General features: G+C 46.7%; 1 protein-coding gene across 1 annotated transcript; it reads right to left on the bottom strand.

Annotated features, from left to right (window-relative positions):
- Positions 1-40682: 40682 nt before the first annotated feature.
- LOC119387140 (basic helix-loop-helix transcription factor amos) lies at positions 40683-42917 on the bottom strand. Its single transcript, XM_037654452.2, has one exon. The coding sequence runs from the start codon at positions 42619-42621 to the stop codon at positions 41974-41976; it is 648 nt and encodes a 215-aa protein (XP_037510380.1). The 5' UTR covers positions 42622-42917; the 3' UTR covers positions 40683-41973.
- Between the last annotated feature and the right edge of the window lie 29172 nt (positions 42918-72089).

The following is a 72089-nucleotide window of genomic DNA, read 5'->3' as shown; positions in this document are numbered from 1 at the left end:
GATTCTTTCCATGTAGTATGTGTCACCATACATCACTTAAACCTGTCTCTTGTAGAAAGCGCGAAAGTATGGTGACAATATGAAGAAAAGAGGGTTTACCCATGGATGCTGTGAAGACATTGCGTTGCCGGCGGGGCCGAGTGCGTTTCGTTACTTTCTAGAGAGGATTCAGAAACGACTGGTCGAATTTTTTGTGGCAGCGTAAAGTTTGCAGAACACGGGAGTGCGTGACCGCCAAGCGTCTCTTCGCGACATTTCCGGTGCGTCAGCTGCGATCGAGAGTAGCTCTATGCCCAAAGTGCATCCCTTCTTTAATCGACCGTAGGCCAAGGTCCCAAGATTTTCTTTTCTGTCAGTGGTCTTGAATCCAGGTGACGGAGATTGGCTTCCATATAACGTCGTTGAGCCTGGTATGATGGGCAGTGGCATAGAATGTGTTCAAGTGTGTCCTCGCAGGCGCAAATGTTGCATGCCGCACTGCTGGCCATTCCAATGAGACACGAATACGCATTTGTAAATGCCACGCCCAACCACATGCGACACAGCAAAGTTGCATCGCGTCGTGAGAGCCCGGATGGCAAACGAAGTTGCAAATTTGGGTTAATCGAATACAGGCGTATGCGCAATCGCATATGCGCAAGGCCACGAAAGCCCTCTTGTGCTTCTTGAAGACCACCGGACTTCACAAGCGCCTGTGAATTAACAGCGCGAGTTCGTGTCGTATAATTTCAAGCTAACTGTTGATCCATCTCCTTCTTACAATTCTTCTTTCTTCTCTACCCTTTCCTTTCTATTATTCCCCCTCTCCCCCACCCCAAGTGCAGGGTAGCCAACCGAGCCAAAGCGTGCTTAACCTCCCTGCATTTCCTCTTCGTATCTCTCTCTCTCTCTCTTGTTTAATCGACATATTGTCAATTTTCTTGCTCGGCAGGAAACTTTTCAAGTGCGCAAGGCGTTGTTTCGGGCTAGTTGGTAACCCATGGTTACAAGCTTTATAGCGCGGACTTCTTCCAAAAAAGTCACAGTTTCGCCGCAAGGCCGAAGCAATGAATGCGATAGCAAGAAACTAATGCTATATGAAGTGAGGCTCGCCAATGGATACTCTCAGTTTGAATAGCGCTGCGTTGCAAAGGCGGCCGAAGCAGCGAAGGAAACTAGCGTGCTTCAAGTGTCGAGCTGTGACACTTGATAGTTCGCGCTCATCTTCTGTTTGTTCGTTTAGCGGCGTCCCTTGAGCTCGAGTGGCTTTCGTACGCTCCGTAACATGAGCGCGGACATCACGTTGAAAGCGTGAAACATCCCTCTTCCCCTCAGCACAAGAAAACCGCGCGAGCAGACAGCGGAAGGGCAAGTTTCTCCCTGCGCAAGTATAAGAAGAAGCGAGCAGGGGCGTAGCCAAGGGGTGGTTGGGGGGGTTCAAATTCCCCCCAGAAATTTTTCAGTTTTGCTTGCGTATATATACACGCACACATACAAACGCACGCACGAACATACATAAAGTATGGTTGAACCCCCCCCCCCCCGAAAAAAATTTCTGGCTACGCCCCTGGAAGCGAGCGAGCTCGCCGACGACTTTTAAATGCGCCTGTCGTGCTCCTAACGCCATCTCGCTGGTAATGAAGAAACGCTTATAAGCGCAGCCGTCTCTGAGTCCGTCCAGCGGTAAAGGGTGTGTATATAACGCTCGCCGTTACCTACGTGGAGGATCTGCGTTTCGTAGCGTCGTGGCTAGCGCCACTCGCTGCGGAGGAAGAGGTCCCTGGTTCAATTCCGCGCTTCGGAAGCATTTTTCTGAATTATTTTTTTTGGGGGGTCCGCCGCGGTGGTATAGCGGTTACGGTGCTCGGCTGCTGACCCGAAGGTCGCGGGTTCGATCCCGGCCGCGGCGGTCGCATTTCGATGGAGGCGAAATGGTAGAGGCCCGTGTACTTAGATTTAGGTGCACGTTAAAGAACACCAGATGGTCGAAATTTCCGGAGCCCTCCACTACGGCGTCTCTCATAATCATATCGTGGTTTTGAGACGTAAAACCCCAGATATTATTATTATTTTTTTTCTTTGGGGCTTTTATATATATATACATACTTATACATATACGGTGCATGACGGCGGCGACGGCGACGGCAAAATCCAGCCGAGACTGTCCATATAATTGCTATCGCAATAAAAGGTTAAGGAAACACGACATGCACAAGCGCTTTAAGTGCGTAGTACTTTAGGGGCTCGGCTTGTGATCCATCCACTGTCTCATGTCACATGGTCACCAAGCGGTCAATACAGGCCTAAAACAAGGCTAACAATGCTCAAAACCAGTGCAAAATAAACTATGGAGGTCTAAAATAACCCAAACTACAGAGATAACCAAGAATTCATATCAACAATTTACCCTAAAATCACGAAAAACGCTTCTTGCGCGGCGCTGATACCCGCGCCGCGCAAGAGAGGGCCCCACCACCTCGGCAAGCGATTGCAGAGCCGCTGGGTTGCCCGCGTGACGCACTTCCTCGGGTTTCACAGTAATTGAGCTGCATTAAGCGCAGCATTTATTAAGCGATACAATAAGCGCTACATTTTGTATCTTTCTCTTTATTACGTGACGTGCTCTTCGCAGAATGTAAAAGCTAAGAAACGTGGATGGCTTTTACATTTTGCGAAGTTAAAGGAACTAGTTTCTATGAAACGCCGCGCAAGCAAAGAGACTAAAAGCACTGCGAGAACCGATGCAAATGAGTCGCATTACTAATGGGCGCGTTGAGAATACGGTGCTGCCTTATTCTGCAACATGCGAATGTAGTCGTGTTTCAGAATACTAGAGATTTAGCAACATTCCACTTAATTCACTCCATCTAGCAATATTAGATTGCTCCTGTATCTTCTGAATATTTATTTTTTAGGTTTTCCTTTTTAAGTGCGGAGCACTTCAGGGGCCTGGGCTGTCGTATGCTGTCATCGCTTGACGTAATGCAGAGAAAATCACGTACAGCATGGCCATCTGTAGCAAATTGTGAGCGCGCGTTCGCGCCAAGTATAAATCTTCTTCCTCCTGTTCTTCGAGCGCCTTGATGGTGATATTAAATGTGGAGTACTTTAGGGGCCCGGGCTGTCGTATGCTGCCGTACGCTGTCGTCGCTCGGCGTAACGCAGGCAAAACCACGTGTAAAAATAGAAAAAAAAATGAGGACGCAAGCGAGCAATAGAAAGAGAGAGAAGGAAAAGGATAAAATAGGAAGAAAAATAGAAACAAATAGGAATAAAGAGAATAAAAAAAAAACAGGAAAAAACGGGAAAAGAGAAAAAGAAAGCAAGAGAAGAGGGAAGAAAGAGAAAACCGAAGAGAAACAAAGAAGGCTGCCCAGCTCCGCACTTTCTTCAGGCTTGGCAACACTAATGCGAAGCTGCCTTAATTTTTTTTCTTACCTGCCAGTACTTGGAGGGCATGTTTAGAATACTCACTTCGGCCTACATTTTCAATTACTGGCATGTATTCGCCAATATAACAGTTGAAGTTGCATGCGAAAACTGTGTCATATCGATTCGCTTCAAGAATGACGAAACCTTGCGCAAATTATGCTTTCAAAACTCATGCCTCCAAATAATAAAAAAGTAGTAATAAGCCGTCCAGAGGGCCCACGACACCGCGACGGAACTTCGACTTCCAGTCCCATCGTGGGCGGAGCCACCAACTTGATCTGGCGGCCTCCGGCTCCCCAGATTCGAGTTCCTCAAGACTCCAATAAAGTTCTTGTCATGTCATGTCATGTGAGTAATAAGCAGCTGAAGCACTTTCTTCTACTACGTACCACACCATAATTTCATGTCTAATTTGCAATTTCTGATTTAGAAGTTTCCGTATTCATTGCTTTTTTGTAGACACTCGATTCATAGCCAATGTTCCACAGTCAGTGTCGACGACGATGACCACCACCACCACCAACAACAACAACAACAACAACAACAACAACAACAACGACAACGACGACGACGACGACGACGACGACGACGACGATGACGACGATGACGACGATGACGACGACGACGATGACGACGACAGCAGCAGCAACAACAACAACAACAATAACAAACACGTACTTGTCGATAGTGACCCCGCAGTGTTACGCCAAATGTGTCTGCCTTTTGTAAAACCATCCTTCCAGTCGAATTGCTTGCACGCGCTGGCACGCGAAATATGAGCAAAGGTAGGCCTAATACTCATAGGCCAGCACGCGCCTGGTTTCATGGACCATTTGTTATTTCAAAAGGTGATTAATGTCCCCATCGTCTAGAGAGAATTTCGGGCTTGCGGAACCTTTGATAACAGCCGTGCCAGAGATCTCCATTAACACCAGTGTGACCAATGAGAAAAATAAAAGAAATAATAACAGAGAGACCAGCAAGGAGGTTCCGATCTGATATCGCGTGGCTTGCTAGATCCACACTGCGTGCCCATCAGCGGCACGGACCGCGACGCTTGTGCAAGATATAGATATAATAGACACTTATCTATTCTAGATCAGCACTTATAACAAGTTTATCCAGCGCAGTCCTGTCCAGATGAAGACGTGGCGATGCTTGTTCGGGGAACGTACCCCTGTGTGAAGAAGCTTTCATGGGGGACACTACGTCAAACACCGACGTCCTGTCTTCTCATGAAGTGCATTTCCTGTTACATTGCCATCACAATTCTAAACCTTAGCGTAAAGATAGGCACATAGTTTGCAACCGCCTGTATACATGCACACGTAGGTTGTTGTGTATACTAGGATGATGTAGCCAACGAAAATTTTCATAGGTCGTGCCCTGTCAGCATGCTGCTTCCGTTATAACAACGTAATGTTCGTTTCAGTTCTCCTTTTTTTCTAACCACTTCACTAGTTAAAGAATATCGTTAACGAAGAGAGCGCACCTGAAGGGGCACATTAAAAGTGCCATACAAGAAGAAAATGCTGAGACCCCCAGTTTCAAAGAACTCCCCCGGTGACCAACGATGCGAAAACAGCAGTAATCGCCGGGGCTTCCTGAGAAACACTTCCGCACGGGTAGGTGTAACGCTGCCCGTCCCGCCTCACACCCACCGGCGTTTGGCTGTAAGTAGCTAATTCGGACACTGCAGCAAGCAGGAAGCCGACATGCTCATCTGCACGCGGCAGCGTAGCGCGCTCCGAAGACCAGTGAGTTGGGCTGCCGCGACATAGACGAGGTGCGGGCGTTGCAGGCTGTGCTTCCGTTTCCGGGCACGCAGGCAAGGAACATGCAAGTTTGGCCGCGGTCATAGTGCAGGTTTTAGGGAGCTGTCAAAGAGACGGTTGCTGTATGCCCTGAGACCACCACAAATACTGCAGTTTCTCTGTCTGTGCGATAACGTCGTCATTTGTTGTGTGGCTATACTTGGATGGCCTCGCGTGCCATCGCAGTCTTATTTTTCTGAACCATATCTGTCGCTAAATCTTGGCAGGCTTCAAGTGCAACTTTTTTTCTTTTTATCTCCGTGTCCAAGGTAATGTTATGTATTCCTCAACGCAGCAGCAAAGTTTTTCACGTTCTTCGTGAATCCAGATTTATATCGGTGACGATAATGCAAGCACACACATATAAAGTCGTATTTAACGTTGGTATGCATGAATCGATTTCCTTCTAATTTCGTATAGTTCAACACTTGCGAGTGACTCGTGAGCGAGAGCATGTTTTTGCCAGGAAGGGGCAAAACCGGCCGAAAGTTGAGCTAGTTGGGAGGGAATCATCATGAACGAGGGTAGGGTGTGCAGACACGTACGCAGGAGAGAGCCAGACTGGTTCTCTTCTCCGGTGTCGGTGTCTTCATACCTTATACCCTGATTCACGGTGAATTGCGGCCAGGAGTTCTAGTTCCGATATATCATGACGCTGGTGGGAAGATTCAGTGATTAACAATGTCTATATAACGATGACTGTCGAGCCTGTGTACTGTCGAGCCTGGGTTCGGATGGATGTTCGTAGTTTTTTAAACCTTCCTTTTGTTTTCAAACAATGTAGGGTTATCCGGTATAGTTCAGAATTCAATCACTATCCTCCAGTTCAGTTTTCTAGACGTAAGTTTGTTATTTTTTTTTCTTATCGAATTTGGTGCGTTTGTTCATAATTCTACCGTGGTTTCATTTTATGTGACGATCAGAAAATTTCATAGACTATAACCCCACTGCTGAGAAATAATGCTCAAACAGTGTGTGTGTTTATTTGTTTTCCACTCTCGTTCATTTCTTTGCTTGAGAGAACAACGGTAGCCTTGTAGCGCGGGCGGAAATTACTGTTTAACTAGCTTCCGCTACGACAACAGCGAGCAGTTAAGTAGGTGTTTCCCGCTAAGGGGAGCCCTACTTTCATTCAGCCTATGTACTACGCCAGGAGTGGTCGCGCTGTAATGGCCGAACGAACGCGGCCGCACAACGTCTCACTCGCGAGGCCTTCGGTGCGCACGAGCAGAGATACGGCACGGCACTGAGGAGGCGGCGAGGAGCAGGCGTGAGAACCGAGCGCCGAGCGGAAAAAGGGCCGCCGGCCGCCACCGAAGAACGACTCCCACGTCATGGAGAACGACCGGTAATCCGGTCATTAGGCGAAGAGAGTCCGCGAGGTGCATAGTAGCCGGGAAAAACTTGCGGAGACTGCATCACTCAGCTGCTGCAACTCACGGCCTCTGCGATTCTGAGAAAAAGAAGAAAAGGTGTAAACAGGAGCTGAGAAAGTGCAATATATGTATATATCGAAACAGAGAGAGTTTTAACATTTTTTTAGAGGGGGGTGGGGGGGTGGGGTGGGGGTGGGGTCCGTAGCACTTGGTAGCTTCAGCTGACGCACGCCAGCGATGCAAATGAAAGGTCGGCAGCGAATTTCACCTAAGCTATATTTTGGTATCAGAAATGAATGCATGTTTTTGATATATTACCAGGCTCACCGCATGGACGACATACATACATACATACATACATACATACATACATACATACATACATACATACATACATACATACATACATACATACATGCATGCATGCATGCATGCATGCATACATACATACATACATACATACATACATACATACATACATACATACATACATACATACATACATACATACATACATACATACATACATACATACATCTTGCGTCGAAAAGTCCCACATGTTAATGAAAATTTCCATATTATTTTAGTAACGACTAAATAAGAAGGAAGAAAACGCAGTATTTTGTGTGTTTGGCTATGGGATTTTCGTCTAAATCAATATTTGCAATGTCTCACTTGTATTGCGAACTATACAGTCTCTTCAGGTCGCAAAAGAAGCAGGCTTTCCTTATTAGGCCGAATATCAATCTAACACCTACTACGATAACTTAGTACAAAGGAAGCTCCTGACATCAAAGAGTGTAGAGTCTCTAAAGTAGAGAGAGACAAAGACTCTGTCTTAAATTGGGAGTGCCGTGCCGCTGCGTACGATTCCTCCATTCGACACGCATGAGTTTTCCTTTCCCTGCATTCGAAATGAGAAGTGCATCACTTATCCTTTTGGGTATACTATTCTCAATTTTATTACCAGTAACTTCGCCTGTTTTTCCCATTATTAGATAACTACTGACCAATGACATTGTTTGAGCCATCACTGCGGAATAAATCCGTTAGTTAGCATTGTTTCTTTCCAAACACTTCCTTAGAGAATGTGCGCCTGAAAGCGATACGTTCATTTCGTTGTTTTGCGTCGCTGCTACATTAACCTTAAGTAGTTGAAAGCAACGATGCATTAGTCACTTGGCCTCCAAGAGCGCGAAGGGTAAAACAGCCCTTTTTATATATTTTTCGCGTTCTGCTGCGTACATCAGACAAAAGAAACGCCCCCGGTTTCTAGGAACGCATCTGGCGAGCACAATGGCGTCGCAAACAGTGCAAGACGAGATCCGAGTGCGCACAAAGTGGTGATCATTTCCTGCTTTCCTATGGGGATTCCGGGAACGGCCTTGCTACGGTGCACGTGATACGGGGTATATAAATGCGGCCGTACAAGAGAAGACCGTATTAGACAGTCAAGCCTACCAGCGCACTACTTTCTCTTTGAGGTCTCACGCACTGCCTCTATAGCACCGGGACAATTAACTCTCTTCAATGTCCTCCCAGATCTTTGCAATGAAAATAGTACGTTCAAGTGGAATATTAGCGCGTAACTAACTCTAGGGCCACTATATTGAAGAACGTAAACTTCTGACGCTAGAATTGTACGGAAGAGCACATGCCAATCAATAATGACGTTGGTCATTTTATCGGCGAGAGGTACCGCGCCAATTTCCCTTACGTAAACGTAAATGTTTTTTTTTTTTTTAATGGGGGCACGGCACTTTATTCTACAATACTAAAGAGCAAGAAAGGGGAGAGGGAGTAAGGCGACAAACTGATGCCCACGTATTGATGTGGCGTAAACAACGACTTTCAGTTAAATACCATAAGTATCTCGGATTAGCAAAAACAAATGACTCTCGATGGAGCCTTCACTTAGGGCAGGCAACCTCAAGTCCTTTCAAATGGCCCATGTACATTCGACGCCGACTACGCCTTCCACCTCCTGTCATCTATTAGCGCATTGTGCTTGCGAAAGATCAGCTTTTCGATATGCAAATGTCGCATAGCATCTGTATGTTAAATATTCTAGCAAACTACAGAAAACATCAGAGAAGGGCGGTAAAGGTAAATAATTTACGGTAAATAAAGACAATCTGATTTCCCAACACATAACTGTCAAAAGCAATGGGAATTTCTGAACTGGAACGCCGAGGGAAAAATTGCTCGTTTAGGACTTATGTACCATATAATCAACCACCAGATAAGCATTCACAATGCACAATGTTTCTCCAATTCTAAAACAAGGCTTACTAAGCACAAACGTGACTAAAAGCTTATAGAATATTTTCGCACTTATTGTTTTAATTTTTTTTTCCTTTTGACTGTTGCTATAAACGACAGGACGGCCTCCTCTCGAACCCTTCAGACACTAACCTCACATATCTGGTGCAGTTTTTGACAGCAGTGAGGGGTTATGTAGGCACTGAATAGTGCTTATGTTTGTTTTTAACTTGTCAATGCTGGTGTCTTATAAAATTGCTTTCGTTATTTCTGTTATGTTGTTAGTCCTCACGGGTTGAAGTTCAACAATTTAGGGCCATAGAAATGAATATTCTGGAACACAGGGCGTCGCTGGAGCCAACGTTTCGGCATGTGGTCTTGCCTTTTTCATGGCATTTGCAGCCTTGAAGAAGACAAGACCACTTGGTCGAAACGTTGGCTGCAGCGACACCCCGTGTTCAAGAACATTCATCTCTTCTAGGCCGCATCTAGCTATGAACTTCTTCCTAATTTAGGACTAAGTAACGCACGCACTTTTATTGCGATAGCGATTATATGGACACTCTCAACGCGTTTTTGCCGTCGCCGTCATGTTCCGTATAGAGTCCAAATCGATAACATCACCGCGCGCATCGTGTGTTCTACCCGCGAGTAAAAGCTCGCGAGAGCTGGCGACGAACGCGGCTGAACAGAGATGAAAAGAGCCGGCCATATACGTCGCAAGGAGGGAGCATGCCATAACATATAGCGGTTTGAAAAAGTTGGAAAAGGGCGCTATTTTCTGCCTCCCGTTATGTGGGCACGATACACCACCTCGCGTGTGCGGCCTGCCGTCGAGTGCTCCTCAAGCAGAGAGGAAACGCCACGCCCGCCCTTCGTCGGGTGAAGAAGCTTGAAGGGAGGACGAGGAGGAGGGAGGGGGGGGGGGGTTGGGGGGAGAGGCTGCGTCGCGCGAGCAGCAACTGCGAACTTTGACCTTAAGGGCGCGGTCACGAGCGCTGGCGCGCGCGCTATCTCGGCAGACATCAGCATACGGCTCGTATACCCTTCTACGTGCTGTGCTCTCGCCGCTTCGTGTTGAAACGACAGAGTGCACGAAAACCGCTTCTCTCCCTGCAGCGGCCCTATTCCCTTACATCAGCGTTTTGTAGAGTTGTGCGAGATCGGATCCAAATAAATAAATAAATAAATAAAAACTCACAGAGTCCCTTATGCATTCGCCTAAGACGACATTTTTTTTAACTATACGGGTAAACAGCGCTACAACGGGACAAAGAAGGAAGAGACAGGACAAAGTGCTGACTGACAACGAGTTTTTATTTCGCCGCAGCGGAAAATATACTCTAGGAAAAACGAATACAATGAACAAAAGATATGATGACAGTTCTCTTACTAGTACATGCGCGAAGATTAAGCCTACATTCAATGGTATAGATAATCATGCTCTTTCTTGAGCATTTCTATGGAAGTCATGCTAACAGATGATTCATTCCGTGTGGATCACGTAAGCCTCATAGATTTCCCTGGTGCTCTGGTTCTTGTGTCTTTTTAGTATTTTGGTTTGGTCGAAGCGAAGCATGTCTGTGCCCCGAGATATTCCGCTGCAAAGTTTAATTGCGGTTTGCATGATTACGCATGTAAGACGGTGAGCATTGCTGCAATGCTCCTCCCTGACGTGACGAACAGTCATTACTTGCTATTGTCAGCCAGTAACAAAAGGATAACAGTTATCATCGTTGCCTATGCCTTCGACCCGTCGTCAGATTAAACGCCGCACGCAACTGCCGCGACACATCGGGGAGGAGCTTTTTGACAGTGCTCACTGTCTTGCATGCGTAATCATGCAAACCGCAATTAAACTTTGCAGCAGGATATCTCGGGGCACAGACATGCTACAAGAATTCTTCCAAGTGGAACTGTGTGGAAACGCGACTGCCTCCAACTTTTCAATATAAACATGCCCGCTTGCTGCACCCAATAAAAAATTCATTATTCAATCTTAGTTAATTGGGCGGCTGACAGCGGTTTGTGTCCCCCTGGATAAAAACTTATCTGCAAAGGTGGTTTTCCCGTATCTCCCAGTGCTGAATTTTAAGAAAATCATAAAGCTTAATCTTGAACACCCTGTATTTGGGCGTTATAGTTTACTGCATGCACTTCTGTGTACAAAACCGCGTTTTGTTACAAAAGTAACAGGAACAAGAGAGAATATTTGCCGCAGTTTCGATGGCACGTATGTTTCGAAATAGACGTATGTCTTGCACCGAAAATCGCAAGGAAATGTGTATAAAAATTGATCCGTGAATAGACCGTCTTAAAGAGTCTTGGTGTACCCGTCAGACGTACAACGCCATCAACCAGCAATAATTACAGAGAGACCGTTACGCAAAAAGGCCCTCCCATTGCGCTGCCTCATCCTTTTTACCGAACATACAAGGATGGTGGCGCTTGTAGCACCCCTTTAGCGGCACGCGCGCTCCCACTCCTCGAGACGTACTCTCGCTATTAGCGGCCCCTGGTAGCGCAACGAAAGGAGCGGCCGCGAGGTTCTCGCATTGTGCACGCAACGGCTCGGCGTTCTTATTGGCGAGCCAGAAGCACGCACAACCTGTCGAAGTGGGCTCACGTTTTATCAGCAAGCGCGTTGTTTGGGCGCGCTCCAAACGCGCAGCGATCTCTGTTGCTGCCGCGCTGCCCTTGGGAGAGGGCATTGACGATTGTTTGTAGTATACACACTACGTGCACGATCCGAGGTAACTGCATAGCTGCGCAATCGCGTGGCAATGAATCAACCGGGCGCCCCTTTCCTCTTGGAACGCAGAACAGCGTCGACGAGCAACAGGTGAGCGCGGACCACGCACGTGGCCTGTGCCGCCATTGCGCAATGCGCACCCATCGCATATCCTTCCATTTCTTCGAACTCGCGTGCCAAAAGTTTGGAAATTGAGACGCGCGCCGGACACTCCGGCGGGGCATTTAGGGAGAGGGCGTGAGATAAGAGATTCAGCGGCAGGTTGGCCTGCAGTGAGGCTCGCGGGAAGCGCACACGCCGAGGCGGAGCCTGGTGCGGGCTATGTGCCAGATTTACGCGGCGCACGCGAGCTCGCGCTTCCAGGGCGGGCGCAAAATTCGATACGTTGCGAGCGTGCCGCGACCTTGTATATCGGGCGAATGAGGCGGAGAGACTCCGCCTGTATTCAAATTCTGTAAGGTCTCACACCGGCATCTGATTAACGGTGCGAGTGAGCCGATTCTCGCCGTGTAACTGTAACGTAGCTCCGCCAATTCGAAGGTCGGAACGTGTGTGCATGAGACGTTTTGTCGAAACAACTAAAACGCATGTCTTGAGTTTGCAATCGCTCGTTTTTAATATGGCCCTGACATTATCAGTGTACATTTCGTGCCGTATGCGCGTCATTTAGTACAATATTTCAACTGCTGTAATATTCTGCGACTCGAAAGCAACCCTTAGACTTTGCAGTTTGCCTTACTGAGCAGGACTCACAAACATTCGCTCAGGAGATCATAAATTTTTACATCAAGACTGCGCGAAAGAACACGATGTAATATTTCAGAAGCTACCAGGACCGGTAATGCTGGTAATGACATTACGGACGACGCGGCCCGCTAAGCCCATGAATAAACCCGATAGGTTCCGATACCGCTGTAAACTGACAGAGCAAGACAACTTTATTTTCTGGCTCACACTACCACACACACACATACTGGTCGTCTCCGCCTTCGCCTGCACGAACGTGATCCTTCTTTAGAGCTGCAAATTGCGTCCCAAGTTTCCCGCTGCAATGCAACGTTCTTATGGCGCCATGAAACCATGTGGACTCGAAACCATACGAGATCAATACAATAGACTCCGATGAAGAAGAAGGAGAAAAAGAAGATTTATTTCGCCTTAGGCAAACGCATAAACGACCGTGTCCCTTTTTGACTGCAATATTGCGGACACAGGCTCTCACACCTTACTATAATTGCTTACAAGCGTGGCGTGATGAAGAGCAGAACTTTTATTCCAACATAATCAAGAAAATTATAGTTTGCCTAAATTTTCCGCAGGGCTCTCACAATTACGGCGTAACATACTAGGGCCAGTAGAGGTACTATAGGTCTACTGACTCGTCACGTACGGAAGTAGTAACCTTTACAAACCCTGACCTGCTGAGCAGTAATGACAGCATTTGCTACATTTCACATAGTTCTGTAGCAGTAAAAGTTTAGTGACACGTAGTAAGGTATACGTGGTTGTGGTAAATGCTGCAGTTACTAACTTTTCACTGCTCTTTAGTGTGAGAGTGTACCATAGCCCATACGTGTACGGCAGAAATTGGAACGTTGTGAGTGTAGGCAATGAATCACTCAGGAGTAACTATCGCATGCATGTAAACCCTTCCAGTTATTCTACCAAACAAAAATGCGGGGGTGGTTACCGCGACCCTTGTGTCCCGTTTATTCCTTGCTCTGAGGTACCTTTTTTTGAGGCGCCAGCTATTAAAATGTTAAAATGGCACAGAAACGTGACAAAGGAAAAAAACATGGTTCTTAGCAAGACCGCGAGCTCGGTTGACTACCCTGGCACCAGAGGAAACGAAAAGGGAAATAGAGAACACGTTAACAATATCCCTGCGCAGATATGACATGCACAAGCGCATGTGTGTGTGTGTGCGCGCGCTTGTTTAAGTGGCTAGAAGGGCAAGATCGTAAGCATCAGAAGTTTCGTCCACTCGCCCCGAAAGAAATTTACGGGGCAAATGAGAAAGTTCACTTATTTTTTGCTGTAAAGCGTAGCCGCGTAATGGTGTACATCTACTGAACACCGCATTCAGTGTAACGTCTAGGTACGGCGCAACCTAGATGTTACGCCGTGAAAGGGCCGAACAGGCACATTTAATTAACCATAGGAGATCATATATGGAAAAGTTGTAATATTATTATTCGAGCTGCTCTAGTATACTGATAGGTTACGACGTTGAGAGTATAATACGTAAAACGTGACTGCTAGAGAGGCAATTCGGGTGAGGAAAAAAAAAGGATATGCAGCCATCTTACAAAAATATTTAGCACTGCCTGTGGTGTAAGTGCATTCACACGTTGAAGCCGTCAACAGAAGCACAGGGAAGATAGCGCTGTGCGGCTGGAAAAGAAAAGGGGCGGGCCATAATACGATTGCAAGGGGGCAGACCACTTTGGCCGGACGATGTAAGTGGCGCCGCCGACGGTCAGACGCCAAAACTCCAGGCACGCGCGACGGCGCGCGCGCGCGTGTGCGCGTCAGGTGCGCACTCGAAAAGAAACACAAGCAAGGGCGACCCGAAGGTGCCCCCGCCGCGTAACCGACTGCCGACCGCTGGTCTCCGCCGCCCCCTTGAGCGCTCCTTCTCCAGCAGTGCCCCGCCGCTGCCCCAAAGTACAGCCGCGGACGAGTCACGTGACAGCGGCATACGGCAGATGGCCCAGCGCTCCTCGGGGGCACGGATGCTGTGGCACACGACACGCACGCTGTCCCCCCCTCCAGCTTTGAGAGAGCACAGGTGGGCGGAGGAGGGGAAGATGAAAGGTGATGTGTATGCGGAATTATTCCCCTTCCATACCTTCCCTTCTTTATCGATTGTCCACGATCGTATCGGTATACCTGCCCGTGTTTGGCTAGCTTCCGTACCCCTACAACACTGCTCTTCTCTTTCATTATTTGTCTCGTACTTGGTCTTTCTTTCTCGTTCATCGTGTTTTGCCGATTTCCAATTCTGCGAAACCCGTTGGCGGGCATAGTTGACTCCCCCATTTTCTTTTTCGGTCCTTCCTCGCTCCCTCTTTCTCACGCCGTTTTACATTATGGTTATTTTCATTTCGCATCCTTGCTGTCGCGTAGAACTTGTTACGTATTTGTTGCTCTAAGCGGGATGTGACAATGAAGTCGCACGTTCATCCCATATCTCCACTGGGATATGATGCACCAAGAACGGCTTTGTCATCACTGTTGGGGCACATCTACATCCCTGACGTGCATTACGTGTTATTGTGGAGTACAATTCGTACTTGACTCTGCATTGAAAATTGGCGTATGGCACCAAAACAGTTACTACAGCCGGTCACAACTTAAGATTAAATATAAGCTCAACCCACAGCTGTATCACCCCGAGAGTATTGGCATAGATGCCCATCCAACGGCGTTTGCTTATTTCCGTGGCGTCCAGCACGTTGTTCCAGTTTCAGAGTTGATTTTACCATACAGACGCGTTCGTGTCGCTGGTTTTCTGAAGTAAACTTCAACTTCCTGTAAGTTTTGGCACAAAATCTGACACCTCTGCTCAACCAAACATAATTCTTTCAGTAGGGAAGCCATTACTGTTAGTTCATCATGTGCATAGTATTTACATTAGCAGCAAAAAGTACCTACGGATCGATCGGAAACCACCTAGCACGGATCTCTTGCACAGACGAACGAACTTTCCGCGGTTCTGAGTGCGGAGCTCGTAATTATCCTGAGGTCGTAAGCAACTATAATTGCTCCACCCACGTACAATTCTCCTATAAAAAGAAGAAAAGAATTTATGTATAAATTTTGGAGTTGACAATATAAGTAGGTACGCACTTTTCGTGTGACATTTACGAGGTAAAGGACGTTGAAGGTCCGCCATGCCATCGTCATTTATTGATTTGCTATCTCGTCAATCACACGGAGGGTTTCGTTTAACTGTAAGCCCGAGTTCGCTATTATCTTTGTATTAATTGCACCAACGCACTTCACCAGTCCAACGAAGAGCGTTGACTTAGAGATGAAGTCTTGAATTGATGAACGGAAGTCAGCATGAAATATAAATCTGGAGCCATTGTTTTGAGGAATTGAGAACTGTCGCTAGGTGATAGCGTATCAAGAAGCGTTTCTCTAACCATAGGCGTGCTCAGGGTTCCCCATTAGGGGGGCAAAGGTTCATCGCAGCGCCTCCCCACCCTATTAAGTAAATGTATGGGGCAGATTTTCCGCCCCCCCCCCCTTAGGTGACTCGAAGGACCATGTACGGGGCAGATATTGCGCCCCCCCCCCTCTGAAGTGTGCCGCCCCCCCCCCTACCCCCTCTGTGCGCACGCCTATGTCTCTAACGTAAAACACGAATTAGGAGCAAGCAAATGGATAACTCAGTACCGTCCTCGCCGAACAAAAAGTAGCGTTTGTAACTACACGATAGGAAGAAGGGGGCTGTTAATGTCATTAGCACTCTGCCGATTTCAGCTCCATCGGCGTGCTTCTACTGTTTGCAATCTCGTCGCTGAAACGTCACTCTCCCGAGCTAAGCAAAAAAAAAAAAAAAAAGAAATGACATTACTGCTGGTTCGTTTTGAATATGCGGGGCAGCCCGATGCTCTGCCCATTATATCACAAACGAGCACCTGCTTGTACCTCATGCCACCCTTGTCATTTTCAGTAGTGCAGGCCAGCGCTTTGAGACGCTTGGTCAGGGAGCAGGGTCGCAGGAAAGCAGTTCACTGGCGTAATTGTGACTCTTCTAGTTGACAACAAAAATTAATTTCTTTGGCTTTAAGAAGTCTATAGATGTTGAAGAATTACTGCTACAGACTGTAAATACAGGTTTTTCTGTTCAGCAATACAGTGTTTGTTACATTGTTTCAGTGTTAATTGTGTAGACGTCGACAGTTATCCTGAAATGGGCTTTGTTGTAATATTGATTTTGCAAGTCTTGAAGGTATACGCTAACGTTCATTGCATTAAATATCCACTGTAAGGTGAACCTTAAAGTGACACAGCCTAGCAGGAAGTGGGTGTGTGCGCATGCGCGTGTGTTAAGGCCGTAAAAAGCGTAAAGCGTTTTTACAGCGCATAATGGTCAACATCTACTCATAATAAATATAGGTTTTTTGTGCCCTCAAGCATGCGCGAGGCAGTTAGAGACTGTCGTATACGCTATAGCTGAAAGGACACGCCTCCTTCCGAGAGTATTCCTCGCAAAAATGCCACCCAACACTGACTGCGTTGCTGTGAGATGGCTTCCGCGTCGATATTATTGCCAGATTAGTAACGAGTGAAATACCAGAGGAACAGGGAATAGGTGGCATGAGCCCTAATAACTACGTGTTGAGTGGATAGTGAAGCACTCTACGCGTATATAAATGGTGCCGCTATATAACAACCATGAACGCAGTAATTTTATATTCATAGACGTAGTCTTGCACGTCGGCTCATCGACACTGCGAATAGGTATGACACGTTTCGAGAACATCAAAGTATTATTACATATAGCGATGTACCGATCCGATTACAGGTTAGTAGACCGATCCAGGAGGCCAGCACGATAGATAGCGCGCACCCCTTCTGCATGCCGTTCCCAAACGGAGAACACGAGAGCGATCCCAAACGGAGAACACGAGAAAACATAGACGGAAACAAAGTAATAAGCGCGCAAGCCTTTTCTGTAAGTAATGTTTCTCCTCGATCGGCGGCGTGCAGCCTGGCGCGTGACACGTTATCGCAGCATTTCTACCGGCAGCCTCGGCGATGGCACGAGCCGGTTCGATTACAATTATGGTCCGGCAAGTGCGAGCGCAGTAAACGACCGACGCACGAGCCACCGGGACGCATTGCGCGGGCTTCTTCTTCTTCTTTTTTTTTTTTTTCACGCCGCCCTTCGCATAAAGAATAAATTGGGAGAAAAATGCGCCGATAACGCCTCCGGGCGCCCGCGCGACTGCCGTTCGCGCGTCTTCTGTGCCCGAAGGAGGTAATTTGAGCGAGTAGTCGCTGTTGTCAGGCGTGGCGCAGTATCGGTGCACGCCCCGTGACAAGCTATACGTGTCTGACGGGTTTGCGTACACAGTCGGCAAAACATGTCGCACCACTTTGATGCGCAGCAGGACTTCTTGGTGACGGCTTCATCGTGCGTACGTGAATGCTCTGTTACCCAATATCGACATATAATTAGGCAACATCAGTGGCCGACGGCCACTGATGGCCTTGCAAGAGCTAACGACGGCCTTCCAATACTAGCGACGGCCTTCCAAGAGCTAACGTTGAAAGTTGGGCAAGTTGGTGTGGGATCATCTTCTGAAAAAACTGCGCAGCTGGATGGGACACGAAGAAAGAAGACGGGACAAACAAGTCGCGCGCTTCTTTGTCCCTTCTTCTCTCTTCGTGTCTCGTCCAGATGCACAGTTTTTTCAGATGAGCTTCCAAGAGCTGTTTACTTCCCATCTTTAGTCCCCGAAAGCCAGGGACCAAAGGCAAGCCATTGTAAGAAGCACGTGACCGCTTCATTTGCATTTATTTTTCTTCCATTGTGAAGCATGTTGTTCTTTGGACTCGTACAACCAGGGCGAGGGGGGGTGGATTTTGGGTGGAAGGGAGACGAAGTCGCGAGATAACAGCCGATATAATACAAGCGTGAGTTGGAATAATCCTATGAGTTCTATTGTACACTCTAAGAACTAAGAGAGTGCTGGGCACTCTCTTTGGGAGAGTATATTCTTGTCCCATATTTAACTCTCTTTTCCAGAGTAAATCACCTCTTCTTGAGGCAGAGTATAGTAATGCCCCCCGAAAGGATTATAGTACTCCACCTCAACAGAGTAACGTAACTCTTGCCGAAGCAGAGTAGCGGGACCCCTCCGAAAGGAGTAGTAGTACACCTCAAGAAAGAAATAGCAGAACTCGGGCCAAATAGGGCCTTAAAATTGCATTTGAGAATTTATTCAAGCGTAGATCGTAATGATGACATAATAACGAGCACTGCGACAAAAAAAAAAAAAAAGACGTGAGAAAAAAAAAGCACGCGCAAGTGGGGTTCGAACCAGCGACCCTCAGATTGTGAGGCAGACGCGCTACCACAACGCCACACTCGGAGACGACGAACACGTCCTTTTTCTTTCATGTTGTCACTGATTGCACTGACCATATTGGTGATCTGTCTTCATTTTCTTGTTTAGAAACGCCGGTTTGAGTATCTCCGTACATGCGACAACCAAACACAAGATAGTTCATTTGTTTGTTTTGTGCTTCCCGGTATCAGAACGTCAATCCGGCCCGTTTTTCTCAGCAAACAAGAGTAGCGTAACCGAGGATATGTGCGGCATTCGCATTGACCAGCTAAGCGGTTGGTCATTTCTGTGTAGAAAACGCTGTACTTCTCAACTGCACATTGAACACTTCAGTTTTCGTCACGCCCTTGGACATATTTTCGGTCATTATTGTTCACGTTCCGCGACTACAGCCGTAATAGCGCACTCTAGCCGTACGGACCCTTTAGCTTAGGGCAGTGTATACTTGCGCGACGTTCGAGCGAAAAACGTGGATACTGAAATACGAAGAATTTAAAAACCATTCGAATGTAGTTTCGATCGTCGACCGACTCGATGAGGTGATATTCGCTTATTTAACTGCACAAATCCAAAGCTAAAAAACGCGGATATTAGGCTTTATTCCACTGCCTTCGTACACTGATAAGCACTGGGAGGCGCTGGATTCCAGTGCATTCCAGTACACTGAAAAGCACTGGGAGGCGCCAGAAACGCTGCTTTTTTTTATTAATCGTCTCCAGCCCCGCGACGAATGCAGTGCTCTCTACTGTATATGCGTGTGCTTAATAATGAGTGGTCATCGCTCGCGGTATGCCGGCACATCGATATATATATGAGGAGCAGGAGTATAACTGCGTCTTACTCTGTCATGCCAGAAGAGTATACGGGCATTCCACTCTCTCAGATAGAGGTGGAGTATAAGCACATTTCACTCTCTCCTTTCGTACAGAGTGAACGTGCATTTCACTCTATGCGATGCTTTGCGAGAGTAAGAGAACGCTCTGAAGAGTAACTCGGCTTTTTTACTCTTGCGATACGCTTACCAGTTTTTAGAGTGTACAAGTGTGTTGTGACGAGCGAGGAATTGAAGTTGCCGCGCAGCATCCGTTCTAGAGAGTAGTACAGGCAGCCTCGATCAGATCTTGTTGATGGGGCGAGCATACTGCTTCATCGGCGCTGCCGTTGCCGACAATTCCGCAATGACTCGGCAAACAGTGGAATAGAATGTCGTGTGCCTTCTCGAATCTTTGTTGGGGAGCGCGCCCTATATTTTCTTATCCGACCCATAAGGCAAACTGTATAGAGATTTCAGGACTAACTTACAGTCACAGAAAATATGTTCTGACTGTATGCCTTGGTGCAGGTCTACATGCAAGTTCTGCTGTTATCGACGTTGTAGTGTGGTAAAATTTAAACTGCGGGGAGATGGCGCCCCATAGAAGGACCACTGCTTCGGTAAAGCTTTTTGAACTAGTGGAACGGTCCGTGTGATCGTGTATGCTGTCATGGTAGGATTCGTTTAGGAGAAGCGGAGGCAAATGCTCCAGTGCTAGCGGGGAGCCTTCTTAACGACTTCAGGAACTAATAGGCACACGTGACGTTGACGGAGTCACCACAGTACAGATGCTGGGTGCTTCGCAGGCTTGAAACCAGCAGACCGAAGCACGAGCTCATAGGGAATTCAGTTGTGTCAAACCTAAAGGACGCCTCCTACAGTAAGCATTCTGAACCTGAAGTTGTGTGATGTAATTATGCATAATTCAGTTACTTTCATAATTTAGCACGTCCTGCCATCGTTAACAATTTATTGCAGACAAAAATTATGCAATTCAGCAGCAATTTCTGCAAAAGAATGTTTATATTATCTTCATAACAACTGGATATGATGCTGTTGAAGCGGAGAACAATGTTATTTTGTGAAGAGTTCGAAAATGAAGATTAAGGGGGACGGATACATATGTAAACCATTTCATATATGAGCTCTTTTGTTTGTGATGAGCAGTGTAAATTACGATGTGTGCGGGTGTTACAACTGCAATCATGCACCACCGCTTTACTGGCCTTAATTTCATTTCGTCGTGTTAGCCCGTATCCATCTTATTTCTTTTGTGTAATACTTTCAGCCAGCATGCACTAAAAGCCAATCATGCACCTGCGTCATCCTTTACGCCAAGCGTGCTTAATTTAGAGAGTAAGGCAGGTTAACATCCCTCAGTTTAGTACGATGGCGTGGACGTGCAGTGTACGCTTTACGCTTTACACAGTACGCTTTACAAAGTCCTGCACTGCAGAGCTTGGAAGAAGATCACACCTCCACATACGAAGTTTTGCGGCATTCCATGCTGTGCAATTCGTTATAAACGGAAGGCTAAACATAAATGTCAAGTCAGACCACCAAGATGCCTAAGAATTGACCGTGATATGCACTGCGGGGGGCTCTCGTAGATAAGGAGGCAACCTGTAAAAAAAATAATAATAAAATAAAAAATAAAAATCACTGTGAGAAAGATAAAAAGAGTGGTCTCTCGACTGGTTTCAATGCTCCCTCTCTAAGCACATACGGTGTTTCTGCAATTCGGTTGCTTGCTTGTTTGTTTTTTAGTACTCTTCGAGCTAACGTGCATGACCAATCCGCGAATTACGATTTCGCTTGCACGTTCACCGCCGTGCTTGTCCGAGGCAGGTCCGGCAGTAAAAAAACCTCCGACTTGTTAAAACTTGCGCGAGGGTCGGAGGAAAGGTATTGGGACGCGGCCTCCGGCAGAAGTGCGCACCGCGCACAGAAGCGTCAGTGGTACCTGTGGCGTAGCGGGGCTGATGGACTAATGACCTGGGCGATGCTCGCGTTATCGCACCGAGCTTTGTGGAGGGAAACCTAATATAGAACAGAGGTAAGGGAATCGATCTTTCGGGCCGATACAGTACACCGCAGTGTGTGGCCCACCGAAGGCTTTATGTGTATTGGCAGCATTTGGCGCCCGCTCTCGCCAAATGCGACCACGCAACCTGATGGTTTCGCCTTTATCTCGAGCGCCGCTACTATATATGTAGAGTCGCACTTATCGCATTTTTCTTTCTTTTTCGTTGGTTTTACTCACGTTATCACCGCATAGCTGATGGTTTTCTCTTTACCCACTCTCTGTACCTACCATTCTGTTAGATACAGAAAGAAGCGCTGCCGTACAAGTGCGCATATTTTATACGAAGACGCATGAATGGTAGTACGGGCTATATGCTTTTAATGAGCACTTTTTGGCTGAAAGGAGGCAGACGCTTTCACTATAGATTGGTACGTAAACGGCGCAGGCAGAGACAAGGCAGCTTGCATTTCTTTTGTGTGTGTGTGTGTGTGTGTGTGTGTGTGTGTGTGTGTGTGTGTGTGTGTGTGTGTGTGTGTGTGTGTGTGTGTGTGTGTGTGTGTGTGTGTGTGTGTGTGTGTGTGTGTGTGTGTGTGTGTGTGTGTGTGTGTGTGTGTGTGTGTGTGTGTGTGCAAGCGAAAGAGACAGAAAGAGGAGCGGTATGTGGAAGACGGGTGGAGGGGGGTAGCCAGTCTAAGAACTGTTGGCTACCCACACACACACAAACGCAGACACGCACAAACGCACGCACACGCACACGCGCGCGCGCACAAAATGAAGCGTTGTGTGTGTTTTCAGTTGATTCTAAAATTGCTCATTCAGTTGATCCTAAACCGCTTTACAAGTTGGTGCATCTCTAAAAGCGTGGTAGCAGCGCTCCTGCAGCCTCACCCATTGCAGACGATGGAGGTCATGGTCCTAGGAGCTCCTCGCCCGTAGAAGGACTGGGCCCACATTCACAAAAACGACTTACGCTGAAAATTTTCGTAAGAGAATATTTACGCCAATCACGATGCGGCACATATCATTAGTGTAACCAACGAGAAAACACACTTACGAAAGAGAAGTTTCGTAAATTCGGTCCCTTTAGTCTAATTCCCCTAATGCCGCCAAAATAGCCAGCCTCTCATCATGGTATGAATGGCAGTCACGGGGGTGGTGGTGTTTCACTTACTATTATAAGCCATTGTTGTGCGTTAGAATTCACACGGGCTGTAATTACATTTATGAATAAGTGGACGTTCCTAAAGGAAAGTCTTATGCGTAAGCGACATAGGCAGGCGTCTTTTTCTTCTTCTTCTTTTTCCTGGACTAAAACCTGGTAAAAAGAGCGGCGGTGAGGAGGAATACTTTTTATTTTTGGAAAGACAGGTTGGCTTGATCTTCTGCCCTGAGGCAGAAAAAGAAATGAAACAAAAAGAAATGGAGGATGACAATAAAAGAACAAAGGTTCGATAAGTGAGGGTCAATAGAGCACAACGGTCCTCGTGTGCAGTCCGGTGTCGCGCACAAATCGTACCATGGATGTCCTACTATTAGCCCTACACATGTAAAGGGGGGGGGGCGAGGGTATTAAATAAAAGAGTGCAATATCGAGGCATATGCTCTCAATCTTAAGCCTGTGTACCTACGCCTAAGTCGTTCCATGGCTTCTTTATGCTGTTTTCGAATCTAAAAGGAATGAACGGTAAACGTATTTGTGTATATATGTTAGTCTTGACCTTTAGTTTCTCGTCCTTTCTGTGCAATGGATGATCCTATATGCATTTCGTCATGTTCAACCCGATAAATCACACCTAACTTATTGTCTTTATTGTCATATGACGTTATTTAACAGGAATAGCACCCTCTGAAGGGTAGAAGGGTTAGCCGAAAGGACAATAACGGCAATGCGAGTGCAAATTAAATCCGCCCTCCTTCAAAATAAGCAGTAATATAAAGAATAAACACACATTTGCTTAATCCCGAAAAGGAACAATTTGAGGAGTAAAAACAAACAGACACAAATGTAACAAACAAATCAACAAATGAAACGAAAGCAGAGCACGTCTTGTACCGACGGTAAAACAAGCGAGCGCCGAGTTTTCGCACTGTGCACGAACGGCACCGCTAGCGAGTCATTAAAAAGCAGCTACGGAAAAGCACTGTGAGAGGAATTGAACCAATCTATCCATTTGCCGACAATGCAAAGCAGACTTTGCGGTGGCCCACCGCTTTCTCTTCGATTTAGCCTTGAGCCACAGTGCGCGCATTAATCTTCGTCGAAGTCTCCTGGGCCCCTTGTGTAGCGCAACCTGACAGGTCTGAATGTCGTCCGCGAGGTGTGCTGCAGAGAGAACGAGAGAGAGAGAGAGAGAAAAGAAGCAGCAGGGCGACAAAACAAAAGTAGCCAACGAAAAAGGGAACCCCTTCTGAACCATGCGGACGGTCGCACGTCGTGTATATACTTTCTTCAGTGTTATTTCTTTTACCTTTTCTGCCGAGGTTCCGAGGTGTGAACCGACGTGCGGGACGAGGAAGACGGTGTCCTGCGGTTTCGACAAAGTAAACATGGCGTTCTTTTCGCCTCGGCTGCATGTACTTAACCCACCCTGTAAGATTCTACTGACGAGGTGTTGTGTTGCCCACGCAGTACATAATTGTATTTTTTTGTTGTAAATTCGATGGTGTATTCTGAAAACATGCAAATCATGTGATCGGCGCTATCGCCTACGTAGAAGCCATTCGAAGAACGTGCGCGCGCAGCGGTCTCCTTCAGCTTGGATACAGTATTCATCCGTAACGAATGAATGTAATGTGTTTGAGACTCGTTATTTCGCAAGGTATTTGTGTTGAACGATTTCATAATAGGTCATTAAATGATAAGGTTGTGTTGGGCCCTTGGTCTGACACCAACAGTGCAACTGTGGTCGTAAGAGCGGTCATAGCCTTTCTACAAGCCACTGGACTGGATACGCGCCTATAGCACTGCGTCAACTTGACGGGACTGCAGGGGCGTAGCCAGAGAGGGGGGGGGGGGGGTTGGGGGGGTTCAAACCCTCCCCGAAATTTTGCACTTTTGCTTGCATATATACACACGCACACATACAAACGCACGCACGAACATACATGAAGTATGGTTGAACCCCCCCCCCCCCCCCCGAAAAAAAATTTCTGGCTACGCCCCTGCGGGACCGTATATACTCACTTAACCTAACTTATCATCGTCATACATTACTCTTTTTCATCCCGTTTCCCCTCCCCCGGTGTAGAGTAGCAGGCTTGAGCATACTATCGCTCAGGCTGACCTCTCTGCCTTTCTGTAAATAAACCTCTCTCTCTCTCTAAAGAGCATATAAAGGCATTAAGAGTTAGGCATGCGTCTAAAGGCCTGCGGCTCGTATACAAGACAAAATATTACGCTAAAGTTATTCGTAAGACAAAGTTTCAGCCAATCTTGACGCTGAGCATATATCACTAGCGAAAACGGCCAGCCAATGGCAAAAGGCAAATGTGATAGAATAGCTTTTTTTCATATACTGCTTTTGTATGGAAAAAATTGGCAAAATATCAGCAAAATATAACGCCTGACAACGTGCCACAGAGCTCCCTGAACCAGTCATATGCCATTTCTCACGAAATTGTACGTTCACGTGGCGATGTATCACAAGAGTGGAGGGATTTAAAACGTACTTACGTGTACGGTTCAAAAGTCAGAAGAGAAACATGACACGGTGCGCCTTAATCTTGCATTCAAATCACCACAGCGACTTCAAATCGAGCATAACATATGTGCTTACGATGCGAAGTGTTCAAAGGGCAGAGTAGCTAGTGCATATTTTACATGAATGACACGAATGCGCGGATGCTTACGTGTGAATAAGACACACTTCTTTCCATGAATGTCGAATCTCGCCGCACAGCAGTATGCGCGCAGTAGGACGAACTTAATTTTTTTTTTTTTTTTGCTGCTGCTTTCATTATTATCTTTCTCGAAAGTTTCTCGAAAGTTCCTCGAAAAACCGCTAGACTCGATTGCGACAACGCGCATGCTTCCCCTCCGACGTCGCTTCGGAGCCCGCCACACTTAGGGGAGTCTCGAAAGGCGCCTTCGTAAAAGCCTCAGCGGGTTGTACGCGCTATCGAGCGATGCTCTCCATCTTCGTCTGTCTAGCAACATCGCATATTTCTTCCTTTTGACCTATTTTTCGCAGTGCACGCCGTTCAAAAGGCGGCCGGCACAAGTAACGATGGCCTAACCGGTGATCGCACGCAGCGTGACCACATACGGCGTCTCTTTCTTGCGACGTGCCTTACTGCTGCTCTAATATTGCGGACGATTTTGCGCTTCTGTGCGGCGTGAAAGACCAAGCTCAGCGGGATGTGGCCTTTGCCGCGTCCACAGGAAACTTCCTCTCGCTGAGCTCACCCTGACCATCTCGCCGGCACCGCCACCTAGCGTCAAGTGCTCACTATCGAGCACAAAAGCACGTAATTTTCTCTCTCGGCACGACGGCGGCGCCTGCTGCTCGATTTTTTCCCCTTGTTTTCCCTGTGGTCGTGCCGCGATCGTACCGGCTCACTGCCTTCGTTTCCGTCAGAGGGTTGCGATCCATAGGGAACAATGGTGGCGCGCAGGAGATAACGCGCAAAGTCTAGGAAAATAAGGGAAGAAGAGACTACACTCTGTACCATTATTTTTCTTCAGTAGTTTGCACGGTTTGCATTTGAGGGGATTCACTAGGCTGCGAGCATTGAGGTGCGAGCTCCAGGCACTCTGCCATCTGTGTGTAGAAAGAGCCGGAAAACTTTGCGGGAGCATATAACCTCATTCAGCGTTAACAATGTCGGTGTTATGCAACACCGGAAAACCGCATCCCATTCGCGCGCATGAAAGCGGACTGTTAACGCAAAGCAGCGTGGCCAAACGGGTGGCAATGCGTTGCTCGGAAAGGGCCGGGAGGTGCACCCAGTGCAGCAACTCATCGTGCGTAAGAGCACCCGTTTGAAAACCGTGGCGCCATCTGTCGGACAAGCGAAACAACTACGTGAAGGCCGGCGGTCGCCAGCAGCTCCATGCTGCTTCGTTTTTCGCTTATGTGGGCTGTGGCACTAAACTGTACGTAGCGAGCGCTGTTGTGTCCCGTTGTGCCTCTACTTTAAAGAATGTTTTGTAGTTCACGGGCGGAATACTCGCTAAATAAGCACGAATCGACTACCGCCGAAAGCGTAAATCAAACCAAGAGCGATAACTTTTGAACTACATATATATCTTTTTTAATATTTGCTCAACACAAGCAATAAAGATATACCTTCGATCTGGGCTCATCGCTCACAGTCGAAGTGGCATAAAACACAGACGAATCTGGCATAAAACACAGACGCAAATAAAAGCTTTCCTAACAGATATATGCTGGCCTCAATGATGAGCTGGAGTTTTAGCCCAGATGATGGACAGGCGATTATACTTACCGTTGAGTGAGAATTATAGCGTAGTGGCTGAATTGAAGAATTGTGGTATAGCGGAGAAGATAAGAGAATTAATAGGAACAAGCTTGAGGGAATATACATGACGGCCAATGCTATTGGTAGAACATACTTGGCTATTTGTTGCAAATACTGAACGGCGGCTATTTCTTTTTTCCGGGCCATATTTATGTTTAAAGGCAGAACTTTTCTTAGCGTAGTATTTTGCTAGACTCTGTGGGTGGGGCCACGTAATATCGTGCTGAATGTGTTTTAGCCCGGCACCGTATGCGTGACACGCGCATGAAAGGTGTCAGTAGCGACGTCTGTTCGCCGGTTACCCGGCGACTAATGCATTCTGCTCACGCATGATATATATACACACACACGCTGCGAACGGGCACGACGAACACACGATCCATGCGCTGTGCAGTGACTGTCTGGCTATCGTCAAGACTATAATAGCATCAACAGCGACTCCGCCGCCAACGCCCTATTTGCGCTCCCACTTTGATGGTATATACCTTCAATACTTCGATAGTGATGAACAGTCCTACATACCGCTGCGTGTTTCCCGTGCGCCCGCCTCGTGAGACAACAAACGCTTCTTCCTTGCGCAAGCGGTATTACGCCGCCGATATATTGGATCTGGCGAACAGAGACCCCCTACGACGCGATGACAGCCGGAAGGACGAGAGTTCCTCGGTAAATAGCATGGATTCGCAAAACTCACTTGGAAGCCTTTCTCGTCGCATGGCGACGGATCAAACGGCAGGCGTTGCATCAGCAAGTGCTCGCTTTTGTTGGCAGCATTTGAGTTCTTGTCTTCGGACGAAAACTGAAATGATAAGCTGGTAAGTGGCACTTGACAGCTGTCGACAGCGTGCGGACACATGACCACTCGCTGGTGCTCCAACCTGAATAAATGGGTCGGACGACTTTCTTTACGTGTGGCTTGTACACAACCACGTACACAGGGTGGCGTTATGTTCGTATGATCTCGTGCGCGTATGTCGCATGTTATATGCTGCTGCACTTAATGAGAACATGCTCGGGTACAAGTATATTGCTTTCGTCACAACTGCGAGCGTTTTGTCATGCATACCGGATGATACGATAGCGACGCCCAGAAAAACAAACAAACAAACAAACAAACAAACAAACAAACAAACAGACAAACAAACAAACAAACAAACAAACACAATTAGGTTTCGAAAGAAATCTAATCACTTCATTTATTCCAAAGTACAGTGTGGAAATGTACACCACGGCAGATCGCTGGCGTAAGCAGCCTTACTGGGGTCCAAGCAACCATAATAATGCAGTAGTTCCAATATATGTTCATCAGCACGGAACGAATCTCGAAGAAGAACGCATTACATGGGTCAACAAAGGACAGAGTGCCTCAAAAATATTGGGGTGTGTGTACAAAAGTGAAACTTACTCGACGAAAATATTTTGGAAATCCAATATACGCCTAGTGCACGCCGACCGAAGCGCCAGTGGTGGCGAACTTGCTCGCTACTCTCGGGGCAGTGAGCAGTCGTCCGCCGTACGTTTCTACGTCGTTGTTCATGTGTCACGGCGTCGTTCACGTTTTCGGAGTGAAATTAGTAGTGTCCGACGCATGTGTGTGGTGGCCAAAGCTTCAAGATATGTCAAAGAACAATTGCTGTGTGGTGGGGTGCTCGAACACCTACAAAAACTCGCCCGCAACGCGGTTTTACTCGTTCCCCGCGAGGCCTCATGAACGGGAACGACGGAAACAATGGATCGCCGCCGTTCGTCGGGAAAGGTGAGCCCCTTCACTATTCTCCGCGTTATTAATGCTTCGCTTCTTGCTCCCACGCTTTCGTTCTGCGATATCGGTGTTTGATGCGCTCGATCATGTTGACACCGGATAGCGACGAAGGTTATCGCGGCCTGCCCATGTTTTGGTTCGGTTCGACCTTAGTGCTGAGTGCAGGCTTTTCGCTGATGTTCGACGCAAATTTACCGTGCTGAGGGCGCAGCACGGTAAATTGCTATTTATTGCTATTTTCTTCATGAATAACTCTTGTTTTTTAATTTCGTGTCTTTACCTCACTTCGTTTGTAATGAAGTTAAATCACGCAGTCTTTTTCCGAAATTATTACAGACCGATTCTTCTTTAACAGTATCTTTATTTTCGCTCGCAGGTATCTTCGATGCTAAGATCTCCTCGTCTGTGTTACCTTGCATTCCATTTCCACGGCACAGTTCAGAAGAACGAAAATGGCCCTTTACAATTTGTTCCTCATGTACCTGAGCTTCTCCTTGAGGATCTTGAGGAATCGTCACTGACAGCTCATGTTTTATGGCTGCAACGAGTGTACAATTGTAGTCCCACAAACCATCAAGCAGTTCAGCCACCACAGTTGCATCCTGACTAGGTGGTACAGCTGGTGGCAGTGGCACAACATCTTCTACTGCCTTGCCGAGGAAGCCGTCCAAGCATGAGCCTTTCTTGTAGGTTCCAAGAGCACGCACAGAAGGCTTGCCTCACAGCCTTGGACCACTTGTGCACGACCTGTTTTCTTCACTGTTGATGTAATGCACGACAGCGGCAATGTGTTTGCACCGGCTTCCTTTACCTGCCTTGCAGGTGCAGAGTGCATCTTGCAGCAGGAAGTCTGGTACTGATGCCTGGCAAGTAAACAAAAAATATTAAAGGTTACTAATGCAGTTGCAGGATTTCCTTTCGCATGCAAGCCGTTTTGTACATCTACCATCACACTTATCCCAGAACATAAATCAAGCACAATTTGAAATCTCCTGCTCTCAGACTTTCAGTTTCCTGGTAGCAGCAACACATGTACTTATTCGCCTTCCCCCTCTTTTTTTTTTTTTTGACGATTGGTCACAGTTCGCACAATTTCACACGCAACTCGACAGGCTCTCGGGTTAGTAAGATCAAGAGCGTGCATGCCCCCCAAATGAAAACGAACATTACAAACATGCAGCACAATTGTGACCCATGAAAAACTAAAAATACTTTTGGTGCATGCTGACGATAACACAATAAAATCTTTCTCACGGATGGCTGAGACAATGCTCGCCGGCAAAACACTGCTACCGTGCCCTCGATGCAAGTAGCACAATTTGAAACCTACGCAGGTCAATAGAGCTCTAAATCAATGTATGATATTGCAGGCATACTTAACATACATCTATGACGAAATATCGTGTAAAACATGACGAATCTCTTCAGTATCTATGAAACTACCGTAATTATTGTTACTTGCATCTCAACGACGGAACAAATTCCGGCCTTCCGGAATTCCGGAACAAATACCAGGGCATTCCATCTGGAATATTAATGCCACAACTGATTTTCTTGGTGGCACTTGTTCGGCGATGGCACGCGTAATCAGCGGTAGCACGATCGCTACATGTGCCGGCATCTCACCGTGAGAGGTCGGAACATTTAAATATCAGTCCGCCCATACGATGTGTATTTATTAATAATAGGTACAGAAACAACATTGCAGCAAACGTTGAATTTGAAGAACAACGACGACTGAACGAGGCGTTGCATCAGTGAACAAAACAAACCGGCTACTTACCACGAGCTCCACTTCATAGCTAGGCTTTGTCACGCTGGTCTGCGGGACGCACTTGGCACGTATACGCACTGGGTTGTCCCAAATTCCGTTGACGTCGTGCTCGTGGCCACTTTTGTAGAGGGCCGCGCCTTTCCTGCAGCTGTCACCGCAGAAGTAGCTGTCAGGCACCCGAACGCAGGGAAAATCGCAGCCGCGTACTTCAGCCATCCCCTGCAGCAATGCTATGCGATGCGCCGTCGTCTGCTCGGCTCCCCGAGTGTACTGTCGCCGGCGGCCGCTAGGTGGCTTTCAGTGGCGCCTCTATAGACGGCGCACTACGCGTATAGCATGACAGACAAACGTTTATAACAAGCTTAGACGAACAGAATGAATATCATTACTTGATACACATAAAAAAAAATGTCCATAGTTGCGCTGGGCATAACGTGTTTGGAATCTTTGGCAATCGGGGCACTTATGCTACTCCTATACAGTATACACAACTTGACTGTCACCCAGGCCCACGTTAAGCTATGCAGTAACCGAAACTTTGCAGCGACATCAGAAAACACGCGTATAACTATATAGTTTGGAATACGTCACAATTATTCGTTACATCACAAGTGAAGTCTCTTGACTGTAGTTTTGAGAATTGCTTTTTCCTTGACAGTCGTGTCGCCGATCAATGCGTAGTTTATGCACACTTATAACTTATGGACGGATATGCGCCCTGCCCAGTTACTCACTTGCTCACTGAATACGGGGGTCTGGTGCTGAACAAGAGCTTGCGGCTTCAACTGATGGGCGACGGTGGACCGCGAAAAAATTTGCGTACCAAGCAGTTAACAACGTGCGAGGAATGCTAAAAGATCCCCAGGATTTAAAGTTAATCCGGATCCATTCACTATATAAATCGCCTCTAATTCAGTCTGCAGTCTAATTCGCCTGGTTTTTCTGGTTTTGCAAGGCAGCCTGCAAAAGAAGTAAAGGTAAACAAAAAATTTAAATAAATTACACGCATTGTTCTCACTGCCGATAACACTATAGTTATTGGGCACCATATACAGACTGCAATAGGCGTCTTTTGTGTCCACGTGTTTGTGTCTAATGAAGAGCACGGCATAAGCGTCGTATTAAGAAAAGAAACGGAAACGGGGGGGGGGGGGGGGGTACGTTATATCACTGGAGACATCGTATACGAGCGGTACTGATAAATTCATTATGATGTCACTCTGTCAGAATTTGGCGCAAATGAGAGAAAAAAAAATGCGCGCTTTGCTAGCATGCAGGCGCTGGACAATCTCACTCAGAAAAGGTGATAATATTTGGAGGAAACGACTGCGCATGCCCACCGAAAGCTCATTTGCTTCCGTTATTTTCCTTTTGATTTTTTGACACTGCTTAAAGGAAATAAAGCGTGCATGTTCGTGTATGCATGCATGGCTGCGTGTCTGTATACAAGCGCACGTTTGTATTCGCTATATGCAATAAACGTGCGAGTAGTTTATATACGATATGCTTTCGGGGAAGCCTTGTTTCCTTGCTTAAACGTTCATAATGTAACAACATCAGACAGTGGATACTGCTGTAGCATATTAAGTCACAGTATAGCATGCGGTCTAAATGGGCGCTATGTGAACAAATTGGCCGTCGACGCCATGTCGTTGATTATCAACGTCGTCTTGACGTCTTGGTGGATTAATTCCACTACAATTCATTGGTGACTAGATAGTAGATTTTTTGAATGCAATTGTATCATAAAGCAAATCGGTCCTGAATTTTAAAAAAAAAACGTTTTGCTTTGGAATTCTTCGTCAGGGAAAATTTTACTCAATCTTGAGCCAAGACACATTTTCAGAGGACAGGAGCAGCCAACGGCAAAATAACTATAACGAGCGAACGTGTATGTGAGTTCAGACCATGGAGTTTCTGTAAAGAAAATAAATAAACAGGTACCATCCTGACGGCCCGTCAGGATGTTTTGTACTAAACAGATTTCAAAAGTAAGAAAAAAAGAAGTGTATATATATACCACTCTTTGAGCGTACTGCCGATACTGACTTTAGAAATCTTTACATTATTGTTTTTCGCCCCCCCCCCCCCCCCCCCTAGCGTTTGTCATAGTGGCGACCCAATTCTAGAACGTAAACACGTTCTACGCACAAGAAAATATGCGTTATTTCTGGGCTTCTGTATTTAGTTCAGGGCCTTGCCTTTTCAGAGGACCCGTTTGAAAGGGGCTTATGCACAGACCCAAGTAGCTCAGCTCTGCTAAGCTCGAGGATGCAGGGTTGACTTCCGGCCGGCCATGCCGGCCGCATTTCAGTGGGGGCAGCAGCGTAAGGTTGAAAATGAGGATGTGCGGCAACAGCTCAGAGACGTCTACGGGTTCCGTTTTAGGTTACTGTCTCAGACATGAACCAGAAAAGGTAAGGAATCTTGCGTGATCAGCTGGATCGGACAGATTTAATCAGATAAGCCGTACAGCTTCCATCTATTGGACGCTCCCTAATCGCGGGACGCTACGCCTTTCCCATCGTTTCGCTGGTATATGCAAGCGTTGGTCGCGGTGCGCCTTCGTGCGTGCGTGCGCGCGTGCGCGCCCCTGTACTTGCAGCGGGCGGCTGCGTGGGAGCGGCAGTAGCACGCTCGCGAAACCGGATTAGCGCCAACGTTACTAGAACAAACTCAGTTTAAAAGCTCCGCCGGAGAGGCGGTCCGCGTGGCGGTCGTGAGAACTAGTGGCGCTACAGTCACGTCTAGCTCCCGCGGCTGGCGCTTGTTGTGATCGGCGGCGCCGATGTACGAGCGCACGTGGGTTACAGCGTCGTCTGCGCTTTGTTAGCTCGTCATTTTTGCGACTATTCTTGACCAGGCTTAACGTCTTGTACGAAGACACGTGCATGATGTACGAAGCGTAACGAGGGCGAACAGATTCACAGTGCGGTATGCTTTGCGCCGGGCTGCAAGAGCGGCTACCGCAACGACGACTCCGCTTCACGACACTTCTTCGGACCTGCAAAAGACCCTACGCCATTCAAGCTTTGCACCGCAAAGATAGAACGCTTACTGCGAAATGCAAGGTCTGTGACGTTCATTCTGAGAGTGACGACATTGTAAAGCACTATCGTCGTGTCGTTGCGGGACAAGAAGTTTTGATCCCACGTGGAAAGTGGGAACTCGCGCCAGGTGCCGTGCCGCGCTTGTTCCCAGCACTTCCACCCCACATTTCAAAGCCAGAATGTTTGGGGTTTAGGCGCAAATCCCCCCAAAACGCACGGCGTCCCGCGAAAGCCCAGTGCCCAATTTGGAGGAGCCGCCAGAAATAGAACAGCAAAACGAAAGGCAGGCGATTACCTATATACGCTACCGAGACTGAGAGTTGCATCACACTAAGATTCGATCAGTTGTCAGCTGTCGCTATGCCTTCAAAGCAGTGGATTTTCGAGAGATTTTACAATGAGGTATTGAACAAGATGTGCGGAATATTTTACACTCGCTGGCTCGGGAACGGGCTGCTCAGCGCAAAAATTTGACACGGTACACATAGAAAAGACGAGGGCCAGCGCTGGTCCTCGTCTTTTCTATGTGTACCGTGTCAAATTTTTTGCGCTGAGCAGTTTAATAAAGGAATACCAACTAGCCCAATCCCACAATTTGCTTCGGGAACGGAGACTTACTTGTGCAAAAGATAATTGTAGTTGACGAGCAGTTTAACTGCGTAGTGAACGGCTACAGCACGAAACGCAAACGGTTGTCGTACAGTGTAAAGTGCTGCGGGCATGGAACATCTGCTCGGTGAAGTTGAAAAACTGAAGTTGAATACTGACGACTCGACAGAGTACGCGCGAATAACTGCTCGGTGCTCACATCACGGCCGATCTGTTCGAATTGTTTAAGGCACCGTAGAAGGATGCGACGTAGAAAGATGAGACACCGAAAATACAACTATTCGCTGAAAAAAATTGCTCAGAGATGTCATCTATTCGATGTAATCGCACACTGAGATTTCATTTACCGATTTCTCGTAAACTTTTCCGAATTTGGGTCAGTATCCCTTTAACCGTCGCGGAAAACGCGCCTTGTAAACATTGCAAAGCATTAGTGATGTTTTTTGAGAAAGTTTTTTTCACTAAATTGTAGAAACATGAGTACTGTTTTTCTAGAACGTTTTTGTATCTCGAGTAAGTACGCTTCTTTGTGCACTATAAAGGCTTTTACAAACGTGTTGGGTTGTTCTTGGTCTAGATAAGACGGCAGCGGCTAAAATTGTGGTGGTAGTTATAAAAATTACTCTGAAAACCCTCATTCGCTTAGAAACTCCTATGCTTGGAAGTTAAGCGCAATGTAGACAGCTCAAATATTGTCACAGGGTCGTGACGTCGACGAAGGCAGCAGTCAGCAGGTCCGAGATGAAACTCTTTATTTGGCCGAACTTGTGGCTGGGAAACTGAAAGTCAAACTACAGCAATACACTAATAGCGGCGAACAGAGCGTCGACCGTCGATCAACTGACAAGCGGTGAAGCGCGTCGGCTTTTATACAGGCGCTACCGAACTTTCCAGCGATATCGCTGGTGGCGGCGTTATCTCTCGACAAAGCTGGAACATTCGCGTGCAGCGCGCAATCTTACGAAAACGATCTATTACAATCGCGAAGCTTCTCGAACACTGCTTCGCGGACAGCGTCGAGCGTTGATAACCGTCCTTGCTGGTCAAACCCGAATACATCAAAATAAAACAAGAAGCGGGCGTGGCAATATAGACCGAACATCGATTCTTAGCCAATCAATGAACAATGCACGCGGGCCAATGCATACAGACGATGCATATCCACCTAAGTATCCACCTAACTAGTACAATAAGAAAGTTGCCGCGCAGTTGCCGCGAGCAACTGCGCGGCGGACCGCAGCGTTATGCCATGGCAGCAGACGACGCGCCGATAGTGGCGCAAGACGGAACTGCAGCGCCGCTAGTTCTCGCGACCGCCGTTCGGACCACCCTCCTCCGCTGGCGGAGATACGGAGCTTTGAAACTGAGTTTGTTCTAGTAACGTTGATTAGCGCCGCTCTGTCTTCGCCGCCGCGGGCCGCGGTGCCGCAAATGAACCGTGGAGGTGCGTTACGAGCCCCGGTTCGATGCTAATTGACCTGCTAAGCACGTACGCGTGTGTCCGCAGCCTCGCTTGTTCGGCTCGAATAGCGAGAGGCTCATCGGCCTGGAGCGCATGGGGGCCGTTGTGTGAGGTCCCAGTGGGGAAGCATTTCCCATCATAGCCTCTGTCACGTGAGTTAACCGTCGTCTGACCGCGCTGTGTGCATTGCAATCGACCTGCTTGCCTCCGCGTGACTGCTGTCCTTTTACGTTTCCCATCCTTTCCTCTCTGGTTGCGTGACGCGCTTACTCCCTTTTTTCCCACATTTGGACTCATAAAGGGAGCGACCTTAATTGATCACGCTTGGAGGGTTCGACAATGCAACGAATGCTTGCCTATCCTGTTGAGGGCATGCAGTTGTCATTGTGATCTTGCGCAGCATGTCTATTTTGCAGCGCCACAGATAGGCTGCAAGAGCAGGCAAATTATCGAAAAAAAAGTGACCAACATCGATATAAGCATCCTTCTGTGTCACCATCGTTATAAACATTCTTCTGTGCAACCGTAACAAGAGGTGCCCTTATATAGCTTGAACAAGCACGGTCCGATTGCCGTGCTAGAAAAAAGCTATTCCGAAATCAGCATAGCCGTGGTAGGTTTTGTGTTACCCTTACTTATAGCTAAGTAAACATTTGTTCCGCATCGTGCTTGTTTATGCACCGTCAGAAATCAGGCTCGAGGCAGGGAACGCATTTGAGCCATCGAAGGCATTTCCCGCGTTATGATGTTGATGAAAGCAAGAATAAACGACATAATTTTGTTCGAGGTATGGTGCTGTGGCATTACGCGAGTCAATTTAATTGCTGAGTTGTCGTTCTTGACGATACAGCAGTGTGAACCCCTGCACCGATTAAGAATACGAGCACAAATCTGGTTTAATGTCATTTATTTTCAATATTGCATAACAGTAATGCAAGTATACAACCAGTGTGTTTCATATGACACACCTGAGATCAGGGGAGCGAATAGAGTCAAGAAGCAGAAATAATTGTTTATTCATAGAGAACAACTTCTACACTCATCCGTGCATACAACACAGAACGGCACTCACTTTGAACACAAGTGGTACAAAGGAACATAAAGGGCAGCGTTTGTTGCTGAAAGAAGGACAGTTCAGCCACTCCAAAGTCCATACCAGCTGAGACCGAACGTCTTGTCACAGGAGAAAAACGTAACAGCGGACACAACAAGATAAGGCAAAAGCACACGTGTTTATTTTAACATGGGAAACCACAGAAGCATAAACAACTATGAAATCGCACTTTTCCATCTGTATCTCCTTTATGCCCGCTCATGCAACATTTTTAGCAAGAACACTCAAGTGCCAAACAAAAGAACTTCAACTACAACATCTTACTTTTCACGAAGTTTCAAACTGAAGTATACAGACCAAGTTTGGCATGCATGAAGTGTATAACACCCGCGGCCAATTTGCACCCAGACGAAAGCTTGCCCTTGGCCTATAGCAAATCTAGGCATTTTCCTCGCCCCATACATATTCACTGCATAGCGTTTGGAAAGAACAGCCACATAGACGGCGGTCCATCACATTGTGCTTGCATTCAATAAGGCCCTCTCTGTCCGGGAGATTACCGCAAGCTTCGACCAGTTTTGAAAAGGGGAGCACCATCGACTATTATGGGCAGCTGAAGGACGCAGAATTTTTCTTTAGGGACGTACAAGTACCTTGTCGAGTCCCGCACTAAGTATGCAGGCCAGCCTGTCAAGGGCGCTTGCCACTTTTTTTTTTCTTTTTGCCTTTCTACCATTCATATGGGCAGTGCGCTAGAAACCGAAGCGATCGATTAAGCAGTGCCTGTTGCTCTTCTACTGACAACACCATGGCAAATTTGAGAAAATAAACAAAAACAGGAGCGAAATATCTTGGGATGAATGAATATGCCTGAATATTCCATTATTTTTTGTGGGTAACCTCTATCCCTGAAATATGCATTACCGATTTCGTTTACGAACAAATTTCTCCAACTATAAATGACCTGTTGCAATACAGTCTGCCATTTTCTGGTTTTCTCTAAATATATTTTTTTAATCACAGAGTATAGCCGAAGTTGGGTTAGGAAAGCCTAAGATTCTTACAATTTCCGGAACATGTATCGCCATCCCTACATCCATTAATGGTACTTTTTCAGTTTGCTCGCTTCGTCAGTAAATAAATGAAAATAATATGGAACCTCTTCGTATCGGTACTCACAATCATCTCGCGCTCCTCTGGAATCTGTCAGCACTGGTTATGTATGCGGTCCCGCATAAGACGTTATCTGTTCTTTCTCACTGCCGAACTCTATGCACAAGCGGAAATTCGGGCAGACAGAGGAGCAAACGTTTTGACGATGAGCGGGAACTATTGAAAGAGGAGACACTTGGGGCGGCGGCGCCAAGCATTCACCCCTGACCTCTTACTCGACGAGCGCAATCTGTATAGACAGGCGGCTTTCGTTATTTTTTTCTCGTCCTAATCATGGAACGCACCGAGCTCGACGGAACAATGCGGAAGACGCGGCGCAGTGGACCCTCGCTTTTATGCTGTTAAAGAGTAAGCCATGGTACGGGCGCAGACGCCACGCCTTCAGCTGTATGCATGCGATGAGGCTCCGCTTCTTTTTGCGCGTGATTGACGCGTGACGCTCGTGTGAAGGGGCGCAGACAGCGTAGGCACGGAGTTCTTGATGCGGGTGTTTTATCGGCGCCGCCCCTTGTTAGCGCGTCGCTGTTCGTGCGGGCCACGGGCCAGGCGTGCGCAAAGCGGGGTCAAAACGGAGCACTTTGCGGTCATTACCTGCAGGCTGCGCGCGTTCCGTTCCTTCGTATACCGTTGTTCATCGAGCCAGTGATGGTGCGAGGTTCCGCGCTCTCGGTGGAACGCTTCATCCTCGAGCTCTTCGCTATATAAGAGCTGTCATGCTCGCCTTCACGGTCACTTACGCGAGAGGTTCCCGCCCTCGGTTACTGCGGTTGAATGCATTTTACAGTTTGAGCGGGGCTAGCAGGCTCTTCGCGGCCGTTACATTCAATCGAAGCGCGGTGCGCTTCATCTTTCCGGAGTGCATGCGTGTCTTACTTTGGTATGATGCGGCAGGTTAGCGTTAGAATGCATCTGCTGGGACCAATTTTGGGCAAGCGCATGAGTGGTTTTCTGTTTTTTTTGTCATGTACATGCGTGGTCATGTACATGCACTGCACGCAGACTAAGCGCTAAAAGGAATGCTACAATTGACCTGCCGACCACTCTTACAGCGATAACCAAGTAGGATGGCTGGCAATGGCAGTGTCTTCTATTGATGGAAATGACGTGAATTATCTTCAATAACGCCAGTGCGACGACTACCTTTAATTTTTTGTGTGTGTGTCACAAAAGTGCCCCTGATACACGTTGGTTAAACTGTCCCCGCAAATCGTGCTCTGGCTGTAGTTCTCGGAACACCAGTGTAAAAAAAATTAAGCAAGAAAGAAAAATAAAGACACTGCCTGAAATCTTTGCCTTGGTGTTCGTGAAATGAGTGAAGAACGTTTTTCAATAATGCCAAACCAGAGAATTGCCAGATGGCCAACATCACCGGGAAAGTTGCCGCCAATGGATCAGTTTGGAACGTGGTTGATTGTAGATAACATGAAAAACATGAAGGCCATTTGCTCAGCGAGGTTAATCATGCAAAACACGGAATCCGGAAGCGATATAAATATGAATGCTATGGGGGCAGGCATTAGTGCTCTTTGGCCACATTTGGCCCTTAATGCGATAAAAAACTACCGCATCATCGCGAGGGAGGCGTGTATAAATAATGGCACAACTCTGCACGCACACAAAAACCCACAAAAGTAAAAAAACAAAATGTGCACTTCTACTCGATCAAACGTGCTTTAACAGGCACATTTAGGCACGAGCAAGGGAATACAGATGTATAAAAGCATGTCTGGCTAGCACCTACCAGTGTAAGAATCTAGACGCACAATTAAATTTGCTCCGTTTCTAGTCGTTACTCCTCAAGTTGTTTGACGACAAAGTACGATGCTATGAGAAATGAGACCTGCGCAATATATTGCTAATTCGGGCAACGTTTTGCACTTCTGTCAGTGAAAACTTTCGGGTAACAAGCCGCTATAGCGAAGCCAGCAAAAGACGTTATTGCAGCAAAACAGTTTAAATATACAGTTTAAATATGCTGCTTAAATGTTACAGATACACAGCTATCTAGCACGGTATCAGGTTACAAAAACAACTACCTCGCTGATAACTTTTAAAGTTTCTTTTCCCATTGTATGAATTTTTGCTTCCGCCGCTTTTCTCTGTCGCTTCAGAGAAAGGTTGGCACCTCAGCGACGCGTTATACTAGAATGTTTTACGAACTTAAATATCTGGCCGTCCTCTCATAAGCTATCGTGTTAAATACATCGCATCAATCTGCCTTTCCTGCAATTCAGAGCTGACTTGATCGACAAAATGCAAATCAGTAATGTATTTATAAGAAAAGTAAGATCAAATTTCCTTTTGTCAAGGCAGAATTACGCGTATTTCGGAGAAACCGACATAAAATCTTGCGATGGCAGATTATGCCATCGCAAGTTATGCGGTAGCTATGTGCGTTTGCGAAAGCTCAAGAGCATTTAACTATCTTTAAGTATACATGGATAAAGAAAGGCTATTGAAAATATATCCTTCTAATGACGAGCGTCTATCAGAAACTGTTTTCAGTTGGCTTTTTGAGGCCGCCCTTTACTCTATATACTGCATCTTTTATCTCCTGCCAATGCCGTTTCAATACCACGACACGCTGTATTATACATAGAATTCAAGATAACCACACTGGGTATCGCGTATGGCTTGACCGATTCAGCTCAAATGCGCGCCATATTATTAAGTATGTTCTTTAAACGCATATGCTCTGGATAACGCCTTCCAACTGAAGTTCCGCCATTTCAAAAAATGATATTGAAGGCAGAATGACTAGACAAGACTTAGTGTATAACTGAATATTTTATTTCCAACTTCGTAAATGTGTATAAGGCACAAAAGTGTAAGAGCGCGAAATATTTTACAACAGTAACATGCAAAGGCCACGCATTGCCAAAATGGGCTGCAATCCGAAGGCAGTGTATAACTTTAGACAATACTGTGGCATGAAACAACGCTTTGGCACTAGGAGGTTCACACAAAACACATAAAGCTTGAGCAAAGTCTGCGCCTTTAATTATGGCACATTTTGCGTGCACCTTCGGCGCCGTAAACAATCTCTATAGGTATAATCGAAAATGGGAATGCCTCGTAAAAGCTTATAGAACCGCAAGTATATATGGACTAGTACGATGCTCTCAGGCTTTGAAAATACTGAGCAGCTCTATGGTTCTTCACTTGGCAGTTCTGACCGCGCGTAGCCGGACAACACGACGTAATCAAGCCTCCAATATACAATGCCACTCGGAAGCATAACAACAATATCAACAAAAGCGTGTAGATGAGTTTGAATGAAACATACAAAAAAAACTTGAAATGTTTGTTGCGTAAGAACCAACACAACGCAAGGCAAATGAACAAAATAATAAGATTTAGAAACACCGGAATGCAAGGTTATGCTAAGCTAACATCAGAACAGGTGAATAATACTAACCATTTGATGAAAAATCCCTGACATGATAGATTTTGTCCTTGTTGCGCGGAGGTAGCTGGTGGTATTTTGGAATGTTTGAATAGTCGCACACAAGTCGAGAGCTTGAGTATTAGCCGATCTCATACAATCATGGACACTAACGAACCTACTAACTTTTCGTGAATGTTAAGAGTTTTTCCTGTCCCTGTCCTGATAATATAGTGTAAGATATCTGTGCATGGCTACATGCAAAAAGAAAAGTAAAATAAACTGGGCGCATAATCTGTACGCGGCATGTCACATTCGTCCTTTTGACTGTGGTGGAGTTCGCTCAGCAACTCACCTCAATCTATATAAAACACGACGCCACTCAATTCAGCAATACTGATAAAAGCAGGGGCTGACTCCAGTCACGTGTACAGAGAGTAGGAGTATTTCAAGTCCCACATGCAAAATCGCGATGCTGTGTCACCGTAGACGGCAGTCAGTTCGCCACAAATTGTTCCGAGTCCTTTCATGACCGCATATCTTTTCCAGCATGCCCAGACCAGAAGCTCCTGAGCACATGTGTGCTTTCGCCATGTGCGCAGCAGCTACATTGGCACATTCAATAACAGAAAGGAGAGGATACCGTGCAAATGTCAGATGCGCGGACTGGCTGAACGACGTCACTGTCTGAGGAGCAGTTCGCTGAGTGCGTTGATGTAGCTCTGCGCCATCTGGAGCGTTTCGAACTTGGAGAGCTTTCGGTCGTTTCCCAGCGACGGTACCACCTCTCTCAGCCTGTCGAAAGCAACGTTCAGCGAGTGCATTCGGCGCCTTTCTCGAGCGTTGGCGGCGAGCCGCCTCTTCTTGAGGACAACCTGGGTCGGCGGAGCCTTGTCCGAGGGCTTTCTCTTGCTACTGGATCCCTTCCCGAAGGGCGAAGTGCTCTTACAGCCTTGGGAAGAATATTCGCTTCCATTCTCAGCATCGGAGTCGAACTCGTCAGACTCGCCTTCGTCTCTTGTGGGTCCCCGGAACGGCAGCACTGAGTCGAGGTGTCCGACCACATGAGCCCGCGGTACCGGACAGAGCTCCGTGAGGCTCGCGGGGCTCTCGGAGTTGGGCGAGCAGGGTGGTAATGTCGCTGGGCTCGACACAGGTGTTGGGCATCCGTCTGACAGAGGAACCCCGTACGTTGAAGGCTTGGTCTGTTCGTGTTGGTTATGCAGCGATGCATAGCAGGCGAAGTCGTGGTGCTGCTGCTGCTCAAGCAGGGCCATGTCTGTGAGGCAGTTGACAGCCATGGCCAAGGCGGCACTAGCGGGGTTCATTGCAGCTGTCGACGGCGCTATAAGGAAGAGCGCTGATGAGAGCACGCGATGGCGTAGCCCACCCGTCCACTGTGGTACATTCAAACGAGCCCGCTCAGCGGTACGATATGCAAGGGACTGGGTGAGGAGTGCCTGGCTTGCGACTGGGCCGCCGGGTCTCTGGATCAAGGAGGCGGCTCGGCTTGGCCTTGGCTGTTCTGGGCCGGTTCTCAACGGCAAGGCAGCGCCGCGTGGCGGTCGATGCTGCACTCCGTGGCGATTGTCGGGGCGCTTCTGGCTGCGAGCCGCTCGGCTTCTGGTGTGCCTGGCAGCGGGACCCGAGGAAGTCTTTGCCTCCGGGGGCGCCGGCAGGAGCATCCCCCTCGGGGGAGGAGAACTGCCACAACGACCAATGAACGGGAGGCGTCCGCCGACCAGGTTTCGTTTTTGCTTCTTGGCGCGCACCCCTCGGGGCTGCCCTTGCCCGGATGCACCCCACCTCCCATTTCCCCCTCGTCTCAGAACGGTTCTTTTCCTCCTCTTGGTCTTAGCTACCTGAACGATTGTGGCACACCCGGGAGCCGTCTCTCAACTTTCTCGTTTCCTCTTCAGTGATGGGAGAGGACCGAGAGAGTGCATGCGGCTACCGTTCAGGAGTGCCGCTTTTCTCCCTCGCTTGTTGTCGTCGTCCTCTGGCGGCTTGCGCGTGATTAAGGCAGCGTGCGGGTTCCGTTAGGAAAAACAGCAAAAGAAAGTTAATAGGTGCGTGCGGATTCTCCCTCTCCCGTCTACTCGGCAGCCCAGGGTGCCCGTCTGTCGCCCCGCAGAAAGGTCTGCAGCGGCGCGAGATGCGCCTGGCAGATCTCTGCTGTGCATGCTGCATGAGCGCCTGCGTCCCGGGCATGGGGTGCGTGCTGCGCACTCGGCTGACCGGAAGGGAGATCTGCTCTTTGGGGAAAACAGAGAAAAGGCTTCTGCCGCGTGCTTCATGTCAGGGTGTTGACTTTCACAGGACAAGCGGCAGTTAGCTGAAAGTCGCGACCAAGCTCACGGTTCGTCTGGTTTTTGAGTGAAGTCGGCAGGCATGCTCGCACAGCGTGTGCACACGAAACGCTGAGACATTTCCGTCACTGCTGGTTTTCTAGCCGATGGCCTGACGAAAGTCTGAGATGGTGTAGTGTGCGTACAGCCGTTGGCCCGAGTACGTTCTGTGTCTCGTGGTGTCAGTATGCTTTATATCACACGGAGCCCAGCCTGAACTGAACACATTAAATAAAAGAGGTGCTTCAATGCATAGTGTCAGGATTATTATATATGCCGTAATAGCTACGGAAATCACGAGCGCCACTCCTTTGGTGAAAAGGCAGGGCGTTACATGCCTTCGGAGAGCTATCAATTACTCCATTGAACTGCGCATAGCGTGTGCCCTCGCTGTGCCTATATATTAGTGTAAGCACAACCATATCCATCGATATATGAAGTCGTTTAGTGCGCTGAAAAAGTTATGTCAGCCGTGCCTCTTTTTCAAGCGCAGTAGGCGTAAATATGGAATCTCACCGGCTATAGGCTGCTCGCAACGGTCAGCTCATTTGCTTGTTGATAGTGGGTTGATTATTTTTTTTATTAAACGACTCTGTGAACGCGTTTTAAGTACTTTGCGATCGGCGGTAACTGCCAGCATGGCTGGGCAAAGATACATTGAAATTGTATCGCGATACGATACATGATACTCGGGCAATAAGTATTTTAGAGACAGGTACAAGATACAACAGTGATTGTATCCGACACGATACTTTCCAATTATATCTTAAGGATACTTCGATAATCTCGCAAATTTGTTAGTTGAGATCTATATGATATAGCAGCAAACGCCTATGCACAAAAATATTTCCTTGGCATTTTTTTAAACTGCAACCAATTTTGTTTCATTTGAATGAAATGTTTGTTTGTATCTCAAATGTTTTATCGTTCTTGCTCAAAGTATATCAGTTTCATTCCAAAACAACTCATTGGGATTGCTTTTGCTGCTTAATAGGACAGCTCTTTATACATTTCGCTGACAGTGGTCTTTGCTTACAGCTTTTGTAATTCATGGGAGTCGCTGCTCTTCTTGCCGACCAGCTAGTGGGTTGCCATCTAAATACACGAACTTCAGTAAGAAGCCTGTGCACGATGGCGCAAATGCGTGTGTTCGTTCATAAACGTATTACCGCTTACGCAATACCGTATCACCGGACAAGTGTGCAGTTGCAACAACGCTGCTAACGACATATTTTGTGACGCATCGTGTATATGTAGAGGACATAAAGATACAATTACTTTTCATATACTATTTAACTGCTGTCGTAAAGCTTTCGTTAGCGACATACCAAGGTGCAATCTTGTAACAATTGTTCCTCTACGAGAGAACATGTGCAACCCAGAAACGTCGCAGTACATCGCGGCTATTCACATTATTTCCACTTAGAGCTCCGATTGCCTAGCGATTAGTAACAGTAAAACAATCCAGGGATGCCTAAATAAGGAAGATGAATATATCTAAGTGAAATAGAAAGGCGGTTCGGTATCAAACATTCAGAGTGAATAAGCATAGAAACACGATGCTAGCGGTACCACTAAAACTGTGACAGTTAAGCATGAAGTATCGTCAACTTACCTGTTACGGTAAGACAATAGAAAATTCAATTCCTATAGAAAATAGCCATAAAGGGCTTGTTGGGACACTCGTGACAAAAACGAAGCATTTTGTATAACAACCTTTGCTGAATCCCCTTTCTAACATTTTTAAGATGGCTCCTAATAATTTCCATTATTCTAATACACTCAATTTCACTATTTTACTAAGTAGTAAGCAGAATTTTTAAAAGTGTATACTCAAGCTACGCCCAGATTATTGCATATTCGACCTGAAAATCGCCTTGACATAACAGCAAACTAAAGTGAAATGCAAATGTGTAAACAGTAGTACAAATGACGCAGACAGTTAAAAGTAAGAATAAAGCTGAGAGCTATTTTGGCAGCGCGTCATAAGACATATCGCAGTAACCAGATAGGAAAAAACAGTACAGAGACCTAGGTAATTTGTGCGGTGCAAAAGGACAGCTAAGAAAGCACTTGTGCTAACAATCACATTATGATCTTAAAAACTTTTTGCGTAAAGATAGCAGGAAGACAAAGACACGGTACCCCAAAATATCTTCTGTTAGGTAAATGCTTTCTCGGTTAGCGTCGGTACCGGTGGTGCTATAGTTGACAGAGCCTTATTTGCATATAAGCCAACCTCTTCCCATGTAAGTGAAACTTACATCCATGAGATCCTTCAAATCGCTGATGCGTGAAAGCCACGAGAAGCAAAGCAACCCCATCCTTGCATTCTTCGGACTTCATAACAAAGCACCATGCACGAGAAACTTCGATAACTACATTATAGCGGCATCTAAATTTGCGTGATAGACGCCACGCGCATGGGAGTACGCGGCAGAGGACATTGACTAAAAGCAAATGTCATGGCACTGACGCAGCTAAAAAGTAAAAAAACAAATCCAGAAGACAAAAGGTTGGCTGGGCGTAGACGTTCGCGCGCTGGTTCTTCTCGAGACGTCGTGAGCGCCACCACGTGACGCTCCTGCACCAATAGGGACGCGCAGACCTCGTCGCCTGCCCTCGCTGAAGGACTCTGGCAGAAAGATAAAAGAATGTCTCTGTCCTTAGTTTCCTTCCGGTGGCGTAGTGGCAGCACTATCAGCTTCACAAGGGAAGTTCAGTCAACGATTGTTTCGCACGGAGGCGGTGCGATCGAAGTATCTTCTATTTTAAGATACGCGATGCACTATTTCACGTATCGGAAAGACAGATACTGATACACGTCTTCCGAGACGTATCGCGATACGGATACAATATACCCAAAGAGTATCTAAGGTAGTATCTAAGATACATGTATGTTCGATACTGCCAAGCACTGACTTCCAGCACGTTCGCGTTACTTTAATCGCCATACTTTGCAGGGCGCGGTGCCGGCATGCTGAAAAAATGTGATTTGGTTCAAAACAGCGACGCGACGCGTTATATCACTGTGCTGTAGATGCAGTGCTATCCTTTAATTAGCTATGACTTTTGAGTAGTTCTTATGAACTTAATGAGTCCTAAAACAAAAAACAAAACAAATCAAAACAAAAACGTACCCGCCATTAACAAAGGGTGTGGGCCTGCTCTTCGAAAACTGTTTTTGCCCTCTGGTATAAAAGTGCGGAGGCAGGGGTTCCACAGAAGTCTCTTTCAACGATAGATCACTAGATCACATTATTGAAGTTACCCTATATCGCTCTTTGAGCGACTATTTACAACAGGGATGCGCATTTCATAGCTGCGGGACATCTCCCCTGAACAAAAAAAAATGCCTATATAGGAAGAAGAAATGCCTGAAGCCACCACAAATCATACGTCCATTTTTATTCTTCCCCTGAGGAGGACGTACCGTTCCAGCATTGTGTGATAGACTATACTTTCTTGCTTTCCGCGGCTTCAGAATCCATTCATCGTTGTTCGGGTTCTGACAGGAAAAGAACGAAAAGGCGACGCTAGCGCATTCTTCTCGTTCCTCCTGCGGCCCACAAAATGCGCAACGGCGTAGTCTCTTTTTCTTACTTTGGGCAAAGGAAAGCGGAGAAGGAAATAATCTGCGTCTCGGCTGAAGACAGCTTTGCCGCGTTTTTATGCCATATATAGAAGCGGACGTATTTTATAGGCGCTGAACTATAGTCGCTGCTAAATGGATGTTCTGCGCACGACAGTGTCATCTTCTAGCCATTCCGGTTGTCAGATTTCTGTCTTTCGACATGCCTCAGGAGTGCGTATTCGGTTCTGGTATTGCTTCATCGCGAAAAAAAAAAAGAAAAGAAGAACTCAGCGCAAGGTAATAAATAAAGTCAGGCAACGCTGTCTAGGAGAAAGGTCCGTTACAGTCTTCGACTTCATTTTCTATGTTGTTCAGCCCCTCCATCCAAGTCGGACATTTCGAATGCGAAAGGGAAAGTGGAGCACCAGTTTTAGGTTGCACCCGAAAATTCAAAAGAACGGTACCACCTTTGTGAACCGACAGCTACATTTATGCATAGTATCCAATTTTTTCATGTCCTGAAAAAAAAAAGGGGGTCATTGAAAGAGAGAGGAGCAAAAAAGACGGGGAGTTATTCGTAGGTCTCTTGTGCGGTAAACTGTGCTGTGGATACGAAGAATAATAGAGAAGGAAAGCGCGAACGAACAATATGGAAGTATTTGTCACGTATTCATACAAAATGTATACGCTGAAAGATGTACTTTTATATCGCTTGTATCGGCCGTACGAAATATAGTTGGAAGTCTGTTCCCGTCCTGTGTACTACACGTGCCTTCTTTGTCAGTGTTTCTCGCGCTGCTCTTCAAAAGTCAGAGTATGAACCAACTGGCCCAAACAAAAGTTTTTCCCATCGAAGCAATGGTCAACGAGTGCACACTATATAGTTCTAAATGAATGCTTCACTGTAGAGGTCTTTTACCGAAGCCGCAGTGTTCGCGAAAGAGCTTTCTGTCCTTTGTTTAGCAGTATCATGTAGGAACCGCGATTTAACGCCATATACAGGGTGTTTCAAGAAAATTTTCCTCACCAATGGACAACGATTTGTATATACTAACAAGCATTCATCTAACCGATCCCCCGTAATTTCTGGTGTGCGGCAGCTACAGTACTCGGACCACTACTTTTCCTCATTTACATAAAATACCTTCCATCTATAACGTCCTCTAACATTCGTCGATTTGCAGGAGACCGCGTCGTGCATCGTTTTATAAGAACCACCAGTGACATTAATACGCTCCAAAATGATCTCGACCTCATTGAATTTTGGTGTAATGGCTGGATAATGTACTTAAACGTAAAGAAAACATCTTTAATATCTTTAAATCGCATTCAACATTACCAACTAGCGACTTACACCATTTTACGTTCCGCAGTTTCATCTGCAGAACGTTGTGAATACCTTGCATCAAGTTTTCAAACGACCTGTCCTGGTCAACTCATGTGGACAACGTAATCAGTTTCGCCAATCGTGCTTTGGGTAATACCTGGGGTTTAAGTTTAACGTCCTAAAACCACGATATGATTATGAGCGACGCCGTAGTGGAGGGCTCCGGAAATTTCGACCACCTGGGGTTTTTTCACGTGCACCTAAATCTAAGTACACGGGCCACAGGCATCTTCGCCTCCATCGAAAATGCAGCCGCCACAGCCGGGATTCGATCCCGCGACCTTCGGGTCAGCAGGCGAGCGCCATAACCACCAGACCACCAGTGGCGGGGCTTCTCGAAACATTGTTTAACGCTTGTAAATTCCATCCCTCATGTAACACTCCGACTGGAGCCTTTTAGGTGTATTAAAATAAATAAATAAATAAATAAATAAATAAATAAATAAATAAATAAATAAATAAATAAATAAATAAATAAATGTCCTAAAATTCTCAGAAATAAGGGGATTGTAATATTTGCTCGCTGCCTTCATAATTACTATTTCTGTAGCGGCAGACATCTTAAGATTTTTAGAGGCATCAGTTACGAAAGTAACTAAATAAATTAAATTAGCTTTTTAATTAGTGAAGAGAGGCAGTCGGGTCAAATGTGAGAATTGAATCCCTTCCTGCATGCGAAAAGCCCATGGCCAACTTTGAGATTTCGAAAAGGTCGGTTCCGATAAATACTGAGGAATAATGAAATTCGACCAAGTTCACCGAGGAAACCGAAATTGGGGCGCAAATGAACGCAACTAGCAGACGACGAGAATGACGTCGCGTTTCACGACAACGACTGCAGTAGTGTTAGTTATTCTACATTCGTTAATGTATGTGCGACGTGCGTGCTATTATCGCAAGCACAGCCCGCACACTCACGAAGCGAAGTCGATCGATAGTTGATGTAACGACTCTCGCTCATTCTGGACGTCTCGCTCAGAAGAGTGCATATATATGTACAAGACAGCCTCGTCCTTCCGCGTTTCGGTTTCGCTTGCGAAAGTGGTCAGATTTCATCACTCTGTCAAATTTACCCGCGTCCGCCTTTAGGAAATCTCAAAGCGGCAATGAGATATTCGCAGAAAGTTCCCCGATTCTCCCATTTGACCCGACCGTCTGTCTCCACTAATTAAAAAGTTAATCGATATAAATTCTTTAATTACAGCCGTAATTGATGCCTCTAGTCATGTTAAGATGTCTGCGCCGCAGAAAAGTTAATTAGGAAAGCAGCGAGCAAGCACTGCATTTCCGTTGGTTGGTTGGTTGAAAAACGTTATTTGGGTCCTGCAAGGCGCGCGTCAGCGCGCAGCGGGCGACTCCCACGTAGGGACCGTCAGACCAAGCCTGCCGGCCGCTCCGCGGGCGTGCTGTAATTCCTTAGAAATTTCGGACACATTTCTTGAAGCACCTTGTATATAAGCGATCCTTCTTCCTTATCCTGGTTTTGCTCCATGCTGAGCTCCTTGTCTGGGCAATCATCGTGCCTTGCACTGACGTGCGTCCCTCTTGAATACAACTAGAAGGCAGCTACACCGATTGCAGTAAACACAGTCGGGGTTGCGCCTTTTTCGATGCTCTCGCATTCCGGTCGCTGAGTAGAATGACGCCATGACCACTGAAATGCATCTATGCTGGTCTCACAGCTCGCATTTGATGAGTCAAAGCGTCCGCTATCCAGCCAGTTAACTGTCGAACACTTATGAACATAAAACAAAACTAACTTTAATTAGCAGGAATAGTAGATACATTTCATTTAAAACATTCACAAGCACTCAGTAAGGCCCCATAAAAAAGCGGTGCTGTTGGTCGGGCTGGTGGGGTGAGACTGCCGCAAGGTTGCGTTTCTTCTTTCGTCGGCAGCGTTTTCCCTTTCTCCATGAGCCGACAAAGACGACGGCGAACTGCACTCTGATGGTCGCCCGTTTAAAGTGGGTAACAAAGGAAGAAGGGTTCGAAGATAAGAAGGCATCCCCCAGTCGGGACATATGTGGGGAAAGGACGCTCCTTCGGCGGCACTTCAAAGACAAACACACACAGCACATGGCGGCTCGCTTCAAGAGGGGAAGAACAGCATCCATCAAGAACAAAGCAGTATCGGACCTGTAAGTGATTACAGCACTAAAGGAAAGCAGATGATTTTTCAAGGGCTCGTTTATCTTTGTTAGACACAATATTAATGAGAAGTAACAGACAATAACGCCAAGGAAAGTACAGGTGGTGTTATCTGTAGTATTTAGAATATAAATGTGAAGAAAGTAAAGTGGACGAAAAGATGACTTGCCGCCGGCAGGGACCGAACCTGCGACCTTCGAATAACGCGTCCGATGCTCTACCACTGAGCTACGGCGGCGGTCATCCTCCCGTCCACTTTCTGGGGTATATATGTTGATTTGAACCTAGGAGTGTTAGTCAGCGCCAATCGCAGCCATGGCGGCAAGTGTGGAACACTCTTTTTTTTTGCCTGTTGGCGTCACGTAGCACGTGATCTTTTTACAAGTTGGCAGCTGACCAATAGTCCCTCGCATACTACCTGAATGCATTAAGTCTGCCAGCACGAGACCCTCGCTATGAATGAAGGAAAGCAGATGATTTTTCAAGGGCTCGTTTATCTTTGTTAGACACAATATTAATGAGAACTAACAGACAATAACGCCAAGGAAAGTACAGGGGGTGTTATCTGTAGTATTTAGAATATAAATGTGAAGAAAGTAAAGTGGACGAAAAGATGACTTGCCGCCGGCAGGGACCGAACCTGCGACCTTCGAATAACGCGTCCGATGCTCTACCACTGAGCTACGGCGGCGGTCATCCCTCCCGTCCACTTTCTGGGGTATATATGTTGATTTAAACCTAGGAGTGTTAGTCAGCGCCAATCGCAGCCATGGCGGCAAGTGTGGAACACTTTTTTTTTGCCTGTTGGCGTCACGTAGCACGTGATCTTTTTACAAGTTCGCAGCTGACCAATAATCCGTCGCATACTACCTGAAGGCATTAAGTCTGCCAGGACGAGACCCTCGCTATGAATGAAGAAAAGCAGATGATTTTTCAAGGGCTCGTTTATCTTTGTTAGAAACAATATTAATGAGAACTAACAGACAATAACGCCAAGGAAAGTACAGGGGGTGTTATCTGTAGTATTTAGAATATAAATGTGAAGAAAGTAAAGTGGACGAAAAGATGACTTGCCGCCGGCAGGGACCGAACCTGCGACCTTCGAATAACGCGTCCGATGCTCTACCACTGAGCTACGGCGGCGGTCATCCTCCCGTCCACTTTCCGGGGTATATATGTTGATTTAAACCTAGGAGTGTTAGTCAGCGCCAATCGCAGCCATGGCGGCAAGTGTGGAACACTCTTTTTTTTTTTGCCTGTTGGCGTCACGAAGCACGTGATCTTTTTACAAGTTGGCAGCTGACCAATAAGGCTGCCAGGACGAGACCCTCATAGCGAGGGTCTCGTCTTGGCAGACTTAATGCCTTCAGGTAGTATGCGAGGGATTATTGGTCAGCTGCCAACTTGTAAAAAGATCACGTGCTACGTGACGCCAACAGGCAAAAAAAAGAGTGTTCCACACTTGCCGCCATGGCTGCGATTGGCGCTGACTAACACTCCTAGGTTTAAATCAACATATATACCCCAGAAAGTGGACGGAAGGATGACCGCCGCCGTAGCTCAGTGGTAGAGCATCGGACGCGTTATTCGAAGGTCGCAGGTTCGGTCCCTGCCGGCGGCAAGTCATCTTTTCGTCCACTTTACTTTCTTCACACTTATATTCTAAATACTACAGATAACACCCCCTGTACTTTCCTTGGCGTTATTGTCTGTTCTCATTAATACAGCACTAAAGGTAAAAAGTGTATGCTTCTATACAGAGAGTTAGTCTACGTTAGATGGAAGTAGGGAATACAATGTTTAGAAGAGCCGCGAATTAAGTGGGTAAATTGTATGGGATTCATGGTCGGCACCAGCGCAAGGGGCAACGACAAAGAGAGGGAGATACTGTGTTGGTCGTGTCACTCTGTTTTTCCTTTTCCCTATGCCGCACGACGCACACGGATATGAGAAAATGCCCCTTCATCGCCGATGAACCATTCAGTCAGCAAGACTAATTGCTCAATAATTAATTTAGTGCGTGCTGCAATTTCGTAATCAAAGCAGTGCTTTGCTCAAGGAAGGAAGGAGTACAAAAGGGAGAAGGCAGGGAAAGGAATGTAATCCTGAGAGTAGCGTGCATGTTAAAGAATGTGTTCACTAAATATCTTGCGACAAAGGATGGAATTCCTTGATGTAATGAGACATGGCATCCCACGCTTTCAAGGCGCATGTAATGCTTCTTTACAGTGTCTCGGGAGATTGTGGGCATGTTCGTCAGAACTAATCACAGTCTCTGGGAAAGTACTCACAGGCATAGAGGCACGTGTAGAGGATGATGGCAGGGGTAAAATATTTTATGGTCTGCGAGTGCGTGCGAAGTGCATTCTTGCGTCCTCTGACGTAACTCTGAGATGCTTGGATAGAACATCTGATGAAATGTCGCTTTCTCTGGACGCATGGTATTGCGTATATATGTAGTCCTCGAGAGTTTAAAGGGAATCACATGGATCGCCTGCATTTCGCGGAAGAACCAGCAAACCAAACAAGCGCACACCTCTCGGCAACCTGCAGAAGAGGTGAGGCGGCAGGTCAAGCACGAATGCACAAACGCTATCTGGATGTTTCTGCCTTTTGAAAGCTTAAAGTTAACTTGAACTAAATCTTATGAAGAAGCGCACCGCATGGGTTCACGAAGCACAGCTCATTAACTGCAACAGTCGAATTCAATTTATTTGCTGATTAATATAATTTTCCTTTACACTTCAACGGACATTACAAGAATGACAAGATAATGATACTTGGCCTCGCTCAAAACATGCAAATAACCCATTGAACAGCAGGGAATGACGTAATTTCAGAACTTCAATTTCGCGCAGACAGAAGTGAGAAAACACATCGCATCGACTCTCGCTTGTTTGACGTGACGCAAACGGCATGCAGCATTATGTGCGCAAATGTCTGGAGCTGCCGGCGCAGGTAGCGTGCACGAAGCAACGAGCCATCACTGCTCGTTGAGCCTTTGGATTTGGAAGTGCCGCATATTACTTGGAAAATCGGGCGAGCGCCTTTTACGATTGTTGTTGGGTGGAGTAACGCCTTTGCTGCTCCCTAGAATGGGCAAACGTCAGCTAGTCAAGTGCAGATGACGAAAGCAGGACGATCCAGCATACGTCCGGAGTACTCCTTGTATCTTATTAAGCTTTTCTACAATACTAGAAAAGCCAGTGCTACCGTGAGAGGAGGCTTGGTAAACCAGAAGACAGGCAAAATCTAAACACGACGGCGTGTCAAGGTTCCCGCACCAGACGCCGTGACGTCGTGCATTGGTTTCGACAGCGTATACGCTTGGATCCAGTAACTTTTCATCGGTGAACTTGGATCATATGGTACTCTACGAGAGCCAGTAACTGAACTTTGCAAAATTTGAGGACGTTTACTTTCTCACAGTGGGCAAAATACGAAAAGAAAGTACACTGAAATTCGTGACGTCATGCAGAAACTGATCAATTAATCTGGTCTTACCTGTCTTTACGTCTGGAAGTCTGCCCACCGATTACGGAACGTGCGCGATTCTTGTTTAACTGAGATATCCGCTTGCGAGCTATTCATTCAAATAAATCTCGCTAATCGTAAGTGCATTAATTGCCTCAGTTATTACTCTCTGCTCGTGAAAATGCCCCCCACCCTAATCGTCAGCGGTATTTTCATTGATGGGTTTCGAATGCATCGATTTCTTCACTATTTGTTGTACAGGTATAAAGCTCCGCCGTTATAGTGCACACATTCCAATGATCTGGTTCTCGGCGGTCATCAACCCGTAATCGCAGCGCATCGAGATGCATGAACGCTCGAAAGCTCATCTTCCTGCCGGCCTTCAAACACATGCCATGGCGCGAACTCATTGATACTTCTTTTAACCCTTTGAGCTGATCGAGCAATTACGTACGCTGCAACCCGCAGTTAATTTGAGGCTACATTGGTGCCCTTAATTCCTTGTGGCGTGTGCGCGTCCCCCGTGGGCAATGCTACGTCATCAAAAGAATTTCCCGGGTCACTCGTGGCAAACGACCTTCAAATGTTTCACTAATTTTGGTGTCCTTTCGGGTCACTGCTCCTCCCATGACTCCTTCTAAGGAAGTTGAGCAGGGGCGCGCCGTGTGGTCGGCATATTTATGGCGTTGATAATCGCTAAGCATGTTCGCTTGCAGCTGCTGGAACGCTGTGACGCCCTTATGGCGGTACGGAGTCGTTCCTTCCAACGGGCCTGTTCACTACGCAAACACGAGCGATATTCTCAACTCAGGCGCAAGAAAACAGCTGCTTGAAGCGGCTACGAAATGATTTGGACGCTTGCTATCCCTATACTGTCGTAGAACTCAAGACCTTCTAATAACACAGAATGAAACAGTTCGAAAATAGCCAAGGCAGCTCTATCTCTCTCTGAGCATGCACACACTCTTAGAAACATACACATTTTCTTATATTATTCAAGTCATATCCTCACATTGTCCGAGGGTGTCACTGGAGGGGCTGAAGGGGTCGTTACAATTTTGCATAAAACAGATCCGCAGTGAAAACGTGCACGTTTGGGAAAGGATTCCATACGGTATTAGTTTTTACAAAACTGAGTTGGCGCACAGACTCATCCTTATTCGGTACTCTCTAATTTTAAACAAGCGGTCAGTCCGGACAGAGATGAAATTCGGTGGCTGGGTACACTTATCACCAACTATACCATTTTACCGCGTATATAAGCATTAGCCATGGTGATCTTCGGTTACGGTACGAGCACACTGTCCGATGTAGTTCGACTTTCGTCGCTGCACAACCAACGGGCCTGCACTGTTGTGGTCCGCTATACGGTGGTAAAGTGGTTACGGTGCTCGGCTGCTCATCCGATGGTCGCGGGTTCCATCACGTCCGCGGCAGTCGCATTTTGATGGAGGCGAGCTGCTAGAGGCCCGTGTTCTGTGCGATGTCAGAGCACGCTAAAGAACACCAGATGGCCGAAATTTCCGGAGCCCTCCACTACGGCGTGCGTCATAATCATTCCGAGGTTATGGCACGTAAAACCCTAGGTATTGTTATTATTATTATTATTATTATTATTATTATTATTATTATTATTATTATTATTATTATTATTATTATTATTATTATTATCATTGCACTTTTCTGGTACGTTCCTATTTCCTCAACATATGGCATTTTTGTGAAGGATCCTTAAGAGGGCAAACGTATTCAAAAACTGGCCTAATGTACGTTTGATAAGCGGTGTTTGTGAGGTAGAAAGTTCCGGATTTAAAGTTTCTTTGAAGTTTAGCGTTGTGCATGCGTTCGCAACAACGCAATCCACATTCAAAGAGTAATTATCTCAAAAAAAAAAAAAGAACAGCCTCATACACCCAAATACTTTTGTGTAGATTCCTTAGTGATAATATTTGCGGTTATTTATAGGATACTTATAAGTAAGGTTGGCACAATATACGCTTATGTACCGTGATAAGCGCTGAAGTGTTACAACTGTCCGTTTTCATAGTCCCTCTGTCTCGCAACATATATGCCACTAGTTTTGAACCAGTGGAATTCATAAGTGCGACATGCTTTGATTGCAGCCCTGATGGACTTGCCGGTCACCAGACGTTTCCTTTCATTTCACAACTCGCTTCCGTTACCCAACAGTTCGGCCGTCGTATGCGGTCCAAAAGATAATATTATCTGGGGTTTAACGTCCCAAAACAGCGATATGATTATGAGACACGCCGTAGTGGAGGGCTCCGTAAATTTCGACCACCCGGGGTTCTTTAACGTGCACCTAAATCTAAGTACACGGGCCTCGAACATTTTCGCCTCCATTTAAAATGCAGCCGCCGCGGCCGGGACTCGATCCCGCGACCTTCGGGTCAGCAGTCGAGCGCCATAACCACTAGACCATCGTGGCGGGGCGTGGTCCAAAAGAACCGGCACAATGCCGGGTCTGCAACCTGATGCTCCAGCCGTGCTCGGACACTCATGCGAGGGGAAAAAAAAGAAGAAAGGAAAGAGAAGGACAGAGACCCACCGACTCGCGTGGCCCGAAACACCCTGCACGCGTCGTTGCACCCCTTCTGCGACGACTTGATATCGGAAAGTATATTGAAAAAAAGTCCCAATGAGCGGGGAAACCTCGCGATCACAGCCGCGAAAAGACTGGTCGTATAATGCCTTGCGGCGAGAGTAAATGGCCGATGGGGCCCGTCTCGTGAGCTATACGCTCCAGGGGTCTGTCGTGTGCCCGACACGAGCGCAATTAGTAGCGGCGACAGGCACGAGTCGTGCCCTCAGCGCGAGAGGCACAGAGGAACTCCATGGCTAGTGATACGGAAGCTCAGGAAGCTGAGATCGAGCTAATGGGATGTTAGTAGTAAATGTGAAGTCCAAGCAACGGCAAATTATCAGGTGCCGGGGAGAACAGCCTCCTTTTTAGAGCGCGGCTTTTAGGAGCCCGTTTCTGGGTTAAGCGTCGCGTCGCTGGTTGTCCATCACCGTAACCGAGCGACAGAGCACAGCGGAAGAGCTCCTGGCTCGCGCGCCTCTAGCAATGCGACGCTCTTGTCTTGTCCTGCAGTTTGCGCAAACAAAATCCAAATAAAATCAAACAATAAACTGAAATAGTCCGTAAGTGCAGTTGGCGCCGCCGAAATATTATATAAAGAAAAATAATAAATGAAAAATATCTAATGAAAGTAAAAAAAATAGAAAATTTTTACAAATAATATATTAAAAGATACAAAGAAGAGGAAAGAGCGTCCTGTAGCTGTACGTTGCACCCATACGTATCTACCAATTATTTTGCTTCAATATGCATCGCCAAATGAAATCACGCGTACACCTGCGCTCACATTTCGCATTTGGGAGTATCGTAATCTTCGAGATTATTTTTCTTCTGTTTCTCTAGTTATTTTTGTTTATGGAATTCGCTGGTGATCTGAGCATCGGTATTCACTGAGATGTTTTTTGTTGTTGTTGTTGTTGTTTTTGTTTCTTTACGTTACGCAGTCTACTAATATGCAGTTAGGTAATTCGTTGTAATATACAACGTTGCATTTATTTGCTTTCTGGTTAAGGCCGCTGAATTCGTGCACGCAAATAAGCGTTCAATGTATATACGTCTCAACGACTGCGACTATTTTCTTTCAGTGAGCAACAGGGATGAAACGGTGCCGTGACCGGGATTCCTGTTCGTTGATTCTTGGTATCGCCACTTACCGACATGGCCAGATTTGCTATTGTGCCCTCGGCGTGTGCGTCGCCTCACGTGAGTCAATCACCAATTAATGGCTGCACAACTGTGCACCTGCCGCAGATTCCTGAGCCGCAAGTTGTTCTATATTGCGCGTCAGAATGCCCACGAAAAAAACTGGAACGTGACTTCCCGCAATTAATGCGTTCCGAACAGGGCGCTTTTTATCATTATTAAACGTAGCGCAAAACAACACGGACAATATAGAGTGGTAACATACACAGCGCAGCTATCAAATGAAATTTATTGACGAACATTCACACATATATACACAAGGAACAAGACATGTGATGAGAGAATGAAAAAGATGCTTTAGTGACTAGCACTGAGGTATAATCTATTTCAATAGGGGGCAACACTATCGATGGCCTCGCGACACATGCATCACCACATCTGTAGATACAGAACGCTTCTTCAATTTCTCGCTCCGTTTTTCCATTAAATCTTGCTAGCACACTTGCTTCCGTCAACCGCTTTTTATAAGGCTTTTTTTTTTTCTAAGCGGTGCTTTTATGAGTTACAGATTTCGGTGGCGCCGGCATCGTACGATAAAAAAACCCCGTGCAGGCCATGCGGCCCTCGAAGGTACGCCGGACTTGAGCGTATTTGTATGCGCCGTTTTACAATAATTGATACATTCTCGGTCGTGGGCTTGTCGAGCATCAGCCGTTTCTGATATGACAATCCGATATTTTGTCGAAGTCACTGGTTACTTCATGTTGCCATATTTCACTGTTTCGCGCATGAGCGCCGTTGTTGGCTGTAGCAGCATAAATGTTGCGCACCTAAGCACGTGGGTGAAGCTCCAATTCCCGGCATGGAGAAAGAAAGAAAGAAAGAAAGAAAGAAAGAAAGAAAGAAAGAAAGAAAGAAAGAAAGAAAGAAAGAAAGAAAGAAAGAAAGAAAGAAAGAAAGAAAGAAAGAAAGTACGTGAGGCACGCCCAAGCCAAGCGTTGCTTGCCCCCCTCTTCCAGACAGGGAATTGGCTCCTAATGTTTTCTTATCATCTTGGCATTGGATTGCTTACGAATAAATTTTGTCCGACCTCTCATACCGCACGATTAAAGAACAATACGGAAAAAGGAAAAACCAAGTAAGTCGTTGGAGGTCGGTGCTGATGAGAATTACTCGCTCGAGAATTACTGACTTTCAGTCAATGTGTCGGTTGAGAAATTACAGGCCTTACTGCAGTGTTTTCAGTAACGCGCTCATTAGGTGCTAATTCTTTTTTTTAAGGAAAAGTTAAACAGCCTGCGACACAGGAAAAATACCACAACACCAGACTCCAGCGCGCATTGCATATTTCATATATGGCTCCAGCCAAAGTTGTGCGATTGTCCGCACTATTTCGGTCAGATATTTCGAGGTAAAGCCAACACTTGTTCGAGCAGGGGCCACGTGCGAGGCACCTGTAGGCGTGAATTGTCATGACTGGACTGACAATCACGCATGAAAGGAGAGAGAGAAATATCATTTATTGGAAGGCAGGGAAGAGAGGTCGGCCTGAGCTAGTGAGCTCTAGCCTGCTACTCTGGATGAATGACAAGGCAGATATCGTGATGCGACATCGGTGACTTGCATGCATGACATGAGCGAGAAGAGGTTGTTAGGATGACGCTGCATAAATTACATGTATGCAGGACTAAAAGCATGGCATGGTTAAGCTAAAATGTATGCAATAGCACGAATAACAAGGTGTGCAAGGCACGCAATAAATGAAATATTTGACATGGTAAATATGACAAGCATTGGACATGGCATAAAGGATACGGCATTTTAGCATTTGTATGACATGGCATACATGACGAAAGTTCAGGGGGAAATGGAATCTTGAAGAGATGAATAATCCTTGAACAGGGGGTGTCGCTGGAGCCAAGTCTCCTTGTCGAAACGTTGGCTCCAAAAATCCATGCCCCGGCAGCCGCATTTTCAATGAAGGGGAAAATGCTTGAGGCCCGTGTACTCAGATAAAGCTGCACATGAAAGAAACCCAGGTGACCGAAAGTTCCGGAGCCCTTTACTACGGCGTCCCTCATAATCATATCGTGGTTTTGGGACGTTAAACCCCAACAATTATTGCATAAACGTTGGGTCCAGCTACACCCCCTGTTCAAGGATTTTTCATAACATACATGACGTGAGGTGAAATGAATCACAAGAATTTCGAATGCAGTTTTTCATTCATAACTTGCACATGCATGTGGCCCATGTCGTGCATGCAACTTACCCTGCGCGCTATCAGAAATCGATGTCGTATGGTGGCTTCTCTGCAGCATTTTAGAGTTTTGCGGGTAGCACTTCTGAGTTTAACTGAGGCTCCAATTTCGAGTCATATATGCAGCAGCCAAAAGAAAGAAAGAAAGAAAGAAAGAAGGAAAGAAGGAAAGAAAGAGGAGTTGTCTGTGTGAGCTGCCGGTCGGTGTGAATGGCATAACTTTTAAACATGATGAGTGGTTTTCAGCGCAAACAACGAATACACAGAGAAGAAGGAACACGAACACCAGCGCTGTCTCACAACTAACTTTATTAGCAACGAAATCACACATTTTATAGCACAACCTATCCCACGTGGGCACACGTCGATGATGCCATATCAGCGATACAGTACAAATTCAAAGGTGTAACTAAACATATTGTATCACGAAGCAAAACAGTTCAAGAAAGCAATCTCTCTGTCATGCAAGGTGATAGATGGCACACTTACACAACTAGGGCCTTTTTTTAAGATATAAAACGCCTCCATAATCTCCCTGGTGGCTTTCTTGAACTGTTTTGCTTCGTGATACAATATGTTTAGTTACACCTTTGAATTTGTACTGTATCGCTGATATGGCATCATCGACGTGTGCCCACGTGGGATAGGTTGTGCTATAAAATGTGTGATTTCGTTGCTAATAAAGTTAGTTGTGAGACAGCGCTGGTGTTCGTGTTCCTTCTTCTCTGTGTATTCGTTGTTTGCGCTGAAAACCACTCATCATGTTTAACGCAATCCAACTCGCCCAAATGTCGGTTCTTCGGCATAACTTTTAGCCTCCTTGTAGTGTTAATACGGAATGAGTGCCGATAGATGCGACCAGATCATATAAAGAATGCGCAAACTTATCGTTTGTGCGGCAATACCTTTCTCACTATACAGGGTGTTTCTGCTTAAAAGCACCAAGTATTAAAAAATTAAGCATAGGCGCGACGCGTCTGCAATCAGCGCAACATTGTTCAGAGCCATATAGAGCACGTCAGAATATTTTTTCCAATCCGCCAAACTCGGCAATTAACAAAAATTGCTTAATGAAGTTTTTAAATAGTAACTTTTGAGAAAAGTTTTCAATAGAAAAGTTGTAGCGCTTGATCAGAAACGTCCAATTTTTCAGTCTGTGTTAAAATAACTCCCTTGCTTAATTTTTTTCCGGCTTTTCTTTAAAGCGCGCGAATTAAAAAAAAAATACCGCGTGACTGCCGCCACACGCGCGGCGCTTTTAGTGCCCTCAAATGTAAGTTGAACGAATTATCAAAGGCTGCTTGGCGCGCGAAGGTTTATTGAGCAGGCTACCGGCGACTGCGATGGACGTCAAGTGACAAAATGAGCATATCGTTTCAACAACGAAAAAATTCTTCAACGAAAGAACGGCAGCCAAGAAGCAAATGCTACATAAGATCGTAGGCAGCATTTGGTGCAGCGTGGGTATTTTTTCATTTCTTTTCGCACCAGTGAAGAAACATATTCGAAGGGGTGAGGGTGACAGCATGATGAAGGACCAAGATAAAGATGCACTCACACGTGACGGCCGCTCTTTCGTAGATCTTTTGTTTTTGTTTTTTAGATGGTACGCCTCTATCATCATTTAGCGCCCATCGCAGTCGCCGGTAGCCTGCTCAATCGACCTTCAAGCGTGGAGCAGCCTTTGATAATTTGTTTAACTTACATTTGAGGACACTAGAAACGACGTGCTTTTGGCGGCAGTCACGTGCTGTTTTTTAAAATTCGCGCGCTTTATAGAAAGGCCGGGAAAAAATTAAGCAGGGGAGTTAGCACAGATTTAAAAATTCGATGTTTCTGAACAAGCGCTACAACTTTTGCAGTGAAAACTTTTCTCTAGAGTTACTATTTAGAAAGTTCATTAAGCAATCTTTGTTAATTACCGAGCTTGGCGGATTGGAAAAAATAATATTCTCACGTGCTATATATGTCTCAGAACAATACTGCACTAATTGGAGATGCGTAGCACCTATGTTTAATTTTTTAATGCTTGGTGCTTTTTAGCACCAAGCATTAACGTTATCGTGGGGTCAGTATAGGCGATGCGCAAAGCGCCGACGACGCCATCTGCCGCCACGGCTCGGAAGTGCTGACGGGTCCCGGCGAGCAGTGTTCCCGCTAGCGTCTACGCGAGTGCACGGATGGATGTGTTTTCATCGTGATTTAACGACTCTGTCGGGCCTCAGCGATGTCCAAAAATAACTGCTGCGTTGTCGGCTGCTCAAACACACACAAAAAATCGCCAGGAACGCACTTCTACAAGTTTCCGGTGCTATTTCATGAGCGAGAGCGACGGCGGTGGTGGATTACGGCTGTACGACGTAGAAGGTAAGCAATCGCGCTTTGTTTACGGCACTGTTAGAACGATTACCGTGTTTTTATTTCTCCAATTATGTCGCTACGTCTTCAGCGAACGCTACTACGCTTACACTTGGTCACCTCGCCTGCATTGTAGACGCTACAATGCACATGAGGTTGTTATTACTGATAAGACGCGATGCCTAGGCTCTCTTGAAAAATGAATGGCGCGAAGCGCAATGCCAGAGAATGTGGGGCAGGTGACGGCTCCTTTACAAAAGCGCCGTGGAATCACACGTGTGCTGCACGAAATCGGCTGCATTCTACCCAGGGGCATTGCCAGAAATTTTTTTCAGGGGGGGGGGGTTCAACCATGCTTTATGTATGTTCGTGCGTGCATTTGTATGTGTGCGTGTATATATACGCAAGCAAAACTGAAAAATTTCGGGGGGGGGGTTGAACCCCTAACACCCCCCCCCCCCTGGCTACGCCCCTGATTCTACCTAATGATGGCACTGGAATGCGATCACCGGTGCCTGCGTACGGCTCACAAAGGAGGCGGCCGGAGAGCATCCACTGATAGGATCCCATGGCACGTCGGTAACGTGATAACGCATACGCTGAGTGGCGGCACAAGCGGCGCTTCTGCAGCCCGACCGCGCTCGCCCGCTCCCTAAAAAAAGAAAAAAGAAAGAACATAAGAAACAGCTCAATTCGCTTAAGAAAGGTCGAAATAATAAGAGAACGCCTGCTTTCACTTATAGACAAAGAAATATATTTTTTTCAGCGAGATTACAAGGGGTCGACTGACATGCACCGACGTTCTTATCTGAACACACCCAGCAAATATGTAGCCAAGCTGCTATGACAAGCTAGGTGACCACCACCTCCGCAGTGACTCAGTCCCGTGCCACTAGCGCAAGCTGCCGAGATATTTTTTCACAAGTTTATCGTGCTGGTTTCAAAGTTTTCCCAACGCTGACCCTTCGCGTGGCCGCACCCGTGAAATCCATGCGCCGGTGCGACAGCGCTCCCTCAAAATCTACTATATAAACACATGGCACGTAAACGAAGCTACTGTGTCGAGAAAAAAACGTTGGTTCACTCGTCAACGCATGCAGGCATTAGTGATCGGGACGTTATAAAGAAAGCGGTGTACTTACGATGAGCTCCACTTCGTAGGGAAGCTTGTTGACGCTTGTCTGTGGCAAAGAATTGGCGCGTATGGTGACATTGTCGTCCAACACAGCTGTGACATCGGACACATGTCCACTATTATAAAGTGCGGCTCCTTTGCGCACACTATCGCCGCAAAAGTAATTATTTGGGACGCGCACAAGCGGCAAATCGCACGCGCGCACTTCCGTCATGCTTGTAGTGAAAGGAGGCGTCTGCTACGCGACCCGCCAGCGCTTCCAACGGCCACTGCTACGCGGCTTTCAGTGGCTCCTCTATAGGCGCTGCGCGCCCCGCCACGGTGGTCTAGTGGTTATGGCGCTCGACTGCTGACCCGAAGGTCGCGGGATCGAATCCCGGCCGCGGCGGCTGCATTTTCTATGGAGGCGAAAATGTTTGAGGCCCGTGTGCTTAGATTTAGGTGCACGTTAAAGAACCCCAGGTGGTCGAAATTTCCGGAGCCCTCCACTACGGCGTCTCTCATAATCAAATCGTGGTTTTGGGACGTTAAACCCCAGATATTATTATTATCTATAGGCGCTGCGCATCGCGAATAACGTTATCAGTGGGGTCAGCTAAATGAGAAGAAAAGCACCATAGAATCAAGTCGCAGAAATCTAATAACAATTTCTCAGGTCTTACGTGCCACAATCACGGTGTGATTACGAGGCAAACCACAGGGGGGGGGGGCACCGGAAATCTGGACCACTTCAGGTTAATTAACGTGCACCTAAGTCTAAGTACACGGGCCTCTAGCATATCGCCTCCATCGAAATGCTCCCGCCGCGGCCTGGATTCGATCCCGCTGCTTTCGGGTCTACAGCCGAACACCGTAACCATTGCACCATCGCAGTGGCTATAGGAAGGAATATATGCAAAATTGCGGCCCAGGCGTAGGTTCCTTACCAAAATCGAGACGGCGTGCTGTCTCAGGCTGCACACGAATGTAGCAAACTTGTCGGAGAGCGCTGATTTCAAATGCCCGTGATATTGTAGATACGTGGTATTATTTTTTTTCATTACGGGTACTTTCTTAATTCGGCCCAAGAAATTAGCAAGAAATTAACATGTTGCCTAAAACGTTGCTGGCGCCTACACTGCTCCACTGTGAAGAATGTGCCCTAGTTGTTCTCGTGCAAAATTAGCCATGCTTTTCTTTTGTAATCGCATGGCAAGATAGTTGGTACTATACCCGTATATGTGAATATTCCACCCGCACTTCAGAAGAGTAGCATGCCTCCTAAGCTGAAGAGCCCAGAGACTGAGCCTTCTGTTCGGAAAGAATAAGGCGGGGTCGCATGCGCTTCCTTCAAGTATCGGACTCCAAAGCGTTGTTCGCGTCGCGAGTGACCTATTTTTGTGGCATTTCTGCAATATACCGTAAGTTTTGTTCATGTACGAGTGGTTCACGCATATTGCTGAAGAATAAACAAATTAGCCGCGATGTATACCTGCGGTTGAACAATACGCAATGTCAGAGAGAGAATGGGAGCGAGAGATAGGAGCAAAAAATATAGTGGAAGAAAGGGAAATAGGGGTATGCTAACCAGATGCGCGTCGCGTTTGTTACCCTACTGTGGGAAGAGGGGACATAGGCACAGATTATAAATGCTTACAGAAGGCAGTGTTGAAATAACCTAGGACATTACATGCCATGGTACATTTTTTTTTGCGTAATCATTCGCATTGGTACGTCAGCCATTTCCATTCCTCGTAACGAGCGCTCGTTAGGCGCCTCACCTGAACTTTAAAACATCTTTGAATCGAGGCTTTAATCGAGCACTTTAAAACATCTTTGAATCGAGTATGGCAAGTGACTTGTTATTATTGGGATAGCAACTATATGGACACTCTCCACACATTCTTGCCGTCGCCATCGGCGCCGGCGCCGCCGTGAGGTTCTGTATAAAGTCCAAATCGATAATATCGCCCCACGCGTCGTATGCTTCATGTGCGAGTGAAAGCGTGCGAACGCAGCCGACAAACACATGTCAAGCGGAGAGGAAATGGCATTTTGACATCCATATCAGGCTACAAGGTTTTTCAGATCAAGCGCGTACAAGTCTTCACTCATCATATCGATATTCACATCACCCATGATAAAATATGGTTCTTTTATCTCATTAAAACAATGCAAGACATATACATAAGATGCATGTAATGCGAATCATGTCATCAACTGTCACATTTTTAAATTCATAAGCGTCACGCCATGCACATTCTGGTATATACTAAGGTAAACTGTCGTGATTGTATCGCGAGAGCATTTTGTCATTTATGTCATGATATATGACATGCATGCCATGCTATTCATGTCATGGCCTGTCGTTAATGCTTGCCATACACTCATTCCATGCACTCCTCATGTCATGTCATGCAAATTCTGATATTACTATTCATGAAACGACCATGAGGGTACCAAGGCGTAAGACACATAGATAGATAGATAGATAGATAGATAGATAGATAGATAGATAGATAGATAGATAGATAGATAGATAGATAGATAGATAGATAGATAGATAGATAGATAGATAGATAGATAGATAGATAGATAGATAGATAGATAGATAGATAGATAGATAGATAGATAGATAGATAGATAGATAGATAGATTCAAAGTATCTTTAGTTCGAGAAAATATGCTTCACATTTAAAAAAAAAGAAAAAACGCCCGATAATTATGTTCAAAGGGGCATCATTAATGCGACAAAGAGCCGCTTAGTTATTCTCGCAATGTTGTGAGTATTCACTAAGCTGTAGGCATGACTGAGTAGCTGGTAAGAGCTAGTGCGAGCCGGAAGTGGTGGCTCATGCTCAATTAGCAGACTGCCGTTCGAATGTGCATAAGGAAAAACTCAGGAAAACAGCACACTTCTTTCGTTATCACCATTTATTATACACTGTCAGAATATGTCATGGTTAATGCTAATTAGTGGTCTTCACTTAGAGTTTTGGACAGAGTTCTCCATGCTCGGACGTTTGTGTTAATGTCTTCAGGCTTTTGTAGTGTCGTCCTTGCTTATAACCTTAGTTATATGTCATAAGTAACTCATTATTAATTAGACCTAGCAGACAATGATTCCAGCGAAAGTATAGCGGATGTTATTTGTAGTATTGTGAAGAAAAAACAGCGCTAAAAACAGACGAGGACCAAGGAAGACACGATACAGGCGCTGTGTCGTGTTTTCCTTGGCCCTCGTCCCTTTTTGGCTCTGTTTTTCCTTCACAGTGATGAACCACCAACTAGCCCAAGTTTCTCTTCTAGTGCAGGTTATTTGTAGTAATTAGGATATAAATGTGAAGAAAGTAAAGTGGACGAAAAGATAACTTCCCGCCGACAGGGACCGAACCTGAGACCTTCGAATAACGCGTCCGATGCTCTACCCCTGAGCTACGGCGGCGCTCATCCTCCCGACCACTTTACGGGGTATATATGGTCATTTAAACCTAGGAGTGTTAGTCAGCGCCAATCGCAGCCATGGCGGCGAGTGTGGAACACTCTTTTTCCGCCTCTTGGCGTCACGTAGCACGTGATCTTTATACTTATTGGCAGCTTACCAATAATTCCTCGCATTGGCAGACTTGATGCCTTCAGGCATCAAGTCTGCCAGAACGAGACCCTCGCTATGAATGAAGGAAAGAAGATGACTTTTAAGGGCTCGTTTTTCTTTGTTAGACACAAAATGAATGAGAACTAACAGACAGTAATGCCAAGGAAAGTATAGCGGATGTTATTTGTAGTAATTAGGATATAAATGTGACGAAAGTAAAGTGGACGAATAGATAACGTGCCGCCGTAATGATTAAATAATTACAAAAAAAACGTTGGGTTACACTTTATACCAGTATTCTCATTTCTCTTCAGGATAACCATTTAGCAGTATGATCAGATTATACTAGTGCAAAATTATTGCACTCTCTCCTTAATACGCACTCTTTTCTTTTCTGTTCAATCATTATTTAGTATTCCAAATATTCTTTAAAATTTCGCACGGGGCTGATGGTGGTGTTACGTCCGGGTTGTCCATGCTCTCCAGTGAAGTAGAAAGGAGCCTGGTCAAACAATGAAGTTAATTTTTCTCTCTCACTTTGAAATTCCATATGAACGATTCTTGGCCAATCCCCCAGTGTGGGTTAGAGCTATATGAGAAGGGAATGAACATCATCATCATCATGGCATGCGCATCTTGGCGCATCTTGACATTGGGTCGTGAGCACGCGCTGCACGAGGAACGAGCTTTCTCGTTCGAACATTTCACTGTGATGGCAATCGGGCAGCTGCGTCATTCACGGAGGTGCGGCTCCAGCCTCTTCGAAAGTATGCCTGAAACGTACCGCCCGCTCTGGTGGATTCTGGCGGATTGCAAAGGTCACAACAAGGCCCTGGATGCCTATCGGGCGTTCTACAGCGAGCAGACTGTGCCGGTAGACGTCAGCGCTTCATTTCTATTCAGAGAGGTCTATTGCGAGCCCATCAGGAGCCTCTTCGAGAAGCCTATTTACCAGCTAGACTGCGCCATAGAGTGGTCCGGCGTGGTCTGGTTTGGCCCGTCTGCGAAACACCTGCAGGTCAGTCATGCATGGTGCAACGCCGATCCTGACAAGGCAAGTGGGAAGGCGCTGTTCCTGTGGCTGGTGCCAAGTCGCCTGGAGGCCTCACAGCTGGCCACCCACCCTGCCGATCGGTATGTGAGCATCTCATCGATGTCGTTTGACACTCTGGCGCGGCTTGTAGAACGCGTGCTGTACGTTGACTTTCGTCAGAACAACCGCAATACCTGCGAAGGGCGGGTTGCCGAGTACCGGTTGATCGCACCGTATCCGTACATCCTGAAGGTGCTGATCAACGAGATACGCCTCGTCGAGATCTACCTTCACCTCAAAATCTCGGCGATGCTGGTGGGTAAAGTGGTCAACCTCATCCCTTCGCGGCCCGGCAGCGCGGCAGTGTCTGCACCACGAATCTTGGAGCGTCGCCTCACCACTGGCTGCGACTGCATCGGCGGACCCGTGCGCCCGGCCTCCCTCTGCGGAGGCCTCTTCACCAGTGCGGGATCGCTCCCTCGCGAGGCGTGTGATGACGCAGCTCTCGCAGTGTTGCGCCCATGGGACCCTCTTCTGCAATGCGCTCATCTGAGCCTACAGTGTCCCGGCGCTGCCGCTGCCCGTTGGACCAACGAGATTATGGTGCAGCGCTAGACGATGTAGATGACGCTGCATTTTCCTTCTGCCTACGCATTCGACGGCGCCCTGCACATCACGTTCGACGTCCTCGACCAGATTGTCCAGATATCGGAGTCCACATTTGACAAGCTGATGCGAGAGATTGAGAGGCGATCGAAGAAGAGACTGTCAGTGGTGGAGCGGGCACTGAGCCAAATCGTGTCCAGCATCGGACGCCGGCAACGTCGTGATGTTTGCGCCCGCCTTCTACGCCGCCTGCAGCCAGTTTATAGAGGAGAAGCCAACGCGACTAAAACAGATTACTTTGAAAAGCGATGACGAGAAACGATGATAATGATAATAAACATGCTAATGAGAACCTGTGGTTCTGCCTTCAATGAAATCGGTTGTCAGTTTGCGCCTGTGTTCATCCTCTCTGTTGTTCCTTTCCATTGAGCTGTTTACTATGAATCTAATGTTGAAACACCAATTCAGTATTCAGCTCTTTCAAAACAAGAATGCAGCTTGAGAAAAGCTATAATATCACGTGGCCGTTTTCTCGTTTCTTTTCAGCTTACATATCGTTCTGTATACTGTTCTGCACCAGAGAGAGTAATTCAACAGGAATACCTAAACAATTGTTGGGGTTTTAACGATATGATTATGAGGGACGCCGTAGAGGAGGGCTCCGGAAATCTTGACCATCTGGTGTTCTTTAAATCTCCAGCACCCTTCCGGCTGCGAAGCGCCTCTAGACGGCGGACGAAGCGAGTAGACGAACGCGGCGGAGAAAAAAGCATGGCGGCACCTTCTGGAGCGAGAGCTGCCCGCTTCGAAATTTTAAAGCGACCGACAACTGGCCAGAACGTGCGATTAGATCCTGGGGGAAATGAAAAGACCATGAATTATTGTGACAGATTCAGGCATCCTTTACGCGAGCTGAGTAGGATTTATATTTTAAAATGGCGCTGCAGCGCTGTGTGTGTTTTGCCTCTTCTTTGTCTTTGTTTTTCTGTGCGCTGATTTTCTTCAAATATGGATTATGGAGTCGTTCACTTTGGTGTACGTATATATATTAAGACAGATGCTTTCACGCGCACCGTAATCAGCGCTCAAAATTAGAGTATATACATTATCCATCTCCGCTCAATTTTGTGCTGCTTACACGGTAAAAAAAAGTTGCACGCTGAGAAGCGGCGCAGCCTTCGCGGCAACTAGTGGACCATGTCGAGCCGCGGCGCATGCGCGCGGGGTGCACGCATGCGCAGCAAACCACCACGCACAAACACGAAGCGCTCTCGCGCTCACCTCCCACTGTTTGCAGCATATTCTTTGTGTATATGACTCCATAATCGCCGCAGATAAAAAGATTTGATCATAAATGTTTGACGGCGTTTTCCGCGTTACCGTTCCGTGATTATAGGCACTCTGACCGCTAAGCTTTCCGTTGCGCTAAAGAAAACAGGTGCCATAAAAATTGGTTGTCGGTCCCTTTAAGGAGGCCGAGTCACTGTGATTTTATCCCGTCCTGGTGCCGTTCCTTGCTTACATCAACTCTGTTTGGATCGGGGAAACAGCCCTACCAATTGAGTGGAAGACCGTCCTGGTAACCTTCATATCCAAAGCGGGCAAAGCCATTAACACGGACAACATCCGCCCCATCTCCCTTACTTCTTGTGTGGGAAAATAATGGAGACGATGGTGCGCAACAGGTTGTCCGAGTTCCTGGAGGTCAAAAATCCATTTGCAGACATCATGTTTGGGTTCCGCCCGCACCGGTCCGCGCAGGATGTCTTGCTTCAACTCGATTATGAGATCCTCGATCCAGTCGAGTATTCCCTGAATGACAAAGTTGTGCTCGCTTTGGATCTGAAGGGGGGCCTTTTATAACGTGACCCACGAAATAATTCCAACACATCTGTCACAGGTGGATGGCGGCCACAACATCTTCAACTATATTAAACAATTCCTCACTGACCGACAATCATACATTCGAATTCAGGATTTGAACACGGCCCTTATCGATTAGGCACGAGAGGGACCCCGCAGGGAGCGGTCCTCTCGCCCCTGCTATTCGATCTGGCAATGATGAGACTCCCCGCTCAGCTGCCGAAAGTTGAAGACATACAGCATGCGCTGTATGCTGACGACATCACCATATGGGCGTCACACGGCTCGGCAGGAGACATGGAGGCAAGCCTGCAGCAAGCGGCGGACATCGTGGATGACTATGCACGCGTCGCTGCGGCCTTCAGTGCTCCTCGTCCAAATCGGAATTCGTGCACATACGCCCATCACCAAAGTGCACCACCAAAATCGACCTCTCCCTTCACAATCAACCCATACCCGAACGCGACGAGATTAGAGTACTGGGGCTCTTTATACACAAAAATCGCAGAGCAGACACAACATTGGTCAAATTGCGTAAGGTAGAGGACCAGGTGGGCCATATGGTGCACCGGGTTTCCAACAAGCGCGGGGGATTACGATGCAAAGATGCATTGCGGCAGGCGCATGCATTCGTAACCAGCCGAGTTCTGTACTCGGCTACATACCTCCACCTCCACCTCGGCTCCTCTGAGCTGACGGCCCAACAGGCCTGGGTTGAGCGGGCCCGGACCGCGGCCAACGCCAATGGGTCCCCGTAAGAGGGAGCCCACCTAGTGTTTGTACGGGGCGGCCCCTTAAGGACCGTTCCCACCCTCCCTGTAAATAACATCTGTAAATAAATGTTTTTTCAGTCAGTCAGTCCCTTTAAGCTCTTTCTCGTGCATTGCGTGGCCTGTTAGTCCCAAAGTGAGGCTTTCATTTGCTTTAAGTTTCTGTCCAAGAGCTTTGACGGCAAAACATTCATGACGATTTGACACCGTTTCCGAGAGCTACTCGGAGCTGTAGGCTTAGAGTGCCTCTATTGGCGGAACATGGCCTCGGAGATTTGCGATAGCTCGAGTGCTAGCAAGACTAAGAGGTCGTTGGGTACAAATCTTTGCTTGTGTGACGAACATAAATAATAGGAGTTAACATGAAAACCATGACACACATTTTCCTCAATGACATACAAGCTCTCTCTAGATGGCGCGAAGAATGTAGGAGTTTGTTTTTGTCTTCGTCGTACACAGTTTGTTTTTGGTTGAAGATGTAGTTTGAACAAAAACGTCGATTAGCTGCAATGGCTGTT

This window comes from Rhipicephalus sanguineus, chromosome 1 (genome assembly GCF_013339695.2).
Source record: "Rhipicephalus sanguineus isolate Rsan-2018 chromosome 1, BIME_Rsan_1.4, whole genome shotgun sequence".
Classification (NCBI taxonomy): domain Eukaryota; kingdom Metazoa; phylum Arthropoda; class Arachnida; order Ixodida; family Ixodidae; genus Rhipicephalus; species Rhipicephalus sanguineus.
This window is presented reverse-complemented; position numbering and strand designations above follow the sequence as displayed.

What these genes read in the sequence shown, in the direction of transcription:
- LOC119387140 (XM_037654452.2), bottom strand. Translation starts at nt 42,621, where the DNA reads ATGAACCCCGCTAGTGCCGCCTTGGCCATGGCTGTCAACTGCCTCACA.